Genomic DNA, 72089 nt, shown 5'->3' on the forward strand with positions numbered 1-72089 from the left:
TCTCTCATTTTTTTATTTATTTTGTTTTTTGTTTTTTTGGGCCTTTTTTTTGCGGCCTCTTTTTTCTCTTTTTTTATTTTTCGTCTGGAGTCTCATCCCGACTTGTGGGGGAATCATAGTCTCCATCATCCTTTCCTCACTGGGAAAATGCTCTAATAATGATGATCATCACACTTTTATTTACTTACAACTCAAGAATTACAACTGGATACTTAGAACAAAATATGACTCTATGTGAATGCCTCCGACGGTGTATCGGGATGTGCAATGAATCAAGAGCGACATGTATGAAAGAATTATGAAGGTGGCTTTGCCACAAATACGATGTCAACTACATGATCATGCAAAGCAATATGACAATGATGAAGCGTGTCATAATAAATGGAACAATGGAAAGTTGCATGGCAATATATCTCGGAATGGCTATGGAAATTCCATAATAGGTAGGTATGGTGGCTGTTTTGAGGAAAGTATATGGTGGGTTTATGGTACCGGCGAAAGTTGCGCGGTACTAGAGAGGCTAGCAATTGTGGAAGGGTGAGAGTGCGTATAATCCATGGAGTCAACATTAGTCATAAAGAACTCACATACTTGTTGCAAAAATCTATTAGTTATCGAAACAAAGTACTACGCGCATGCTCCTAGGGGGATATAGATTGGTAGGAAAAGACCATCGCTTGTCCCCGACCGCCACTCATAAGGAAGACAATAAATAAATAAATCATGCTCCGACTTCATCACATAACGGTTCACCATACGTGCATGCTACAGGAATCACAAACTTTAACACAAGTATCTCTCAAATCCACAACTACTCAACTAGCATGACTCTAATATCACCATCTTCATATCTCAAAACAATCATCAAGTATCAAACTTCTCATAGTATTCAATGCACTCTATATGAAAGTTTTTATTATACCCATCTTGGATGCCTATCATATTAGGACTAGTTTCATAACCAAAGCAAATTACCATGCTGTTTAGGACTCTCTAACATAATATAAGTGAAGCATGAGAGTTCATCTATTTCTTCAAAATAAAACCATCGTCGTGCTCTAAAAGGATATAAGTGAAGCATTAGGGCAAATGACAAACTACTCCAAAAGATATAAGTGAAGATCAATGAGTAGTCGAATAATTATGCAACTATGTGAAGACTCTCTAACATTTAAGAATTTCATATCTTGGTATTTTATTTAAACAGCAAGCAAAACAAAAGAAAATAAAATGACGCTCCAAGCGAAACACATATCATGTGGTGAATAAAAATATAGCTCCAAGTAAAGTTACCGATGAACGAAGACGAAAGAGGGGATGCCTTCCGGGGCATCCCCAAGCTTAGGCTCTTGGTTGTCCTTTAATATTACCTTGGGGTGCCTTGGGCATCCCCAAGCTTAGGCTCTTGCCACTCCTTATTCCATAGTCCATCGAATCTTTACCCAAAACTTGAAAACTTCACAACACAAAACTTAACAGAAAACTCGTAAGCTCCGTTAGCATAAGAAAATAAATCACCACTTAGTTACTGTTGTGAACTCATTCTAAATTCATATTGGTGTAATATCTACTGTATTCAAACTCATCTATGGTTCATACCCTCCGATACTACTCATAGATTCATCAAAATAAGCAAACAACACATAGAAAACAGAATCTGTCAAACACAGAATAGTCTGTAGTAATCTGGATCAAACATATACTTCTGGAACCCCAAAAATTCTAAAATAAATTACTGGACGTGAGGAATTTATCTATTAATCATCTGCAAAAATAATCAACTAAGTATCACTCTCCAGTAAAACATAGCAGCAAATCTCGTGAGCGCGAACGCTTCTGTTTTTTACAACAAGATCGCAAAGACTTCACCCAAGTCTTCCCAAAGGTTCTACTTGGCACAAACACTAATCAAAACATAAAACCACATCTAAACAGAGGCTAAATGAATTATTTATTACTAAACAGGATCGAAAAGCAAAGAACAAAAATGAAGTTGGGTTGCCTCCCAACAAGCGCTATCGTTTAACGCCCCTAGCTAGGCATGATGATTTCAATGATGCTCACATAAAAGATAAGAATTGAAACATAAATAGAGCATCATGAAGAATATGACTAGCACATTTAAGTCTAACCCACTTCCTATGCATAGGGATTTTCTGAACAAACAACTTGTGGGAACAAGAATCAACTTGCATAGGAAGGTAAAACAAGCATAACTTTAAAACTTTAAGCACATAGAGAGGAAACTTGATATTATTGTAACTCCTACAAGCATATATTCCTCCCTCATAATAAATTTCAGTAGCATCATGAATAAATTCAACAATATAACCATCACATAAGGCATTCTTTCATGATCTACAAGCATAGAAAATTTACTACTCTCCACATAGGCAAAATTCTTCTCATTCGAAATAGTGTGAGTATCATAAGAAACTCGAATACTACAAATTGTTTCCACATTAAAAGAGTAATGTTCAGAAAAGGGGTAATCATAATCATGACAAGTTTTATAAATATAATCATCACTACTTTTTATAGCATAAGTGTCATCACAATAATTATCATAAGTGGCAACTTTGTTCTCATCATAATCAATTGAAACCTCTTCCAAGATAGTGGAATCATTACTAAATAAAGTCATGACCTCTCCAAATCCACTTTTATCAATATAATCATCATAAATAGGAGGCATGCTATCATCATAATAAATTTGCTCATCAAAACTTGGGGGACAAAAAAATATCATCTTCATCAAACATAGCTTCCCCAAGCTTGTGGTTTTGCATATCATTAGCATCATGGATATTCAAAGAATTCATACTAACAACATTGCAATCATGCTCATCATTCAAATATTTTATGCCAAGCATTCTATGTAATTCTTCTTCTAGTACTTGAGCACAATTTTCCTTCCCATCATTTTCACGAAAGACATTAAAAAGATGAAGCATATGAGGTACCCTCAATTCCATTTTTATAATTTTCTTTTATAAACTAAACTAGTGATAAAACAAGAAACTAAAAGATTCGATTGCAAGATCTAAAGATATACCTTCAAGCGCTAACCTCCCCGGCAACGGCACCAGAAAAGAACTTGATGTCTACTACACAACCTTCTTCTTGTAGCCGTTGTTGGTCCTCCAAGTGCAGAGGTTTGTAGGACAGTAGCAAATTTCCCTCAAGTGGATGACCTAAGGTTTATCAATCCGTGGGAGGCGTAGGATGAAGATGGTCTCTCTCAAGCAACCCTGCAACCAAATAACAAAAAGTCTCTTGTGTCCCCAACACACCCAATACAATGGTAAATTGTATAGGTGCACTAGTTCGGCGAAGAGATGGTGATACAAGTGCAATATGGATGGTAGATATAGGTTTTTGTAATCTGAAAATATAAAAACAAAAAGGTAGCAAGTGGTAAAAGTGAGCACAAACAGTATTGCAATGCTAGGAAACAAGGCCTAGGGTTCATACTTTCACTAGTGCAAGTTCTCTCAACAATAATAACACAATTGGATCATATAACTATCCCTCAACATGCAACAAAGAGTCACTCCAAAGTCACTAATAGCGGAGAACAAACGAAGAGATTATTGTAGGGTATGAAACCACCTCAAAGTTATCTTTCTGATCGATCTATTCAAGAGTCCGTAGTAAAATAACACGAAGCTATTCTTTCCGTTCAATCTATCCTAGAGTTGTACTGGAATAACACCTTAAGACACAAATCAACCAAAACCCTAATGTCACCTAGATACTCCAATGTCACCTCAAGTATCTGTGGGTATGATTATACGATATGCATCACACAATCTCTGATTCATCTATTCAACCAACACAAAGAACTTCAAAGAGTGCCCCAAAATTTCTACCGAAGAGTCAAGACGAAAACGTGTGCCAACCCCTATGCATAAGTTCATGAGGTCACGGAACTCGCAAGTTGATCACCAAAACATACATCAAGTGGATCACGTGATATCCCATTGTCACCACACATAAGCACATGCAAGACATACATCAAGTGTTCTCAAATCCTTAAAGACTCAATCCGATAAGATAAGTTCAAAGGGAAAACTCAATTCATCACAAGAGAGTAGAGGGGGAGAAACATCATTAGATCCAACTATAATAGCAAAGCTCGCGATACATCAAGATCGTGCCGACTCAAGAACACGAGAAAGAGAGAGAGAGAGATCAAACACATAGCTACTGGTACATACCCTCAGCCCCGAGGGTGAACTACTCCCTCCTCGTCATGGAGAGCGCCCGGATGATGAAGATGGCCACCGGAGAGGGATTCCCCCCTCTGAGAGGGTGCCGGAACGGGTCTAGATTGGTTTTCGGTGGCTACGAAGGCTTCTGGCGGCGGAACTCCCGACCTAGGTTTCTTTTTGGAAGTTTTGGGTTATATAAGAGGTGTTGGAGTCTGGAACAAGGCAGGGGGGTCTCCGGGCTGTCCACGAGGCAGGGAGGCGCACCCAGGGGGGTGGGCGCCCCCCCCCACCCTCGTGGGTAGCCCGGGTCTCTTCTGGCCCAACTCTTTTACTCCATGGCCTTCTTCTGGTCCAAAAATAAGTTCCGTGCAGTTTCATGTTAATTGGACTCCGTTTGATTTTCCTTTTCTGCGATACTCAAAAACAACGAAAAAAACAGAAACTGGCACTGAGCTCTAGGTTAATAGGTTAGTCCCAAAAATCATATAAAATGACATATAAATGCATATAAAACATCCAAGGTTGATAATATAATAGCATGGAACAATCAAAAATCAGAGATACGTTGGAGACGTATCACCCATCTTGTTATCCTCGATGGCAACAATGCAATACGTGTCGGTTCCCCTTCTGTCACTGGGATGGAGCACCGCAAGATTGAACCCAAAGCTAAGCACTTCTCCCGTTGCAAGAAAAACCAATCTAGTTGGCCAAACCAAATCGATAGTTTGAAGAGACTTGCAAAGATATCAAATCATGCATATAAGAATTCATAGGAGATTGAAATAATATTCATATATAAGCTGATCATAAATCCACAATTCATCGGATCTCGGCAATCACACTGAAAAGAGTACAAAATTGAATAGATCTCCAAGAACATCGAGGAGAACATGGTATTGAGAATCAAAGAGAGAGAAGAAGTCATCTAGCTACTAGCTATGGACCCGTAGGTCTGAGGTAAACTACACACGCTTCATTGGAGAGGCAATGGTGTTGATGTAGACGCCCTCCGTGATCGAATCCTCCTTCGGCAGGACGTCGGAAAAGGCCCCAAGATGGGATCTCACGGGTACACAAGGGTGCGGTGGTGGAAAAGTGTTTTTGTGGCTCTCCTGATAGGTTTTGGAATATTTGAGAATATATATGCGAAAGAAATAGGTCGGTGGAGTCATGAGGGGCCCACAAGGGTAGGGGCGTGCCCTACCCCCTAGGCGTGCCCTCCGTCCTTGTGGCCGCCTCGTGGCTTTCCTGACATGCACTCCAAGTCCTTTGAATGTCTTCTGGTCCAAGAAAAATCATCGCGAAAGTTTCATTCCGTTTGGACTCCATTTGGTATTCCTTTTCTGCGAAACTCTGAAACAAGGAAAAAACAAAAATTGGCACTAGGCTCTAGGTTAATAGGTTAGTATCAAAAATCATATAAAATCGCATAATAATGCATATAAAACTTCCAAAACAGATAATATAATAGCATGAAACAATCAAAAATTATAGATACATTGGAAACATATCAAGCATCGAAGCCACCATCAACAAATGTGAGAAGGAAGATAAGCGGGAACATAGATGAGATGCACGTGGACCCATTAAGGTCCTCAGTCATGACTACCGTGTTAAAGACGTGTGGATGCTTTTTTCCGTTGCAATGCACAAACATTTTTGCTAGTTTATGCTAAGGGGGTTGTAAGGTCTGTCCACCTTGACGCCTAGCCAGCCGCCTCCTACCCCAAAAAATTAGAGTTTCTCTGCCTCCCGCCGACGCCAGCGTCGGTCCGCCCCGTCTACCATGGCCTTAGGGCCATGGGGACGGAGTGGATCCCGGCCCTTGCCGGTGGGAGGGCTCCGTTTTTAGATCCTTTTTCGAAATTTGTTAGGGTTTGTGTCCTACTCAGGAAGGAAAGACGATGGCGACTCCCTGAAGATGGAATAAAGGCCTACCGGCCTAGTCCCCGTTCCGGTGATGCGTCTAGCATCGTCGGTGGGCGTGTGGAGGTGTCTCCGGTGGATCTCTCTCTGGTGGATTTGCTCAGATTTGTTCGTTGTTCGTCTTTGTTCGTGTGTCTTCAGGTTGGATCCTTCTTATCTACACTCTTCATCGGCGGCGGTTACTGTTCTGGTGCGTTGCTTCTACGGGCCTTAGTACGATGACTTTCCGACTGTCAGCTACAACAAGGTTTGTCAGGCTCCGGCGAGGGAGGGATGATGACAGCGGCGCGCCTTCGGCTCGCTTCGATGCTGGTAGTCGTCGCTAGGTGGTCTACGGATCTGGATGTAATTTTTATTATTTCTAGTGTTCGTTGTACTACCATGATTGAAGATGAATAGATCGAAAGTTTATCCCGAAAAAAAATTAGTTCTTCAAAATGAGAGCCACAAGTTGACAAGTCTAAAAAAATCTTGCCACACTTTTTAAGTGTATGTGATGTTGGACCCTAGTGTGGCTTGACTAAGGTGCGACTTGAATCAAACACCCACATAAGGGCTCATTCTGTTTGGAGGAAATTAGAACCTAGGAATTAGGAGTAGTATAGGATTTGATAGGATGACACTTGTCATCCTAAGGAATTGACTTGACTCGTTTCTACGTGAAAAATGAGCTTTGAGTGGATGTGTAGTTTCCTCAAAAACACAGGAAATAAATAGTATTCCTACAAAATTCCTATACGCATTTCCTATAAACCGAATGCATATATAGGAAATTTTCCTCCGGAATCTTTGTTTCTATGTTATTCCTATAAAATCTTCCAAACCGAATGGGGTCTAAGTTGATCAAACTTTAACCATAGACAAACTTAGGGCTTGTTTGGTTCGGCCGTGGATTTCTAAAAGCGGCTGTAAAAAAGCTGCTGTGGAAAAACAGCTGTGGAAAATCTGATGTGAAAAAGATGTAGGTCATTTGGCAAACCAGCTGATACAGCCTTTTCAAATTTTGGCCCGCAGCGGAATCAGATTTTAAAAAGCACGTCCTGGATTGCTTCCGCTTTTGGTTCAGATTTTGACAACGGATTTCTAAAATTGGATTCTGTTAGGTTCGCCCTTTAGTTCAGATTCTGCTGCGCGACAACGGAAGATAAAATCTGAACCAGGGCCTTAGTCTCAAACCAAGCAACGCTGAATCAATTGGGGCTGCTGGTGCGCCGCGTGTCCGTGGGGGAGTCGTCTTCTCCCTCCCTCCCTCCCAGGCTCCCACTAACTTCTTGCCGCAGAAACCGACTACCGTCCCGTCCCCTCCTACCTCCCCACGAAACGGAATTTCTCCTCTCCCGCCGCCACACCCCCACCCCACCCCCGCTGGAGAAGACAGCCGAGCCGCCGCCTCCTGGATCCACAGGTTCGTGGTCCCGATTCCCGTTTGCTTTGGCCAGTACCTCTGTCAGCCGATCGAATCGAGATTGTTTTGTTTCGTTCCTAATTCATTCATTCCTCTCAATCCGTATTCTTCCAGCGCGTTAGGACTAATAACTGGGACTAGCGGATCCATCGGTCCAGCATGGAGCCCTCAGCACAGGGAGGGCCTTCTACTTCCACGTCGGTACGTATGCGTGTTGATCTCTGCTTGTTTTCCTCTTGCTCGTACTACCCACCTTCCTATGCCTTCAAGATTTCGATGTTCAGATATTATCCGAGTCGCTTAGGAATTTAGTACCTGTAGAGTTTTTTTGTTTTTTTTTTACTTTGGTAAGAATGAAGCAGGCAGCCGCCATAGTTGTCTGTTTGCCTTGTGAGTTGCGTGCCATAATAAAGCTGAACTTTTCGACCCCTTATCCTTATCCTTCCTTCGTACTACCCGTCTTCTTCATATGCATTTTCAAGTTTAATCGGGAAGGAAGGGTTTGGTGCCATCAACTTTACCACATTGTAGCAACACTTCTATGTTTTTATTATTATTATTATATCAATCTGCAGAAATATAAGCATGCCCGTCACTAGGTGAAAGGAATTGAATTGAGCCGATTCAAGTTGAGAGTTGACATTCCTTTCACAAGGAAATTGGTCTGCTACTCGTGTAGCCATTTTTATGCAGCGCGAACGATTAAATGGCAATTCCTGCAATATTCTGAACCCAAGTTGCTTGATACGTCGTGCTATTAACATCCACACAAATGCACCAAGCCAAGTTGCCAAGTGATTTGGCTTACTTAACCTTAGTGCCAGGACAGGGTTGTTACAAACGTATCGGTTACCTGCAGTATGCTGGCTAAAGGCCCCTGTGGTCATTTTTTTTGTTTTTGTTTTATCACTTCCTTGTGCTAACAGAATAGTTACTGATAAATCACAAATCTAGGTTGACGATAGCCAATCCGTCGATAGGGCTGAAGATTCAGAACTCTTCCCCTCTGTCCCAGCATTAAACCAAGCTGCGTCTAATCTTGCCCAAATAGCTTCGTATTTTACCCAGTGCCTCCCAGTGCCTGGTTACACAGGTTAGATTTCTTGTTCTGACTGACGATTATGCCGTAAGATTTTTTTATTCATGTCATAAATCTGGTTGAACCCCTTCATATATTTACTCTCGATTACAGGAATACCGGAGGAAGACCAAGAACTAGCAATACTTCCACCGGTCTCAACTTCTGGCAGGCCTGCTCTTCAGACTTCTTCTGCAGAGTTGGATGGCAGTAGCTTGTCTCCCAGTGTAATAAGTTCCTCTCAAGAAACCTTGGAAATCTCAGGGCAGATGGCACCTTTTCGTGTTTTTCAGAATGGAGCTTCACTATTTCAAGGGTAGAGATTGCTCTGTCATTTGTGTATTATACTTTTCAAGTATATCTATTTTTCATTGAAACCAGCAGTGTTTTCTTATTATTTTTAGATTAAATTGGAATTGGAATATAATGGTGGATTCTTTATATGTCTATATGCAGTCTCGTAGATCGTGCTCGGAAAACTGTACGTGGTTCAGCAGATGATATCGGATGGCTTCAGCGCACTCAAGGCTTACCTGCAGCTGAGGATGGGACGACCAGATTTATGGAGATCCTTGACTCCGTGAGGTCAGTGAAAATAAAAAACTGAATCTCAGTTTTTACAATATGTAAAGAATGCTTTTAGTAACTATCTTACATATTTATTTCACTCCTCTCCAGAAAAAATGAGCACAAGCTACCTGATGCGGTGGTGTATTTGTTAGTTCCAGGTTAGTCTGATGCTACGTCGATACTGAAAACAATTTATGGAACTTTTGTGGTTACACATGTTCTTCTGCTTTTACAGGTTTATTTAGTAACCATGGGCCACTTTACTTTGTGAAGACAAAAGCATACTTCTCCAAAATGGGTCTGGTTTGTCACATTGCCAAGATTCACAGTGAGGTACTTACCTATATTGGTTTGTGTTTTTCTCTTGATATACTATTTTCATCAAGTGATACTAAAGGTGTCCTTCAGTCTTCAGTAAGTAAAAACGCAAGGGAGATAAAAGAATACATTGAAGAAATATACTGGGGATCAAGGAAATGTGTGCTCCTTCTCGGTCATAGCAAGGGTGGTGTAGATGCGGCAGCAGCTCTGTCACTCTACTGGCCACAACTGAAAGACAAGGTTGCAGGTTTGGTACTAGCTCAAAGCCCCTATGGAGGAAGCCCAGTTGCTTCTGATATCCTAAGAGAGGGGCAGCTTGGTGACTATGTCATGCTACGCAAGCTTATGGAGATTTTGGTTTCGAAAGTCCTTAAGGTATTTTCTGTGAATTGATCATTGCAATCATTACCATGTCAGCTTACACAGTGGACGACACCAAATTTAATTTCATAATCATTTGGGTTTCTCCAGGGTGATTTGCAGGCGCTAGAAGATCTGACATATGAAAGGAGGAAAGAATTCCTGGCGCAGCACCCATTGCCCCCCGAGGTGCCAATTGTATCATTCCACACGGAGGCAAGCATCACCCCCAGTGTGCTGACAGCCCTCTCTCATGTTGCGCATGTTGAGCTGCCGGTTGCCGCTGACGGCAATCCTGCGAGGATTCCTGTTGTAATGCCACTTTCAGCTGCCTTGGCAGCATGCTCGCAGCTGCTGGTGGCGAGGTATAGTGAGAAGAGTGACGGTCTTGTGACGAGGAAGGATGCTGAAGTTCCCGGATCGGTGGCGGTCCGACCAGAGCGGAAGCTGGACCATGCGTGGATGGTGTATTCCTCGATGAATGAGGAGCCTGGGGATCAGGCGAACACGTCGCAGGTATGCGAAGCTCTGCTGACTCTGCTTGTCGAGGTTGCGCAGAAAAGGAGGCATGAGACGGCCATGAAAGACGAATAGGGAAAGCGTTGGAGCTGTGCTGACAGATTTGTGTAACTATAGATTGACTAGGTGGTTGTTGGTAGAGGTTGAAACTGCTTTCTCGTAACCTTGCCGAAGCTGACCTTTATGCATATACTTCTGGTTTCTTGACATGGAATATCTTTATTCCATTAACCAACGTGCACAGCAATGTCGCTGGCCACCAAGTCTCGGACAAAGGTCGGAGCGCCACCTGGCCATACGGCTTGGGGCTCGACGCCCATCTTCGAACCGAACGCCGCTAAGGCTTCCGGGAAGTTCTGGGACAAAATGTCACCTTAAAAGACAGAAAAATGTATATTAAGAACAGCTTTTATTTCTCGAAACAAAACACCCACTGGTGCCAGGTCCAAGTCGGTCTACGTGATGGCCTTCTTGAGCTCCATAGCATTTGTCTCGATAAAGATCTGTGTCAAGCACCACCCTTGAGCAGCTTGAATGGCTAGTTCTTTTGGTGGCAATTTTAGGCTTCTAGAAGCACAACCAAGAATGTCTTTAAGGCTAGTCATAGTGGGAGTAACTTAGCAAGTAACCTAGGGCACTCCAAGAAATTTTTGCTTATGTGGCATGTAATTAATGAGAGGTGGTAACATAATATGTTACTGTAACATAGTGTTTTCCAAGACAAGATGAGTCTACAAGCTAATTAATGAAGTCTTCTATGATACTACTACTATATTACTTTGCACTATGAAGATAGTAACTTAGACTAGTGTCATATGTATGACACTAGTATAAGTTACTCCCCACTATGACCAGCCTAAGAGCCTACTAGTCAAGTCTTAATTAGTAGTAGTCTTCTAAAATAAATAAATTTGATTGGGCTTCTAGAATGGGTAGGGGACAGCCTACCCATTCTTTGTTGTGCTGGAAGCCAACAAAATCTTTGTTGTGCTGGAAGCCAACAAAAGAACTGGCTCGGCACGTCAGTGTGTGGATCAAGCAATTCATCTATCTTTATGGAAAGACCCTTTGGTGTAATTGGTTGGTCGTCTTGACCCACTTACAAGGGACCCATGAATATGTCCAAATTTGTATCGATGATCCCTTAATTGGTTAGTCGTCTTGACCCACTTACAAGGGGCCCATGGATATGTCCAAACTTGTCCCACTTAATTGGTTGGCCGCTTTCAATGTGTTGCGTATTTGGCCGTCTGTCACTCCGATTTGGTCATTTTCGTGGGTTGTCTGTCAGCTTCATAGAAGATCATGGACAAGGGCGAGAGAAAGAAGAAGGCGTTGGGAAAAAACATGTGAATATTTAATTTTACAGTTTATATTTAAGGGGTCTGTTTGGCCGCAGCTCAAACTGACCCTTAAAATGCGTTTTCCATGAACTAAAAACCGTGTTTTCAGTTTCGCGGTTTAAGGGGTCTGCTAGAGATGTTCTTAGCTAGCATGGCGAAGTTGAATGAATAAAGATCCTTATATCCCAAACCTCCTTTGTCCTTTGACAGTGTAAGCTTCTCCCAACTAATCCAATGAACTTTGTTTTCATTTTGCTATTGGGTCCAAAAATATCTATCAACACTTATTATTGTGAGATAGAGAGAGATGACATGTGGGTGTAGGGGTATTTTTTGTCATATAACATGGTCAACGGGTTTGACCTGACAATAACGATGTCTGATGGCATTTTTTAGATATCTAATGGCTTTTTTGAATAAGCATATCACGAAATGATGACATTTTTTAGCAGTTGTAACTTCTAATGACAAAACTGAGTAGTGGGACACAACTAGTAACATAAATGATAAAAACCCATTGTAAAGGGGCCGACCCTTCCCAATAAAGCAGAGAAGAATATTGTCATTTACTTTGATCTACTTTTCAGTAATTAGGGTTAGGTCAGTAGTAGTTCTTCCAAATACCATGTAGGACTTGTTCGAATCTTAGAAGTTTGCCTAGTTGGTGCTCCTGAATGTGTTGTGAATAACTTTGAACCTCTGATTATGATCTGCAACAAGAAAGAACATTGCTACTTGCTTTTTCATATAGGTGTGGATATTATCATCTAGCAACCCTTTGCCCCTAAACGTCTCCACTAGCTTGGCAAAAGGTGCTCGTCGCATTCGAAGCATGCTCACAACCTCTACATTGTTGTAGTCTTGTAGATGTAGTTCAGATTCACTCTCCCTACTTAGGCTTACAATGGACCATAACAGGTCACAGGTTTATCACCTGATGAATCACTCTCATGTGGACCAATATGACACATGCCTAAATCATAGTTATGAGTCTTGCTGAATAAACAACTTGCTTCATCCGTTGGTCCTAATGAAATCGATGTGGTGGTAAGTAATTGCGAAATCGACCATACCTAACGACCTAATAATGAAGGGTGGTTGTATGGTGTTTACTGCCATTGGAGCTAACGACCCGCCCGTGTCGGAGACGAGGCCAGCAATACAGAGATAGAGCAGGTCCTACTAGCGGAGACGAAGGGGAGAAGCAAGTTCTCGTCGGTTTCGCAGATCTGAGTCGCCATCACTGGTGTTAAGAATTGAGACTGGATTTGTCCTACCGCTAGAGGAGATTGAGTAAATGGGTGAAGAGGGAGATTTCATGTCGATTTTTGTCTCCCACCATGTCCATGCCGATTCCTCCTAGCATCATCGTTTACATCGCACCCCCTTTTGCACTCGACTCAGCCTGGTTCGTTGGAAGCGATCGATTCGAGCGTTTCTCATGAGTCAGGCTCTAAGCTACTTTTATGGTTCGTGCGCATGCAGGCCAGGCCCTTGTGTACACAACCAATTTTTTTTTTCTTGCACCCACTGGACTAGTTTGAAGAAATGTAGGCTATCAAACACACCCTATGCTTACTCGTCTACTTACATTTTTTTGAGAAAAACTTGTCTACTTACATACGCACCGCACTGATAGGTGGGCCTAATCAGTCGGCGATGCCCACAGGCCATTAGGCTCGGATCGAGTGGGGGTTGCCTAAACTTTTTGAATCAAATCCGTCAAAAAATCTCCCACGATACAATGTGCAGAATACGATCCGGTGTGGCATTAACCCAGACCATAGGCATTTCATTACTCACCCCTTCTTTTGCATTAAGCTTGTTTGTGTGTATTAGTACTATATAAGTGGGTAATCAGAAAATGGAACTGTTTAAATATGTGAGCACTCCTTCTGCATTGAAATAACAGTGTCATAAGTCTTATATTTTGATAGGGAGGGAGTATTAAGCTACCAGTCCATCCGAACAAGTACTAAAAAGAAGGGTTGTGTGCTATCAAGTTGGACATGCACAATGCTTCCGACCGAGTGGAATGGTCTTTCTTAAAAGCAATTTTGGTGAAGCTGGGTTTCAAAGAAAACTGGATGAACTTGATTATGCAATGTGTGTCCTCTGTGGAGTACGGGGTTCGGTTTAATGCAGATGAGACTGGTAACTTCAAACCAACTAGAGGGCTAAGGCAGGGGGACCCCCTCTCCCCCTACTTATTCCTGTTATGTACGGAGAGCCTGACTGCCCTTTTAGCAAACGCGGAGGAGAGGGAAAATATTTCCGGCATAAAAGTTAGCAGGGAAGCCCCTTCAGTTTCGAATCTATTATTTGCGGATGATTCTTTGATCCTCATGCGAGCAAATGCTGCAAACGCGGAGGCCCTTAGAGTAGTTCTGGACTCTTACTTTGCCGCCTCGAGGCAAATGGTGAGTGTCGAAAAATCCAGTATATTTTCTAGTCCCAATACAAAAGTGGAGAACAAAGTGCAAATCTGTATAATTTTAAATATTATGACGGAGACACTTAACGATAAATATTTGGGACTACCTGCCAATGTGGGCATGGACAAAAGCGATTGTTTCCAGTTCTTGATTGATCGTATTATTATGAAGATTAGTGGATGGAAAGAAAGGTTGTTATCGGCGGGTGGAAAAGAAATTTTGCTTAAGTCTGTTGTTCAAGCTATCCCAACATATGCAATGTCCGTCTTTAAAATTACTAAAAACATTTGCAAAGGAATCATATACGTGATGTCGCAATTCTGGTGGGGTGACGAGGACAATTAGAAAAGAATGCACTGGATGGCGTGGTGGAAGATGTGTGTTCCAAAAGACCAAGGTGGAATGGGTTTCCGTGATATACACTGCTTTAACCTGGCTTTGTTAGCGAAACAAGTTTGGCGCCTCTTGGAAAATCCTGAATCGTTATGTGCAATAATTCTAAGAGCAAAGTATTTCCCGAAGGGCGATTTGATGAGCGCGGTATTAAAAAAGGACTCCTCTTTTACGTGGCAAAGCATTATGGCGGGAGTGGATTCACTCAGGAATGGCAATATATGGAGAGTCGAAAGAGGAGAAAATATTGACATATGGAGAGATGCATGGATCTCAAATTGTGCAGATAGAAAAATTATTACACCGAGAAGGGGGAATATCTTGACGAAAGTTTCTAATCTTATTGACCCAATCACGAATTGTTGGGATGAAGATTGGGTGAGACAAACTTTATGGCCAATTGATACCCGTAGAGTCCTAGCGATCCCGATCCCTATGCACAATATGTCGGACTTTATTGCTTGGAGCTATACAAAAAACGGTTTATACACTGTACAATCAGCGTATGTGGAGGAATGGAAAAAGCAACATGGGAGGAAATTGGAATACTCAGATGGCATGGGTAGAAATAAGGTCAATCCTATTTGGGGTAAGATCTAGAAATTAGCTTGTCCGGCGAAGGTTAAATTTTTTATTTAGCGGACGCTCCACAAGACTCTACCGTGTCGTGTTACACTGGCCAACAGGCGTATAAAAACTCAGCCAATATGCCCAGCATGTTTGGATGGGCCAGAGAACATGAAACATATATTATTTCTGTCCCAGAAGGCAAAAGAAGTGTGAGAATATTTGGGTGAAGTGGTAAAAAAAGCCCGTGTCATTGACCGTGCAGGAGAGGCAGTCCTTGAATTCTTACTCCTTATGCCTGACGATGAATTACCTATATTGGGCTCCCGGAATGCAGGGGAACTAATCGCTATAGCTGCTTCGTATTTATGGTGGAATAGACAGAAACTAGTCCATGAGGGTAAGTCTTAAGAGGCGTCTCAAACCTCTATGGGGATTAGGGCTATAACAACGAATTATGTAAATGCCCACTAACCTAAAGCAAAGAGAAAGAATGAAGGATGGTGCAGACCTTCCATGGGGTTTGTTAAATTGAATGTGGGTGCTTCTTTTGATCATGATCAGCTACGGGGCACAACAGGTGCTGTTATCAAAGATGACAAAGGAAACTTCATAGTAGGTGGTAACTGAAAGATTCAGTACTGTGCGGATGCTCTGACAGTGGAGGCGTTAGCACTCAGGTTTGGTTTAGTGTTGGCACAGAAAACGAGCTGCAATCGTCTCATTATCAATTCTGATAATATGGAAGTCATTGACACAATGAGTTTGTCGTTATACGGATGAAAAGCATATCTCATAATGTTTGACATATTATATTATGAAATAGAACAATTGTTTTATCATTTATTGTTATTCTATGGCAATGTGTGGATATTTAGTATAAGGTATATGTCGGACAAGATTGATGTTGAACCACTAGAGTATGCGTCCGTTATCGTATGATATGTACCATTTCATATATCATGGCCGGTTATGATAGTGTGCATTCCTTGGCACTGGGAATTGGCCGTGGACACCATAAAGGGAAGAGGAGGAGGGGGCGATGTCGTTAGGCGGCGCTAAGAGGAAGGTGTGGACTGAACGCCGTGGCGGAGAGATGGCAACGACGTCATCGAGGAGAGCAGGACGGAGGAATGAGATGTGAGTGTGAGCGTTGTGCCATGCGGTGAAAGAATGAGAGAGTGAATTGCTCTTTTAAAAAATAAATCAGAAGAAAGATGTGTCTTTTTAGGGTAAGCATTTGTTTGCTACAAAAGAAATGTCATATACTTTTATATAGTGAAAAATATAAGATAACCCAACAAGTCATCTCTGAAGAAAAAATACATGAAATGATTCACATGTGAGATTATAGTTTACTAGAATTGGAATGCGAGTCACTCTATTAAAAAGCACGACACCACTCACTCCGACTAAAAACGGTCACCTACTCTCATTTGAGGTTGGCTTGCATTTAGCATCTGACCAATGAATGAAGTGCATATGAATAATTATTCTTTATATAGTTGTTGTGCACGATAATACATAAGGTGTGTTTCTATATATATTTATGTTCACAGAGTATGAGAGAGATTGAGATGGATTATGTAGACCTTCAAAAAGAATTTATCGACGATAAGGGTGTGTTGAAGCGATGTTGATAGAAGGCACAAAAACTCACTGTGTTTTATACAACGAAAGGCCAGTAGCAACTATAATCTCACATGTGAATCATTTCCTGTTATGGTTTACTAGTTTACTAGAATGATTCATTGTGTTTTATACAACGAAAGGCCTGTAGCAACTATAATCTCACATTGTCAGATGCTAAATGCAAGCGAACCTCAAATGAGAGTAGGTGGCCGTTTTTAGTCGGAGTGGTATCGTGCCTTTTAGTAGAGTGACTCGCATTTCAATTCTAGTAAATTATAATCTCACATGTGAATCATTTCCTGTATTTTTTTCTTCAATGACTTGTTGGGTTATCTTATATTTTCACTATATAAAAGTATGTGACATTTCTCTTGTAGCAAACAATTCACTCTCTCATTCTCTCACCGCATGACACAACGCTCACACCCACATCTCATTCCTCCGTCCTGCCCTCCTCGATGACGTCGTTGCCATCTCTCCGCCACGGCGTTTAGTCCACACCTTCCTCTTAGCGCTGCCTGACGACATCACCCCCCCTCCTCCTCTTCCCTCTATGGTGTCCACGGCCAATTCCCAGTGCCAAGAAATGCACACTATCATAACCGGCCATGATATATGAAATGGTACATATCATACAATAACGGACGCATAATCTAGTGGTTCAACATCAATCTTGTCTGGCATATACCTTATACTAAATATCCACACATTGCCATAGAATAACAATAAATGATAAAACAATTGTTCTATTTCATAAAATAATATGTCAAGCATTGTGAAATATGCTTTCCATGATGTGATATGCTTTCCATCCGTATAACAACAAACTCATTTTTCGGCTTTTTCTCTCTATCAATAATTGTCGTGTCTCTTTAACCACACTCTATTTAGAAGAAAAATAATAATTCTACCCCTCCTTTCCATTCTCGACACCATGTCCGAGCTCTCTTTTCAATATCTATACTTCCCTTCCTGATTGTTTGTCCTGGATGGTCTCCTTGCAAACATGGCCCAATATGAATCCCCCCTCTTTCCACCTACACATGTTGATTCCTTCCCATGCACTGCAGTATACACACACACGTACACCACCATCAGTTTCACTTTAGTTTTGTTCGGTTGAGTTGGTATCAATCATGCATGTATATATGTACACAACAACTGTTTCATGGAGGAAAGCAAATGCAGATGTAAGCTTACCGGTCTAACCGCTCCTTCCTCAAGGTGCACAAGTCATTTCTCAACACTCTCCAGGTGCTCGAGCACATCGTCCACCTGCAGTAACACCATCTTGACCAAACACCCTAGTGCGGACGACCTGCAAATGGTCCATGACATCATTCACAGATACATAAGTGCCGCCAATTGATTCATCTTGTCATATACAACAATATACATCGCAATACAATTAATTCATTCTTCGTATAGAACTAAAAAGAATCAACAACGGAAAGTCTATAGCTGTCAAAATATGTCTGACAATGTTCCATTTTCTACTACCTAGCAAGAACAGAATAGCACCAAAAGATTCAGCATGAGATTGATTACCTTGGTGAGTTAGAGAGAAGGCCGGAACAGAATCCTGTCACTTACTCCTTGGGCCCTTCATGTGCCGCACGCCGTTAGTCTCCTTCTCCTTTATCTTCCCGAGCCTCCTTGGCAACTACTGAGTGAGGAGCAGCGAGCCGACGCGATCGGTCGGGACTCGGGAGCCTAGCCAGCGCCAGCGGCTCCCTCTAACATCATCACCGTCCGAAGAGGGACGCAGCCACAACATAAGTGATCATCGGCCATGGCTACGTGGACGAGACCGGTGGCGGGATTCGATTCGATTAGAGCGCTCGCACACAGTCACCACGTCCGGTGGCCTCTCACACCCGAACTAATCCAATCTAGGCAGGGTTCGTCACCGACAGATCAATCCAATCTGGATGGATTGATCTTCACTCAAGCGATTTTGGTGGGGCACGCGGTGGCGGTGAACCTAGAAGAAGATAGAGGGTCGAGCGACATAGGATGGGAAGGGTCATGCGATTCGGTTTCATGGGAGAGAAAACCAACGATGAGGTGGTGGTGGGAGGTGGAGGCTGAAAAAATCATGCGTATCGAACTACCAACTCGAAGAGAGATATTTGTTGTTAGAAAAGGCGAGGATCGATAAATTAGGAAAGTTAAGATTTGGAATTGATTGCTATGAAACTAAAATTTATTGTTTGGTAAGTGCTATGGGATCCTGCCTATTTGTAACATATCTAGTTAGGAAAGTTTGAAAAGGTTAGAAAAGTTTTTGTTGGGATGGTAAAAAAATCAACATGAGGATATGGCGGTGGGAGGTGGGACGAAAAAAAACCAGCAAAATAAAACAATTGAAAGTGATGGGACGAAAAAAACCATACTATTCAACCAACTCATACATTAGGAGTAGAGATTAATAAAGTTGTGGACGATGAGCGGCTGTGATCAGTTGTAAGTATAGTGGGGTTTTACGCCCAAACTACGAATGTCGTGTTCTCCACAGGGACTAGGCAAATCAGCGGCTATGCTCGGCTAAATCTAGGTAACACAATTGAAATGATGATTGCAGGGAAATAAACCTAAACTATCATATTTCGGAAAATCATCGACAAAGAAGGTGCAAACAAGCATATAGGAGAGATAAGAATGCAATCACTGTCTTTTTGGCATTTTCTTGTTTTACTTAAGACACTAAATCACTAACACAAAAGGAAACAACACAACATGAACTAGTACTGGAAATGACAAGCAAAAGAGGGAAAAAACAAGATTATAAGACATAGACAGATATGTTTCACATCACAAACATATTTATCATACGGACAAAGCTATAACAGAGCCTGAAAATTAAATGATCACACAACTGACTACCACAGAGAGCAATTTCAATACGGAATAAAATCACTAGAAGTAATCTGAATTTATACAAACCACTAACTGACAAATAGGCCACATATATATAATTGTTTCACATCAAACACACACACGTATGTATTTATATCACAAGAACAATAAACTGGAGACCAATCATCAGCAAGTACAGAATATATATGACATATATAGCTAGTTCTTACACATCAACAAAAGAACACCTCACAAGCACAAGTCTAAAACAGTCACATAATTGTACAGTACTATTTCTTATGAATTACAGAGAGAAAGAGAGAGAGAAAGCAACAGCAACTTCAGTTGGTGAAGAAGAGCAGCAGGAGCGTGGGGTTCAGCAGCAGGTTCAGAGAAGGTTGAGAGAGAGAGAGCAGCAGCAGCAGCGGAGGTAAGGAAGAGAAGCAGCAGCAGGGAGTTCAGAGAAGGCTTCAGCAGAGGCGCAGCATGCAGTTGGGAGATGGAGAAGGAGCAGCAGCGTTGAGAGAGCAGCAGGGGGCGCAGTAGAAGAAGAGCAGCTGCAAAAGGGATTGAAAGAGAAGGCAGCAAGCAGCGGCGGGAAGAAGAGGCTGCAGCAGTAGGGGCGCATGAAAAGGAGCAGCAGCAAAGAGGATCAGCAGGCAGAGCAAGCAGGTGGAGGCGCGCGGGGGATCAGACGCCCGCAACCCCTGTGTCTGGACGTCCGCGCGAGGTGCGGCAGTGGCTGGAGATGGTGGTGAGTGGTGGATGCTGATGTTGGTGCTGGTGAATGGATGGCGCTGGGTGCTAGTGGTATGGTAGATGGAGGGGCTGCGGAGGCGCACCACCACGCCGGCCTGGCCGTGGCGGCGGTTGGAGGTGGAGAAGGAGGGGTGAGGGAGATGGAGGTGTAGCCAGGCCCGATGGGGAATGGAGGCGATCTAGGGATTTTGACCCCCTCCCTGATCTGCAAACTTTACACATTAGCCCTCCTCCTTCTCTTCTTTCTTCACAAGAAGGTCCCCCCCCACTTCTTTAGCTAGCCCCCTGGTTACTTCTTTTCATCTCACACAAGTCTCTTCTTCCTTCTTTTCTTCACTCTTCTCGATAGCCACCTAGACGGAATCTTGACGGTTATAGTGCCTTTGCGCACATTTCTGCAAAATAAACCAAAGACTAGTAAACGACCCCTTTAAATGATTTTCATTCAAATATGCAATAGTTCATAGCAAGAATTGTGGTCAGATCACAATATATGGTATATTTGTGTGCCAAAATTATGTATATAAAATGCGCTTATCAGGCTGCAACCCAATGCATCGTTTATCTCTATACGCGGACGATGTGGTGTTCTTCATCAGACCCACTGTGTCAGATTTGTTCTTTGTAAAGGAGGTGCTTGGGATCTTTGGAGAAGTTTCGAGACTGAGTATCAAGCAGCTAAAGAGATCAGAGTGGCAACTGGCAGTGGATGCGGCACTTCGTATTGTCCCGGGATGGCAAAGAGGGTTTGTGACTTGGCCGGGAAGATTGATTTTGGTTAACCAGGTGATGAGGGCAAGGCCAACCTACCACATGATCGTTGCTGAGGCTCCAAAATGGGCTTTGGAGCGGGTGGACAAGGGCTGCAGAGCCTTCTTCTGGGCTGGATCGGTAGGAACTTCATGGTGGCCGCTGCTTGTCTTGGAAGCGTGTTTGTAGACCCAAAGAACTTGGAGGGCTGGGAGTGATTGACCTGTGTAAGCAAGGGATCGCGCTCAGAATGAGACGGGAGTGGTTATCTAGGACGGACGGCACGAGACCGTGGCAAGGGTTGAACTGGACCCCAGACAAACAAGCAAGGGCAGTGTTCGCTAGTCTTGTGAAGTGGCAGGTTGGCGAGGGAACGAAAACGTTGTTCTGGAAAGATAGATGGATCAGTGGGGCTACAATTGGCGAGCTGGCACCGCTGGTATACAAGCAAGTCAGAACACAAATTGTGAATAAAAGGTGAGTGAAGGATGCGCTATGGATGCATGGGTGGACGGATGACATCGCTGGCCAACTATGCACGGAAGGGCTGGCGTAATTCATTCGTTTGTGGGGGATTCTGATTGATATGTAGCTGGAGCCTGGGACCGAGGACAGGCCAATCTGGTCATGGAACTGGGAAGGAGTCTATTCAACGTCTTCGGCTTACAAGATGCTTTGCATGGAGGGATCAGTGTAACACCCCGGATACAACTTTCCATATTTGTAACTCGACTCTTGCCTTTTCCAGAGATGCGATATGAGATTCCCTTCGTGGTTGGGTTTTTGTCTTTCGTTTTGCATTTTGTTCATGTCATGCATTTCATATCATGTCATCATGTGCATCACATTTGCATACGTGTTCGTCTCATGCATCCGAGCATTTTCCCCGTTGTCCGTTTTGCAATCCGACACTCTTACGTCCATCGGCGCCCCTTCTTGTCTCTTTTCGTGAGCGGGTGTTAAACGTTCTCGGGATGGACCGAGATTTGCCAAGTGGCCTTGGTAGACCACCTGTCAAATTCCGTGCCATTTGGAGTCCGTTTGATACTCCAACGGTTTACCGGGTAACCGCGAAGGCCTCTTGTGTGTTGCAGCCCAACACCCCTCCAAAACGGCCCAATAACCCTTCCAAACCATCTCCATGTCCTCTGCCATCGGATCACGATCGCGTGGCCGAAAACTACACTCCATTTGGACACTCCCACCTCCCTCTACCTATAAATATGTGATCCCCTCCGAATTTCGCGGTCTAACCCTAGATCCACTCCTCCACCGCGCATCTGGATGCGTCCTCGCCGTGCCGGACATGTCCACCCCCGCCTCCACGTCGCTCCGGCCAATCGACGGCCGCCACGTCACCCCCGTCGCCGCTCTCCTCCAACCGCGCGCCTCCACGCGTCCCAGCCAGCTCCCCGCACCACCGCGGCCCGTGGGGCCCGGAGCGGGCCTGCGGAGCCCGTCCGCCGCCGCCTGGCCCGTGCAGCCGCGCGCCGTCTCCTTGCTCCTCGCCTCAACCGTCGCCTCGCCGCCAGAGCTCGCTGTCCCCGCGCCGCCTCGCTGTCTCCAACGACCTCGGCGACCCCAGCACCTCGCCGCCGCAGCTGCCCGCTCCGCGTCGCGCACCGCCACCATCGTTCGTTGCTCCGCCCAGCGCCGGAGCTCCCTCGTCGCCGCCCCGTCGCGAGCTGCTGCCGGGATCCGGCCGAAACGGGTCCGGAGGGACCGGATCCAGTTGCCCCCAGCGCCCCGCGACCTCCCCGCCATCCCTGCACCCTTCGCTGGCCTTCCCCGCGCCCCAATGTCGCCATCGCCGTTGGACGCTGCCGCCTCGCCCTGCCTCCTGCGCCTGCTCGCGGGAGGAGGACAACGCCCCTCCCCATGGGTCGCGGCCTTCCTCCGCTGGGCTGGCCTGACTTCTCCAACGACCCGGCCCAGCCGCTTCCACAGGCCTGCCAAGCCTCCACGCCGACTGGGGCGAAGCCCACGTGGTGAGATGCCCTATTCCCCACCCCGAGTGCTGTTTAGCTATCTGACGCTCAGACCTTTTTTTACTAAGTCCTAAATCCTGATAATTTTTATGCTACTTTCCAAATGTCACATCTCCATGACCGTAGCTCCGTTTCATGCATATGAGATATCAAAATGTTCATCATGATGTGCTATTCATTTCATTCCATTATTCCATGCTTGTTTGAGTCCATCTTTATGCCCAAATCACTGATGCAAGAGTGCTATAAAATGTTTGCTCCTATTACTTAGCAGATTATGATGATTTGTCATTTTTGTCACATTTGTTGTGTGCATCATATGTGCATGAGCTCTACATGTGTTTTGGTCTATTACATGCCATCTTTACAGGGGTCCTTGCCATGTATTTTTGTGATCAATGTGGTGACTAGCACAAGCATGCAAAGTAGCTTTTGTGATATTGCTGATTTCGGGGACTTGGATTTTACTAAGTCCTTTTCCTGCTGTTATTTTGATGCCATGTAAACATGATGCTACAGTGAGATCCATGCTTCCTTTGAGTTGCTTCAGTAAGGATGTTTTAAACATATGGTTATGCTTTATCCATCCATGGCCCTGTTTGCAATTATGGAGTGCCCTAGCATGTCTTAATCTTACTCTACTTTTGCTATAAAATGTTCCTGGCAGATTGTTTACATGTTAATCAATTTTGCCATGGTTGTTGTAGTTGATTCGTGCATGCTATGAACTTGCTATTGCCATGGTTAGCTTCATGAACATGTCTTCTTGCTAATGCTATGCTTATTTTTTCATGCAATGCCTTGTGGTGAGTGAATCGAGCTCGCAAAGATGCCTTCATAAATCTGTTTATGCCATGCTCAGTTTTCTGCTAAGTCTGAATCTGTTTATAAAACTTGCTATGTTAACATGGGTGCCATCATATCTTCTGTGCCTTTTTGGCTCATGATCAGTAAGGGACGTTTGTACTATGCATTTATTAGATTCATGCCATGCCTTGTTTTGCTATTATATGTTCCTGTAGCATGTTGTTTGCTTGCTCTAAACATGGCTTCCTGGTGTTATTTCTGGCATGCTAGTATTTTCACTAAGTCTGTGATGCTAATATCTTTTGCGCTTTTGCCATGCTTGTTTGAACCTGCTCTTGTGTGATTTAGCCGTATCTCAGTGTTCATGTTTTGTCAAGCATCTTGAGTAGATCACTGTCATATGCTTTGTTGCTATGTTGGAGTGCAGTAGCTTAGTTTCTTGTTGCATTCTAGATGGCATCGTGTTGTTAATCGCAGAAGTGTGCCATTCTTGTTTTGCTTGCCATTTGCAAACCGTGCATCCGATTCCGACGATCTTTACATCGATTTCGACCGAAATCATATCATCTTTCCAGCGGAACACTTGGTTTGCCAAGTTGATGCCTGGTTCAATCTTTTCCTTTGAAGCACGCATACGCATTGCATATCACATCTCGCATATCATGCCATGCTTTGCATCATGTTGCTTGTGCATTGCACCGTGGTTGATTGTTGCTTCCTTTGCTTGTGTTCTTGCTTTGGGTAGAGCCGGGAGACGAGTACTTGATCGAGGAACCTGTTGAGTACGCTTTCGAGGATCAAGCTTTTGTCAACTCTGAGAACTTTGCAGGCAAGATGACCTTACCCTCGAAATCACTTCTATCTTTGCTTGCTAGTTGCTCGCTCTATTGCTATGTCGCGCTACCTACCACTTGATATATCATGCCTCCCATATTGCCATGACAAGCCTCTAACCCACCTTACCTAGCAAACCATTGTTTGGCTATGTTACCGCTTTTGCTCAGCCCCTCTTATAGCGTTGCTAGTTGTAGGTGAAGATGAAGTTTGTTCCATGTTGGAACATGGATACTGTTGGAATATCATTATTACATCTTATTTACTTTAATGCATCTATATACTTGGTAAAGGGTGGAAGGCTTGGCCTTATGCCTAGTGTTTTGTTCCACTCTTGCCGCCCTAGTTTCTCTCATACCAGTGTTATGTTCCTTGATTTTGCGTTCCTTACGCGGTTGGGTGTTATGGGAACCCGTTGACAGTTTGCTTTGAATAAAACTCCTCCAGCAAGGCTCGACCTTGGCTTTACATTTGCCTAACAACCTATAACCTTCCCTTGGGTTTTCGCGAGCCTGAGGGTCATCTTTATTTTAACCCCCCCGGGCCAGTGCTTCTCTAAGTGTTGGTCCGAACTGGGCGATGTCCGGCGCCCCCTGGGCAACCAGGGTTTATGCCAACCCGACGTCTTGCCCATCCGGTGTGCCCTGAGAACGAGATATGTGCAGCTCCTATCGGGATTTGTCGGCACATTCAGGCGACTTTGCTGGTCTTGTTTTACCATTGTGAAATGTCTTGTAACCAGGATTCCGAGCCTGATCGGGTCGTCCTGGGAGAAGAAATATCCTTCGTTGACCATGAGAGCTTGTGATGGGCTAAGTTGGGACACCCCTGCAGGGTTTGAACTTTCGAAAGCCGTGCCCGCGGTTATGGGCAGATGGGAATTTGTTAATATCCGGTTGTAGAAAACTTGACACCTAACTTAATTAAAATGAATCAACCACGTGTGTAGCCGAGATGGTCTCTTTTGGGCGGAGTCCGGGAAGTGAACACGGTTCTTGGGTTATGCTTGAACGTAAGTAGTTTCAGGATCACTTCTTGATCACTTCTAGCTTCACGACCGTTGCATTGCTTCTCTTTTGCGTATGTTAGCCACCATATATTCTAGTGCTTGCTGCAGCTCCATCTCACTACCCTTTCCTACCTTTAAGCTTAAATAGACTTGACCGCGAGGGTGTGAGATTGCTGAGTCCCCGTGACTCACATATACTTCCAAACAGATGCAGGTGCCGATGATGCCAGTGCAGGGGTCGCTACCGAACTCAAGTGGGAGTTCGACGAGGATTCGGGCCGTTACTATGTTTCTTTTCCGCATTATCAGTAGTGGAGCCCAGTTGGGGCGATCAGGGATCTAGCATTTGGGGTTGTCTTTCTTTATTTTGGTTCCGTAGTCGGACCTTGATTGTATTCTAGATGATGTATGATATATTTATGTATTGTGTGAAGTGGCGATTGTAAGCCGACTCTTTATCCCTTTCTTATTCAGTACATGGGATGTGTGAAGATTACTCCTCTTGCGACAAACCTACCATGTGGCTATGCCTCTAAGTCGTGCCCTGACACGTGGGAGATATAGCCGCATTGTGGGTGTTTTAAGTTGGTAATCAGAGCCTTCCCCGACTTAGGAGCCCCTTGCTTGATCGAATCGCTAACGTTGTTGTGTCTAGAACAAAATGTTTTGAGTCTTAGGATTATATGTATCGGAGAGTAGGATTATTTTTACTCCTCAGTCCCTTCGTCGCTCTGGTGAGGCCTCCTAACATAGAGTTTTGACTCTTCTCTCCTCAAATTTCATGAATTTTTTTAGGATCACGCGGGTATCTTGGAATCGTTCCGATGGTTTTGTGATGAGAACATTGTTCTTGGTGCCTCCTGACATTTAGGGGTTGTGGCAGTGTCCCGGGGAGTTGAGCTCCGAGGTGTTGTCGTCACAATTTTATTGTTACAGTTCTAGAATACCTGAGTTCGCCGACATCGAAAATCTCTTTTATGCAGTTGTTGGTGAGATAACCTCGACGCCACCCAGTACTGGGCGGGAGTTCAGGAGTATTGCCATAACTCGTATAACAGATGCTTTTCTAAGGTTGAGGTAAATGATTTCTGAAGGTTTCTTGGTTATGTGTTGAAGGATGGATACAGTCGGATGTAGGATTTGTTAGTTTTGGGTGAGATATTATGCTTCCCCTGTATTCCCAACACCTGATTGCATAACCAGAAAGTTTCGGGAGTTTATAAGTGGGAATTCAAGTAGCTCGTAGGAATTCTTTCCAACAGACACATGATATGACATGGGGTCTATCATATGTTTGTTCCGGCTTATTCTGCAAACTAATCCTTTGTTTTGTTTTTAAGTTGTGGTATTCGAGTTGCTTCAATGTCAAGTGTTGAATCCATACCTTTTTCCTAAATGGTGTTCTCATATTTCTATGGGAATATTAATCCTTCTTGATCATCGAGTTTGTCATCTCAATTTCTTCTCAACCGGTGTGCTCCTCTTCAAGTGGATCTGATCATTTTCAACATCCGCAAGATCAACTCAAAGTCTGCTCAACGGTGTTTGTTTCATCCGTCCCAAGTTGTCTTTGTTTTTCCGCCCTCCCACCCTTTTTATTCGAGGACTCAGATTTCTGAATCAAGTATCCATCTTATGGATGTGAATTTTCTTCATTCTTTCCTCAATGTTCTTATCCGGTGATTCTCATGAAGATACTAAGTAAGCCTCAAGTTCGTCACTCTTCCCTCGTTTTCTTCTCCGGTGGATTCAAGTCAAGCTTTGTCGATCATATCCTTCTCATTTCAAATGCTTTCTCATGTCGGTGCATCTCTTAATCATCCACCTCTTGCTATTCATGTTATCTGGAGTGCTGAAGTTATCTCAGAAGACTCGTCTTTTCATTTAAAATCCGTTCAACCTATTTCGAGGGTGTTATCTCATTCAAGCCATTTAATTCAACCGACGCAATCCCTCTTTTAAATCGTTCAACGGTGTTTCTCTTGAGTGGCCCCTAACCCACAGGTCTTTTCCCAGGATCTTACCTGACTATTCTAATTTTCCCGGAGCTATTCTCAAATATTTTAAAGTTTGACGTAAGAATGATTTGTCATCAGTCATATGTTTTTCTCCAAGATCTTTCAAATTCTTTCCATCGTCGGTTCAACCTTTCTAATATTCATCCTAGAGTATCTCAACGATTCATGGTGGTGTTTCTCATCGTCATTCTCAACATTTGAAGACCGAAGAAGATTTTCTCTTAAATCGTGCTCCGTTCTCTCGAAGATTCGTGATTCTAGCTTGATGCCATCATCTCATAATTACTTTCGATTGTGAGAATACTTTTCACCCATACGGAGCAATTTCAAGAGTCTTTTCAGTTTTGTTTCATCCAAAGCCATCATCTCAGAATTATTCTTTCCAACTTTCAGCTCTCGTTCTCTAAATCTTACCGGTGCATCATCCAAATTTCTCTAATCAGCTCATGATCTCTTCGTTCTCTTATATCAAATCCCCTAAAGTATCTTCGTTCATTCTCCAATTCTTCCCGGTGAATTGTGCATTTGCTACTTTCATTTTCAATTCTTACGGTGGTCTGTTCAAAGATTCTTCTTCCTTGTTATCATATCAATTCATTCGTTGTTTCCAAATCCTACCGATGGTCCATTGAGTTTACGCTACATCTCTCCTTTATCTTTTCCAATCAGAATGAGTAGTATGCCAAATCTTTTGCTTGTCATCAAGTTAATTGATGAAGGATAAGCATAATGTAATTCTTATTCTTGTTTCATCGAGTATATTCAACTCCTTATTCCGGAGGCTAATCAAATTCTCATTTTCAATTGTTCATCTTTCTTTTCCCGGAGTTCCAAGCTCTCATCATCACGAAGATCCATCTAATCATTGCAAGGCTAAACCTTATTCTTTTCATCCTTCATTTCGTTTGATCATTCCTTTATTACCGGAGTTCTTCATGGAGGCTCTACATGGTGGTTCATCAAGGATTAAATTCCTTCTCGAAGTGTTCATCGAGATTCTTTTTAGAGGAGCTCAAGTATTCTTCATCTTGCATTCCCGATGTCTACTACACAACCTTCTTCTTGTAGACGTTGTTGGGCCTCCAAGTGCAGAGGTTTGTAGGGCAGTAGCAAATTTCCCTCAAGTGGATGACCTAATGTTTATCAATCCATAGGAGGCATAGGATGAAGATGGTCTCTCTCAAGCAACCCTGCAACCAAATAACAAAGAGTCTCTTGTGTCCCCAACACACCCAATACAATGGTAAATTGTATAGGTGCACTAATTCGGTGAAGAGATGGTGATACAAGTGCAATATGGATGGTAGATATATGTTTTTGTAATCTGAAAATATAAAAACAGCAAGGTAACTAATGATAAAAGTGAGCGTAAACGGCATTGCAATGCTTTGGAACAAGGCCTAGGTTCATACTTTCACTAGTGCAAGTCCTCTCAACAATAATAACATAATTGGATCACATAACTATCCCTCAACATGCAACAAAGAGTCACTCCAAAGTCACTAATAGTGGAGAACAAACGAAGAGATTATGGTAGGGTACGAAACCACCTCAAAGTTATTCTTTTCAATCAATCCGTTGGGCTATTCCTATAAGTGTCACAAACAGCCCTAGAGTTCGTACTAGAATAACACCTTAAGACACAAATCAACCAAAACCCTAATGTCACCTAGATACTCTAATGTCACCTCAAGTATCCGTGGGTATGATTATACGATATGCACCAGACAATCTCAGATTCGTCTATTCAACCAACACATAGGACCTCAAAGAGTGCCCCAAAGTTTCCACCGGAGAGTCAAGATGAAAACGTGTGCCAACCCCTATGCATAGGTTCATGGGCGGAACCCGCAAGTTGATCACCAAAACATACATCAAGTGAATCAATAGAATAACCCATTGTCACCACGGTTATCCCACGCAAGACATACATCAAGTGTTCTCAAATCCTTAAAGACTCAATCCGATAAGATAACTTCAAAGGGAAAACTCAATCCATTACAAGAGAGTAGAGGGGGAGAAAACATCATAAGATCCAACTATAATAGCAAAGCTCGCGATACATCAAGATCATACCACCTCAAGAACACGAGAGAGAGAGAGAGAGAGAGAGAGAGATCAAACACATAGCTACTGGTACATACCCTCAGCCCCGAGGGAGAACTACTCCCTCCTCGTCATGGAGAGCGCCGGGATGATGAAGATGGCCACCGGAGAAGGATTCCCCCTCCGACAGGGTGATACATCCATTTTGCATCATGCTTTTATATTGATATTTATTGCATTATGGGCTGTTATTACACATTATGTCACAATACTTATGCCTATTCTCTCTTATTTTACATGGTTTACATAAAGAGGGAGAATGCTGGCAGCTGGGATTTTGGGCTGGAAAAGAAGCAAATATATAAAAAATACTGAGAGCAAGAACTTCACCAGGGGGGCCACACCCTTCCCACGAGGGTGGGGGTGCGCCCTACCCCCCAGGGCGCGCCCCTACCTCGTGGGGCCCCTGGTGGCCCTCTGGTGGCCCTCCGGTGGCCATCTTCTGCTATATGGAGTCTTTCGATGGGAAAAAATCATAAGCCATCTTCTCGGACGAAACTCCGCCGCCACGAGGCGGAACCTTGGCGGAACCAATCTAGGGCTCTGGCGGAGCTGTTCTGCCGGGGAAACTTCCCTCCCGGAGGGGGAAATCATCGCCATCATCATCACCAACGCTCCTCTCATCGGGAGAGGGCAATCTCCATCAACATCTTCATCAGCACCATCTCATCTCAAAATCCTAGTTCATCTCTTGTATCCAATTCTTGTCTCCAAGTCCGGGATTGGTGCTAGTAGGTCGCTAGTAGTGTTAACTACTCTTTGTAGTTGATGCTAGTTGGTTTAATTGGTGGAAGATCATATGTTCAGATCCTATATGCATATTAATCCCCCTGTGATTATGAACATGTTTATGCTTTGTGAGTAGTTACGTTTGTTCCTGAGGACATGGGAGAAGTCTTGCTATTAGTAGTCATGTGAATTTGGTATTCGTTCGATATTTTGATGAGATGTATGTTGTATCCCCTCTAGTGGTGTTATGTGAACGTCGACTACATGACACTTCACCATTATTTGGGCCTAGAGGAAAGCATTGGGGATTAATAAGTAGATGATGGGTTGCTAGAGTGGCAGAAGCTTAAACCCTAGTTTATGCGTTGCTTCGTAAGGGGCTGATTTGGATCCATATGTTTCATGCTATGGTTAGGTTTACCTTAATACTTTTGTTGTAGTTGTGGATGCTTGCAATAGAGGTTAATCATAAGTGGGATGCTTGTCCAAGTAAGGGCAGTACCCAAGGACCGGTCCACCCACATACCAAATTATCAAAGTACCGAATGCGAATCATATGAACATGATGAAAACTAGCTTGACGATATTCCCATGTGTCCTCGGGAGCGCTTTACATCATATAAGAGTTTGTCCAGGCTTGTCCTTTGCTACAAAAAGGATTGGGCCACCTTGCTGCACCTTATTTACTTTTGTTACTTGTTGCTCGTTACAAATTATCTTATCTCAAAACTATCTGTTACCACTTATTTCAGTACTTGCAGAGAATACCTTGCTGGAAACCGCTTATCATTTCCTTCTGCTCCTCGTTGGGTTCGACACTCTTACTTATCGAAAGGACTACGATAGATCCCCTATACTTGTGGGTCATCAAGACTCTTTTCTGGCGCGCCTTTGGTAGGTGGAATTTGGTAAGGAAAAATTCGTATAGTGTGCTGAAATTTACTGTCACTTGTTACCAGGGAAGGTAATCCTCTGAGGGGCTTGTTCGGGGTATCTTCACCCCGACCAGTAGAGCAAAGAGTTGCTCCTCAACCTACCGAACCTACTGAAAATGAATATGAAAATGAAAATGCTTGCTTTGAAGTTCCTTCGGGTATGATAAAAAAACTTCTAGCTAATCCTTTTTTAGGAGATGGAACAAAACATCCTGATGAACATTTGATATATGTGGATGAAGTTTGTGGATTATTTAAGCTTGCAGGTGTACCCGGAGATGTTGTTAAGAAGAAGGTCTTCCCCTTATCTTTGAGGGGAGATGCATCGACATGGTATAGGCTATGTGATGATATGAGGTCTTGGAATTACAAACGATTGAAATTGGAATTTCATCAGAAGTTTTATCCTATGCATCTTGTTCATCTTGATCGCAATTATATATATAATTTTTGGCCTCGCGAAGGAGAAAGCATCGCTCAAGCTTGGGGGAGGCTTAAGTCAATGTTATATTCATGCCCCAATCATGAGCTCTCAAGAGAAATGATTATTCAAAAATTTTATGCTCGGCTTTTTGGTAACAATCGCACCATGCTTGATACTTCTTGTGTTGGCTCTTTTATGATGAAGACTATTGAATTCAAATGGGATTTATTGGAAAGAATTAAACACATCTCTGAAGATTGGGACCTCGACAATGGTAAGGAGTCAGGTATGACACCTAGTTTTGATTGTGTTAAATCTTTTATGGATACCGATATTTTTCGTAAATTTAGCACTAAATATTGACTTGACTTTGAGATAGTAGCTTCTTTCTGTGAATCTTTTGCGGCTTATGTTGATCTCCCCAAAGAGAAGTGGTTCAAATATCATCCTCCCATAGAAGTAAAAGTAGCTGCACCTATTAGAGTTGAAGAAAAGACTATCACTTATAATGATCCTATTGTTCCTACTTCTTATGTTGAGAAACCACCTTTCCCAGTTAGGATAAAGGATTATGCTAAAGCTTCAACTGTAGTTCGTAAAAGCAATATTAAAACATATACACCTCCTGAGCAAGTTAAAGTTGAACCTAATATTGCTATTGTTAAAGATCTCTTGTCTGATAATATAGATGGGCATGTTATTTATTTATGTAATGAAACTGCTAGAATTGCTAAACCCCGTGATAAAGATAAACCTAGACCTATGGTAGGCATGCCTGTTATTTCTGTTAAAATAGGAGATCATTGTTATCATGGCTTATGTGATATGGGTGCTAGTGTTAGTGCAATACCTTATTCCTTATACCAAGAAATTATGCATGATATTGCACCTGTTGAGTTAGAAGATATTGATGTCACAATTAAACTTGCCAACAGAGATACTATTTCACCAATGGGAATTGTTAGAGATGTTGAAGTCTTGTGTGGGAAAACTAAATATCCTGCTGATTTTCTTGTTCTTGGTTCCCCACAAGATAACTTTTGTCCCATTATATTTGGTAGACCCTTCCTAAATACTGTTAATGCTACCATAGATTGCAAAAGGGATGTTGTTACTATCGGTTTAGATGATATGACTCATGAATTTAATTTTTCTAAATTTAGTAGACAACACCGTGAAGAAGAATTACCTAGTAAGGATGGAATTATTGGTCTTGCTTCTATTGCCGTACCTCCTAGTGATCCTTTAGAACAATACTTGCTAGACCATAAAAATGATATGTTTATGAATGAAAAAAGGGAATTAGATGAAGTATTCTTTAAACAGGAGCCTATTTTGAAAAACAATTTACCTGTTGAAATCCTAGGGGATCCTCCTCCACCCAAGGGTGATCCCATGTTTGAGCTTAAACCGTTACCTGATACTCTTAAATATGCTTATCTTGATGAGAAAAAGATATATCCTGTTATTATTAGTGCTAACCTTTCAGAACATGAAGAAGAGAGATTATTGAAAACTCTGAAGAAGCACTGTGCTGCTATTGGGTATACTCTTGATGATCTTAAGGGCATTAGTCCCACTCTATGTCAACATAAAATTAATTTGTAAGAAGATGCTAAACCAGTTCGTGATCATCAACGCCGACTGAATCCTAAAATGAAAGAAGTGGTAAGAAAGGAGATACTAAAGCTCCTTGAGGCAGGTATAATTTATCCCGTTGCTGATAGTCAGTGGGTAAGACCTGTCCATTGTGTCCCTAAGAAGGGAGGTATTACTGTTGTTCCTAATGATAAAGATGAATTGATTCCTCAAAGAATTATTACAGGTTATAGAATGGCAATTGATTTCCGCAAATTAAATAAGGCTACTAAAAAAGATCATTGCCCCTTACCTTTTATCGATCAAATGCTAGAAAGATTGTCCAAACATACACATTTTTGCTTTCTAGATGGCTATTCTGGTTTTTCTCAAATACCCGTGTTAGCCAAAGATCAATCAAAGACTACTTTTACATGCTCTTTTGGTACTTTTGCTTATAGACGCATGCCTTTTGGTTTATGTAATGCACCTGCTACCTTTCAAACATGCATGATGGCTATATTCTATGCCTTTTGTGAAAAGATTTGTGAGGTTTTCATGGACGACTTTTCCGTCTATGGATCTTCTTTTGATGATTGCTTGAGCAACCTTGATCGATTTTTGCAGAGATGTGAAGAAACTAATCTTGTCTTGAATTGGGAAAAGTGCCAATTTATGGTTAATGAAGGTATTGTCTTGGGGCATAAAGTTTCTGAAAGAGGTATTGAAGTTGATAAAGCCAAGGTTGATGCTATTGAAAATATGCCATGTCCCAAGGACATCAAAGGTATAAGAAGTTTCCCTGGTCATGCCGGTTTTTATAGGAGGTTCATTAAGGACTTCTCAAAAATCTTTCAGCCTCTGACTAATTTATTACAAAAAGATATACCATTTGTTTTTTATGATGACTGTGTAGAAGCATTTGAAATACTTAAGAAAGCATTGATCTCTGCACCTATTGTTCAACCACCTGATTGGAATTTACCCTTTGAAATTATGTGTGATGCTAGTGATTATGCTGTAGGTGCTGTTCTAGGACAAAGAGTTGATAAGAAACTAAATGTTATTCAATATGCTAGTAAAACTTTAGACAATGCTCAAATAAATTATGCTACTACTGAAAAAGAATTCTTAGCAGTTGTATTTGCTTGTGATAAGTTTAGACCTTATATTGTCGACTCTAAAGTAACTATTCACACTGATCATGCTGCTATTAAATATCTTATGGAAAAGAAAGATGCTAAACCTAGACTTATTAGATGGGTTCTCTTACTACAAGAATTTGATTTGCATATTGTTGATAGAAAAGGAGCTGAGAACCCCTTTGCAGACAACTTGTCTAGGTTAGAAAATGCACTTGATGACCCACTACCTATTGATGATAGTTTTCCTGATGAGCAATTAAATGTCATAAATGCTTCTCATACTACTCCATGGTATGCTGATTATGCTAATTACATTGTTGCTAAGTTTATACCACCTAGTTTCACATACCAGCAAAAGAAAAAGTTCTTCTATGATTTGAGGCATTACTTTTGGGATGACCCACATCTTTATAAAGGAGTAGATGGTGTTATTAGACATTGTGTACCTGAGCATGAACAGGAACAGATCCTACGGAAGTGTCACTCCGAAGCTTATGGAGGACACCATGCTGGAGATAGAACTGCATATAAGGTACTGCAATCTGGTTTTTATTGGCCTACTCTCTTCAAGGATGCCCATAAGTTTGTCTTATCTTGTGATGAATGTCAAAGAATTGGTAATATTAGTAGACGTCAAGAAATGCCTATGAATTATTCACTTGTTATTGAACCATTTGATGTTTGGGGCTTTGACTATATGGGACCTTTTCCTTCCTCTAATGGTTATGCACATATTTTAGTTGCTGTTGATTACGTTACTAAGTGGGTAGAAGCTATTCCAACTAGTAGTGCTGATCATAACACTTCTATTAAAATGCTTAAATAAGTTATTTTTCCAAGATTTGGAGTCCCTAGATATTTAATGACTGATGGTGGTTCACATTTTATTCATGGTGCTTTCCGTAAAATGCTTGCTAAATATGATGTTAATCATAGAATTACATCTCCTTATCACCCTCAGTCTAGTGGTCAAGTAGAATTGAGTAATAGAGAACTCAAATTAATTTTGCAAAAGACTGTTAATAGGTCTAGGAATAATTGGTCCAAGAAACTTGATGATGCATTATGGGCCTATAGAACTGCATATAAAAATCCTATGGGTATGTCTCCGTATAAAATGGTCTATGGAAAAGCATGTCACTTACCTCTCGAACTAGAACACAAGGCTTATTGGGCTATTAAAGAACTTAATTATGATTTTAAACTTGCCGGTGAGAAGAGGTTATTTGAAATTAGCTCACTTGATGAATGGAGAACCCAAGCCTACGAAAATGCCAAGTTGTTTAAAGAAAAAGTTAAAAGATGGCATGACAAAAGGATACAAAAGTGTGAGTTTAATGTAGGTGATTATGTATTGCTATACAACTCTCGTTTAAGATTGTTTGCAGGAAAACTTCTCTCTAAATGGGAAGGTCCTTACATTATCGAGGAGGTCTACCGTTCCGGTGCCATAAAAATCAACAACTTCGAAGGCGCAAATCCGAACATGGTGAACGGTCAAAGAATCAAACATTATATCTCAAGTAATCCCATAAATGTCGAAACCAATGTTATTGAAATCGTAACCCTGGAGGAATACATAAGGGACACTTTCCAGAACGTTTCAGACTCCGAAAAGGAATAGGTATGTGGTACGGTAAGTAAACCGACCCCAAAACAGTTTTTAAGGCAATATTTCTCCGTTTTGGAATAATAGAAAAATAGAAAAATAAGCAGCAGTCCAGGAAGGACACGAGGACTCCACGAGGGTGGAGGGCGCGCCCTACCCTACTGGGCGCGCCCCCTACCTCGTGGGCACCTCGTGTGCTCTCCGGACTCCGTTTTCGTACACAACACGTATTTTGGTCGGTAAAAATTCATTATATAATCTCCTGGGGGTTTAGACTCCCGTATCGCGCAATTATCTCCTGTTTGTGTTTCGAGCTGTTGCTGCTGCAGATTAGAGCAGGATGTCTTCGCAAGAGTCAGTCGGGGAGAGCCGGGTGTCTCATCCGGCACCGAGATCAACAACAAACAATCATGTTGACCCCTTTGGGCCAGCAACGGAGGAAGAGATGGAGGCTGATTTGAAGAGGATAGATGCTATGGAAGAGCATCAAGAAGTCACTTCCCGCCTCCATGCTGGATTCACAGTGGGAGAACTGCAGAGCTCAGCTATTCCAAACTCGGTTATCCCTTCCAATGTTAGATTTCTTTCTTATGAGAATATGAAAAAGAGTGTCACTGGTTCTCCCGTAGCTATGCAGCACCCTTGGGTGCAGGGAGCTTTGGCTGTTACAGGAAAACTTCGAAAGGAAATAATGGACCTCAAGTAGCAAGTCAACAAGCTTGAGGAGGAGAACCATATCTTGAGGGGCATCATCGCCAAGAATATCACATCACCATCCCCGAAAAGAGAGACATAATCACATGGGTATGGGCATTCCACTTGGCAACTGCCAAGCTTGGGGGAGTGCCCGGTATCGTATCATCATCACCTTTATCTTTACCGTTTTCTTAGTTTGATCCTTTTGATAATAGCTTGATCTAGTAGAATAAAAGTTCTTAGTATTATTTAGTTGTGAGTTTTGCTTTATTCTTCTTCTATGTAATCAAGTCCGTGAGCTATATAATAAAGATTAGTGTTGAGTTAAGGGCTTGATTATTTTGCCATGATCCTAAGTGAATAAAAGAAAAGAGAAAGAAATAAAAAGAAACAAAGAGATCATATGAGTCTTATGGAGAGTAATGAGCTCACATAGAAAGAGTATGATGAATAAAAGTTGTTGAGAGTTGACAAACACAGTTTTGGTCATCGTTGCAATTAATAGGAAGTAATAAAGAAAGAGAGGTCTTCACATATAAATATACTATCTTGGACATCTTTTATGATTGCAAGCACTCATTAAAATATGACATGCTAAAGAGTTGACATTGGACAAGGAAGACAACATAATGGGTTATGTTTTCTTACATCTGAGATAAATTATATTGTCTTGGATCTTCCAACATGATGAGCTTGCCTTTCCCCCTCATGCTAGCCAAATTCATCGCACTAAGTAGAGATACTACTTGTGCTTCCAAATACCCTTAAACCAGTCTTGCCATAAGAGTCCACCATATCTACCTATGGATTGAGCAAGACCATCAAGTAAGTTGTCATCGGTGCAAGCAATAAAAATTTCTCTCTAAATATGTATGATTGATTGGTGTGGAGGAAATAAGCTTTATACAAGCGTGTGATATGGAAGTAATAAAAGCGACAGACTGCATAATAAAGGTCCATATTGCAAGTGGCAATATAAAGTGACGTTCTTTCGCATTAAGATTTTGTGCATCCAAACCATAAAAGCGCATGGCAACCTCTGCTTCCCTCTGGGAAGGGCCTATCTTTTACTTTTATCTCCTACATTGCATAAGAGTCATGGTGATCTTCACCCTTCCTTTTTACATTTTATCCTTTGGAAAGCATAATATGTTGGAAAGATCCTGGTATATATGGCTAATTGGATGTGAGTTTTCATGAACTATTACTGTTGACATTACCCTTGAGATAAAACGTTGGGAGGCAAAACTATAAGCCCCTATCTTTCTCTGTGTCCGATTAAAACTCCATACCCATAAGTATTGCGTGAGTGTCAGCAATTGTGGAAGATTATATGATAGTTGAGTATGTGGACTTGCTGAGAAGCTCTTATACATTGACTCTTTCCTACGTTATGATAAATTGCAATTGCTTCAATGACTGAGATTGTAGTTTGTTAGTTTTCAATGAAGTTTACAATTCATACTTGATATTGTGATTGAATTATTACTCTAGCATTAGAGATTATATGACAAGAATTATATAAGTTGCTGTTCTAAGAATGATCACGATGCCCTCATGTCCATATTTTATTTTTATTGACACCTCTATCTCTAAACATGTGGACATATTTTTCGATTTCGGCTTTTCGCTTGAGGACATGCGAGGTCTAAGCTTGGGGGAGTTGATACGTCCATTTTGCATCATGCTTTTATATCGATATTTATTGCTTTATGGGCTGTTATTACACATTATGTCACAATACTTATGCCTATTCTCTCTTATTTTACAAGGTTTACATAAAGAGGGAGAATCCGGCAGCTGGGATTCTGGGCTGGAAAAGGAGCAAATATTAGAGACCTATTTTGCACAACTCCAAAAGTCCTGAAACTTCACGGAAGATGTTTTCCAAATATATAAAAAATACTGAGAGCAAGAACTTCACAAGGGGGGTACACCCTTCCCACGAGGGTGGGGGCGCCCCTACCCCCCAGGGCGCGCCCCCTACCTCATGGGCCCCCTAGTGGCCCTCTGGTGGCCATCTTCTGCTATATGGATACTTTCGATGGGAAAAAATCATAAGCCATCTTCTCGGACGAAACTCCGCCGCCACGAGGCGGAACCTTGGCGGAACGAATCTAAGGCTCTGGCGGAGCTGTTCTGTCGGGGAAACTTCCCTCCCAGAGGGGGAAATCATCGCCATCGTCATCACCAATGCTCCTCTCATCGGGAGAGGGCAATCTCCATCAACATCTTCATCAGCACCATCTCATCTCAAAACCCTAGTTCATCTCTTGTATCCAATTCTTGTCTCCAAGTCCGGGATTGGTGCTAGTAGGTTGCTAGTAGTGTTAATTACTCTTTGTAGTTGATGCTAGTTGGTTTAATTGGTTGAAGTTCATATGTTCAGATCCTATATGCATATTAATACCCCTCTGATTATGAACATGTTTATGCTTTTTGAGTAGTTACGTTTGTTCCTGAGGACATGGGAGAAGTCTTGCTATTAGTAGTCATGTGAATTTGGTATTCGTTCGATATTTTGATGAGATGTATGTTGTCTCCCCTCTAGTGGTGTTATGTGAACGTCGACTACATGACAGTTCACCATTATTTGGTCCTAGAGGAAGGAATTGGGGAGTAATAAGTAGATGATGGGTTGCTAGAGTGACAGAAGCTTAAACCCTAGTTTATGCGTTGCTTCGTAAGGGGCTGATTTGGATCCATATGTTTCATGCTATGGTTAGGTTTACCTTAATACTTTTGTTGTAGTTGCGGATGCTTGCAATAGAGGTTAATCATAAGTGGGATGCTTGTCCAAGTAAGGGCAGTACCCAAGCACCGGTCCACCCACATACCAAATTATCAAAGTAACGAACGCGAATCATATGAACGTGATGAAAACTAGCTTGACGATATTCCATGTGTCCTCGGGAGCGCTTTACATCACATAAGAGTTTGTCCATGCTTGTCCTTTTCTACAAAAAGGATTGGTCCACCTTGCTGCACCTTATTTACTTTTGTTACTTGTTGCTCGTTACAAATTATCTTATCTCAAAACTATCTGTTACCACTTATTTCAGTACTTGCAGAGAATACCTTGCTGGAAACCGCTTATCATTTCCTTCTGCTCCTCGTTGGGTTCGACACTCTTACTTATCGAAAGGACTACGATAGATCCCCTATACTTGTGGGTCATCACAGGGTATCGGAATGGGTCTAGATTGGCTTTCGGTGGCTACGGAGGCTTTTGGGGGCGGAACTCCCGATCTATTGTGCTCCCCAAAGTTATTAGGGTATATGGGTATATATATGGGAGGAAGAAGTACGTCGGTGGACCTCCGGGCTGTCCACGAGGCAGGGGGCGCGCCCAGGGGGGTGGGCGCGTCCCCCACCCTCATGGGCAGCCCGGGACCCTCCTGGTCCAACTCCGATACTCCGTGGGCTTCTTCATGTCCAAAATTAAGTTCCGTGAAGTTTCAGGTCAATTGGACTCTGTTTGATTTTCCTTTTCTGCGATACTCTAAAACAAGGAAAAAATAGAAACTTGCACTGGGCTCTAGGTTAATAGGTTAGTCCCAAAAATCATATAAAATAGGAAAGCATATAAATGCATATAAAACATCCAAGGTTGATAATATAATAGCATGGAACAATAAAAAATTATAGATACATTGGAGACGCATCAGCATCCCCAAGCTTAATTCCTGCTCGTCCTCGAGTAGGTAAATGATAAAAACAGAATTTTTGATGTGGAATGCCACCTAACATAATCATCAATGTAATCTTATTTATTGTGGCATGAATGTTCAGATCCAAAAGATTCAAGACAAAAGTTTAATGCTGACATAAAAATAATAATACTTCAAGCATACTAACTAAGCAATCATGTCTTCTCAAAATAACATGGCCAAAGGAAGTTATCCCTACAAAATCATATAGTCTGGCTATGCTCCATCTTCACCACACAATGTATTTAAATAATGCACAACCCTGATGACAAGCCAAGCAATTGTTTCATACTTTTGATGTTCTCAAACTTTTTCAATCTTCACGCAATACATGAGTGTGAGCCATGGACATAGCACTATAGGTGGAATAGAATGGTGGTTGTGGAGAAGAAATAGGAGAAGATAGTCTCACATCAACTAGGCGTATCAACGGGCTATGGAGATTCCCATCAATAGATATCAATGTGAGTGAGTAGGGATTGCCATGCAACGGATGCACTAGAGCTATAAATGTATGGAAGCTCAACAAAAGAAACTAGTGGGTGTGCATCCAACTCACTTGCTCACGAAGACCTAGGGAATTTTGAGGAAGCCCATCATTGGAATATACAAGCCAAGTTCTATAATGAAAGATTCCCACTAGTATATGAAAGTGACAACATAGGAGATTCTCTATCATGAAGATCATGGTGCTACTTTGAAGCACAAGTGTGGTAAAAGGATAGTAGCATTGTACCTTCTCTCTTTTTCTCTCATTTTTTATTTTTATTTGGGACTTCTCTTTTTTATGGCCTCTTTTTTTGGGCTTCTTTGGCCTCTTTTTTTTGTCTGGAGTCTCATCCCGACTTTGGGGGAATCATAGTCTCCATCATCCTTTCCTCACTACACTACAAAAAAAATACACTTCCATGATGATACGTGTTTGTCATAGTAGGTCGCGTTTTTTGTCATGCATGTACATCCATGACAAATTTATGACAGAATCAAGATAGTCATACCTGTGTTGTCGTAGAAGTGTTCCATGACATTACCAAAATTATCATCACGGAAGTGTCCACTTCCATGACGATAAATCGCGCGTCACAGAAGTGCTTTCGTCAAGGGTGACCGACACGTGGCATCCACGGTAACGGAACACCGTTAAGCTATCGGGTCGGGTTTTGGATCCGATAACCCGTTAATAGCCCCGACCAATGGGGATTTTCCACGTGTAAAATTATTATTGGCTGGAGGAAACACGTGTCGGCTCATCGTTGGGACAGATGTCATCCACTCATTGGACAGAAGGCGCATATGATACATCGACATGTCGCACGACCCAATAGAGGCCCATTCCTGTGAAAAGGCCGGCCCATTTGACTTGGTCAAAAGGTGGCGGGCCGGCCCATGGAAAGCCTGTTAATGGCATGTTCGCATATAGCCCATTTACAGCCCGCTAACCCAAGGCCCGTTACGCCCTATCCGAATTAGGCCCAGTAGCGTCATCTGGGCCATCCAATATGATTCTAGCCCGTTTTCACTTCTGGCCCATGTATGGCCCATGATGTCTTTCGGCCCATATGAGGCCCTATGTAACTCTTGGCCTATTAACGGCCCGTGGTGAAACTAGCCCGTAATGAACAGTGTATCACTTTACACCCATTAACGGCCCGTGGTGAAACTGGCCCGTAATGAACAGTGTATCACTTTATACCCATTAACGACTTGTTATTCCGTTGGGCCGTTTCTAGCCCATGTTATCTTTCGGCCTTCTCAGAGCCCATTTATTCTTGGGCTCATTTCCAGCATTTGTTTACTTACGGCCCGTTACTGTCATTTTCTGCTTGTGGGCCAAATTCAGCCCATGGTTACAGTCGGCCCGTTTGTGGTCTGTTAATACGTTGGGCCGTTTTCATAGCGTCATCAAATACGGCCTATTAACGATGGCCCGTTATGGTCGGCCCATGAACGGACGATTCCAACTCTAGCCCGTTTACGGCCATAATGCGGCCTGTTATTGGCCCATGTTTGGCCAATCGATCATACGACCCGTATAAGGCCCATTGATGATACGACCCGTAGAAGGCCCATTGTTTCTATGGCCCGTGGAAGGCCTACTGTTTCTACGGCCCATAGAAGGCCCACTGTTTCTACGGCCCGTACGAGGCCCAGTGTCCATACTGCACTGACTACAAGCAAGCAAATAAACAAGACAACAAGGAAATAAATAAGCAAGCAACTTATGCTAGGCTATCATGGCTATTACACATATTACATCCACTAGGCATCAAAGTTCGCCACCAGTGCACATATAGGGAACAAAGCCGCATATAAATGCCGCAGCAAAAGAAGTCCAGAACTGAAACCACTTCAGAATAGTTCAAGAAACAATATCATGGGTACCCATAATGCTGGCAAGATGCTTAGCAAGCTTATTAACTTTCTCTTGTTTGGCGGTTAAATCCTCCAGCGCTTGTTGTTGCACAAGAAAGTACGCATCTGAATTCTGCAGGGACTTCCTCAGTCCTTCGGCTTCTTGCCGCAGCATAGCTGACTGATGCCTTTCAACTTGTAGCTGAGACTGAAGAAGCCGAAGTGATTCAGGCAGCGAGTTCGAAGAGCTTGTGCCAGCGGTACTGGCCAGTAACTCGAACACTACATCAACGCAGGACTGTGGGGTTTTCTCTCTGTCTACAAGATCATTTTTATCACCTTTCTTGGAGACCAACAGGGTTGTCTCACTATCTTGAACCTTATCTGCATTACTTTCTCTACCATTACATAGTGGGGTGCTCTTCTCCAATATTCTGTTTGCATACTACAAGAGAAACAAGCAGACACATCACATGTTTAGCTTGTAGTATACGAAACTCATTTTGGTAAACCGGTTCAGTAGTAAGGTGGACAGGATAACAACATGAAACAAACATATATCTATGTACTATGGTCACTGTATTGTCCATATCATTCTAGTTTATGTTCCCTAATCAAGATAGAGACACAGTTCAACTCATATATTTTTAAGACACACCAGCATAGACATAATATAAGTGTGAGAAACTACACAGCATTGGCAGAACTTGTAATGTGCATCACATGAGAACATAACTGTTTATACAACTTAAACTGAAATCAACATAGAGCAAGAAGTTAGAACATCAATCCAGTTAAAGAAATAGGTTTAAAACATACCTGTTGCTCCATTGGAGTTTCAATTGGATCCTTCAAATTCGAAAGTAGTTGGTATGAGTAAATACAGTGATGCAACAACAAAGGAGTATGGACCATAGCTACGGAATCTGACTTGAGAACAATTGCTCTTCTGCTTTAAACGTGGAGTTTGGGTTAGCTGTGGTGGCCTTCGTGCTTTGGGCACTGCATTAGCTTTACAAACTGCTCGTGTGGGGGTACTCTGTGGTGGACATAGTGATTTGTCAACTATAAGTGGGTTACTATCCGCTGGGGTTGCGGTTAGATGGGTTGTAGCTGGTTCTCTGCCCAACGGTGTAAGTGTGCAATCTGGAAGAGTCTCGATTATGTGTGGTGGGGCTAGTTTGTGGGCCAGTACAACCATGGTTCTATCTGCATCGACGGGTAGCACTGTCTTTTGTGAAGAATGGGTTTTTTGCTCCCTTAGATACTGCCATCACCCCCTCCAATTCAAATGGCTGATAAACAAGAAAAGAAATTGAACGTACAGACATTGTATGATAGACATATGTGGTAATTCACATATATGTTGTCTAACCAAACAGGACAGCATGACACAATTTCACATATATGATGCCTAACTAAACAGGATAGCATGACACAGTTGCAGATATATGATGGATAACTTAACAGGATATAATGGCATAATTCAACATATGATGAGTACCTAAACAGGATGACATGACAAAACTATATGATGTCTTTCTAAAATAGGTTGGGATGAAACAATTCACATACATGTTGTCTAAGTATACAGGATGGCATGATATAATTGACATAATTGATTCATATACTAAGCAGCTGGCACTCGCATGTATGATCTCTAAACTAAGCAGATATAATTCAATATTGTGCATATGATGTCTAAACTAAGCAATGCAAGACACCATATGCATCATATGAGAAATATAAACATTGCAACTTAGAGCATACACCTCAGGTGGGATATAGGACTGGTCATCTGTCTCTGAATCCTCCTCTGAGGAGCTCCCTGTAACCATCGAGATATATGCTTCAACAGGTACCATTGCCTGCTCTGAAGAACTTGTTTTCACTCCAGATTTTTCCATAACCGGCTCAAATGGCTGATACACATGAAGAGTAGTTCAATATACACAGATTGTCGACAAATGGAATACGTAATGAAAAAAAGATGGCATGAGACAATTCACATATATGATGTCTGGCTCCATGGCGGTGCATAATTCACATATATGATAACTGGCTGAAAAACATGGCATTGCATAATTCACATATCTGATATAGAAAGCAAACAGGAGGCATTCACACAAAGCATGTCTAATCTAAGCAGATGGCATGGCAATGCAAGGCACCATATGCATGATATGAGCAATATAACCCAGCCAAGTTAGAGCATGCACCTCGGGGGGGGGGGGATACGACTGGTCATCTCTCTCTGAATCCTCCTCTGAGGAGCTATCTGTAACCAGCAAGAAATCTGCATCGACAGGTAGCACTGACTACTCAGAAGACCTTGTTTTCACTCCAGATTTTCCCATGACCGACTCAAATGGCTGATGCACAGGAAGAGTAGATGAATGTATAAACATTGTTGACAAATGGAATACATTATGGAAAAAAATATGGCACGATACAATTCACATATACGATGACTGGCTAAACAGGATGGCATTGCATGATTCACGTATATGATGCCTGGCTAAAGCAGATGGCATTGCATAATTGCCATATACTCCCTCCGTTCCTAAATATTTGTCTTTTTAGAGATTTCAAATGGACTACCACATACGGATGTATATAAACATATTTTAGAGTGTAGATTCACTCATTTTGTTCCATATGTAGTCACTTGTTGAAATCTCTAAAAAGACAAATATTTAGGAATGATGGAGTATGATATAGAAACCAAACAGGTGGCATTCACACAAAGCAAATCTAAACTAAGCTGATGACATATAAGATGTATAACGTAAGCAATGCAAGGCGCCATATGCATGATATGACCAACATCAGCATGCCAGGTTAGAGCAAACACCTCAGGTGGTAAACAGGCGTGGTCGGCTCCTTCTGAATCTCCATCTGAACAGTTATCTTCCTCTGGATTACAATCTGGAAATGCAAGAGGGGGGGGGGGCACTTCGCCCACCATGGAGCGGCGTCTGTATGACATTATATTCGCATGCAACGGTCTTCTCTTTTTGTCTACATGTTCAGTAGGATTGTATACAATATCTGACATGCATAATAAAAAAATAGTTAGATTTTGTAAGGCCTAAGGGGTGCATGCAAAAATCAAGACTGATGGTAGCAAACGAGTGGATGGATCCAAAACTAATGATAGCAGCTAGATTATAGCTTCAGTTTAAAAAGATAGACAATGGATCATCTATTGTTTGTTTCCCACCCAACATGAACCACATAGAAGACCCCAGATGAATCAGATAGTAGACAGATACTATTCGTTGCTGCCTCGATATGAGACCCATGGGCAATTCAAAACTCAAGATTGAACAATAAAGTAGCAGGTAATAATAACCGATGTATAATGTAAGCAAACACAAAAGACTACGACTGTCAGTGTCAGAACCGGCGGATCTCGGGTAGGGGGTCCGAACTGTGCCTCTAAGGCGGATGGTAATAGGAGGTAGGGGACACGATGTTTTACCCAGGTTCGGGCCCTCTTGATGGAGGTAAAACCCTACGTCCTGCTTGATTATACTTGATAATATGGGTATTACAAGAGTTGATCTACCACGAGATCGGCGAGGCTAAACCCTAGAAGCTAGCCTATGGTATGATTGTATGTTGTCCTATGGACTAAAACCCTCCGGTTTATATAGACACCGGAAGGGGCTAGGGTTACACAAGGTCGGTTACAAAGGAGGAGATATACATATCCGTCTTGCCTAGCTTGCCTTCCACGCCAAGTAGAGTCCCATCCGGACACGGGACGAAGTCGTCAATCTTGTATCTTCATAGTCCAACAATCCGGCCAAAGGATATAGTCCGGCTGTTCGGAGACCCCCTAATCCAGGACTCCCTCAGTAGCCCCTGAACCAGGCTTCAATGACGATGAGTCTGGCGCGCAGTGTTGTCTTCGGCATTGCAAGGTGGGTTCCTCCTCCGAATACACCACGGAAGAGTTTGAATACAAGGATAGTGTCCGACCCTGCAAAATAAGTTCCACATACCATCATAGAGAGAATAACATTTCCACAAATCTAATCTGCTGACACGTTTTGGTAGCATGACATCATGTCATGGCCCGGTAATTATTCGAACCGTTTTTCTTTAACCAGCCCCGCACATAACGCGAGGCGGTTTCTTGACACGTCTTGTCAAAGCAGAGATCATGTTCCCCTTATTACAGGATTCTCATCAATACAGACGTGGGTAACCCAACCGCGCCATCAATTACGACGCTTGGGGGATAAGTGAGTTTTACCAGGCTAGTGGGGGCACATAGTTTAGTCCGCCCTTATAAAGGGATAAGATCTCACCTTTTTCTACCCATGCCTTCTTCCTCCTTGCTCATCCATTCTCGCGCACTCGAGCTCCAGTGCCCAAGTCCGCATCCTCCTCCTCAACTCTCTCTAAACATGTCTGGAGCAGGAGGCAAGTGGATGGCCTCCTCCGTCACGGAGGGGCACATCAAAAAGTTACGTGGCGCCGGATACTTAGCCGCGGACATCGCGCACCGGCTGCCAGCCGCGGGGCAGGTCGTCCCTACCCCGGAACCTCACGAAAGGGTGGTTTTCCTCCCCCACTTCGTCCGTGGATTGGGGTTTCCCCTCCATCCATTCGTCCGCGGCCTCATGTTCTACTACGGGCTTGACTTTCATGATCTGGCCCCGAATTTCATCCTCAACATCTCGGCGTTCATCGTCGTGTGCGAGGCTTTCCTCCGCATCCGGCCCCACTTCGGCCTATGGCTGAAGACCTTCAATATCAAGCCGAAGGTTGTAGGCGGCCAACAAGCGCAATGCGACGGAGCCATGGTGGGCAAAATGCCCAACGTTGCATGGCTCGAAGGCTCCTTCGTGGAGACCGTAAAGGGGTGGCAATCGGGGTGGTTCTACATCACCGAGCCGTGCGACACCAACTGGGTGGCGGCCCCCGAGTTTCGATCCGGAATCCCCATGCGGCTCACTTCCTGGAAGGAGAAGGGCCTGTCCTGGGGTTCATCGGTGGAGCTGGACGGACTCCAGAAGTGTATCCGGAACATGGCAAGCAAGAAACTTAAGCTTGTCAACATAGTCCAGGTCATGCTCTTCCACCGGATCCTCCCGTGTCAACAACGGGATTTCAACTTATGGGAGTTCGACCCGGCCCGGCACCAGACTCTAAGCGAGCTCTTCGACACGACGCACAAAGACGTCTGGAGGGTGCTGTTCAAGGGCGCCGAGGTCCCACCCTCTCTCACCGAGGACCGCGGGCTAAACATGAAGCGCCTTGTGAATCCGGTAAGTTCTGTACATCTGGTAGGATATTTATTTCCCATAGCTTAACCATGTGCGGGGTCTGATCTCCCATGCCTTTGACAGGACTGGGTGGAGGCATTGGAGCAGATTGACTGTCCGGCCCCTCTGCCCGAAGACACTGTGGACGCTCTCCTGACGGAGATGCTGACTCCGGCTCCTTATGAGGTGCCGGATAAGGCCAAGAAGAAGGCCAAGGGAACTCGAAAGAGTTCCCGACGCCAGGTGGTATCGGACTCATCGTCCGATAACTCCGCGACGCACTCCTCCCATGAAAACGAGGAGGAAGATGAAGATGCTCCCCCTCCAGACGGGGGAGACAAGAAAAGGAAGGTTGCCCCAACCGGGGAGGCCGAAGGGTCCAAGAAGGGAAGGACTCTTCTTCTGGACTGCTCCACCACCGCCACCGAAGGCGAAGACGAGTGGCTGCTCAGGGCCAAGCCCCTGGCGAAGTCGTAAGTATTAGGATACCAGAGTAACTCATAGCATACCTTTGTCGCACTGCTTCTCCTAACACTGAATATGATTATGCAGACCGCCCAAAGCCTGTATCGACGTATCCTTGTCGGGCGGTTCCTTGGACTCGTTTGATATGGACAGCGATCCACTTCCGACCGCCTCCTCCCCTTGCCCCATGGACAATGTCGAGGTATTGTCTCAAGGGGCACCGAGATGGGGGGAGACAGTCCCGGAGGCGCCTCAAGGCGACCTTCCGGACTCCAGGAGCAAAGGGAGCAAGACTCCCAGGGGCTCCAAGTTCGGCTCTCAGCCGAGCACCGCGCCGGAACCTCTAGTGGTTCCGGACTAGGGCAGGCAGCCCCCTTCCAAAAGGGGCAAGACACCCGTGCCAGTGACCTCTGTCCATCCAGAGGCACCGGACAACCTGTTGGGAGCGCTTCGAGGCACTTCCATCAATGAAGAACACCGCACTATTATGAGTGCGGTGATCAAGAAGGTCAGTCCGCCAAGAGCGGACTGACTGAAGCCTGTGCCAGCCTTCTAACAGGCTTTGAGGTAAGTATTGAAAATATAGGAAAAATATTACCGCATAGACAGTAGCCCCTGATGCTCTGTTTGGTGTTCACAAAGAAAAACCGAATAGGGATCAAATAAAATATGCAGGAGTCTAATATAAGTATGTCTGTATGCGTATGCAAGCTTCGCTGCTGACCTCTACCGCACTGACTGCGGAGGTCGCCGTACTGAAGCAGGACCTCGAGGGGTCCGAGAAAGAGCTCGGCCTTGCCAAGAGGCGGCTCGAGGAGAACAAAGGTAAGTAACTACTTGTCTATATATATAAAAGAAAATGTGGTTGCGAAATGACAGGATCATCATGAATGTGCCAGGGGCCACGACCGAGGTGGTGACCCTAAAGCAAGCGCTGTCCGAGGCCGAAGACAAAGCGGCCAAGGAGCGCACCGAGCGGGAAAAGCAAGAGGCACGGGTGGGCGAGGTGCAGCAAGAGCTCCAGGCTCTCGTGACGAAGCACGAGGCTTTGGAGCTTGACTCGAAGACGCGAGAGTCTGAGCTTGCCATGCCCCTCGAGAGCGCAAAGAATGCCAAGGCCGAAGCCCAAAAAGCCCTCCAGGAGATTGAAACAATGAGAAAGATAGCGGCGGGTAAGGCATTCAGTATGCAAAGCAAGCATGTGCAAGTAAATTACTTGTTACTTACCCGAGTCCGGAGCTCTCCAAGAGCATTCACAGATTTGCCCCGCAGCGTGTCGGATGCCGCGGAATATTACCAGGCCAAGGAGGGAAGCTCGACGGAGAAGTTGTTCTGGTCTCAGTATACTGGGACCGAACACCCGATGCCTGTGAGCGACCAGCTGAAGCAACTGGCCGAGTTGCACAAGGCGGCCGAACAGGCCGTGAAGGGCTTTATAGTCCGGATGTGGCCTGGTGAAGCCCTTCCCAACAGCTACTTCGGCCTGGTAAGGCGGCTTGTGGATGCCTGCCCACGGCTGGAAGTCATCAAGCGGTCCATCTGCATCGAAGGTGCACGTCGGGCTTTTGCCCGTGCAAAGGTGCACTGGGCCAAGATGGACGCCGAGAAGCTGGTGAAGGAGGGGCCGCCGCAGGGCAAGGAGCATCGCCACCCCGAGATGTATTATGAGGGTGTCCTGAAGGGTGCCCGTCTTGTAGAGGACGAGTGTGCGAAAGATGTAATATTTGAATGAACTTGCTCGTGTGATCCTGTATTATGAAAACTTGTTCATATGCGCTATGCAACGCTTGTTTGAATTTAAAATATTACCTTCTGTTCGGTTGTTTATCAAATCTGAGAGATGGCTAGTCGTCGGCTTCTGCCCCCATGCCACGAGTGCTGGGGTGTTCGGGATAAACCTGAGCACTCTTGTTCCCATTTTTGGGTCATTCGAGGGAGGTGCGCAGCACAACGAACAAGGCAATCAGACTATAATGCTTTATCACTCTCACTTAGCCATAGAATTCTGTAATTTTAAATTTTGGCGAAGCCCCTAGTATTTGGAAGGCCAAATTCGGGGCGCTATACACGCCTTAAGCCGGACAAAGCCGACTCCTCGCTCTAAGCGGCATAAGTCTTTAGGGACTCGAAACCTCTCGAACAACGACCGGTCTCTCGCCTTATCATGATAGTCAGTTTAGCTTTCTCTACTGAGGTGCTTAGCCCAGCTGAACCGGGGCACAATCGCAGTAGTTCTCCCAGTGCTACCTTAGCCGATGTAGCGGAACGTAAGGTACCAAAACATGGGAGCCGGGCAAACCCAACTATTGACCCAAGGCATGATTCGGAGCTGATGCATATAATGCTATAAGTTCGGGGTGCCGCACTGTCAAAGTGTTCGGTCTTCTCACGCCGTATTATGGGGTATGCTTAAGCCCCTGGCATATTGGCCGTACCAGAGTGTACGGGTGTTGAATGTCATGAATGAATATATATATAAGAGGAATAGAGAATGCGATAATAGTCTAGTGCTGTGCATTGTTTATTCAAAAAGGTGCATAAAGCAGAATGATACAAGTAGTGCAATAAGCAAAAAGTAGGACTATTTGACATGTCCCCTCCATGGGCAAGCTGAGGAATGGTATTTAAAGCACGTATTTCACTCGTTGTCAAAGACCACCTGGGAGATCCGTGGTGCGACGTAGCTTTCTGCCTCCTTGGTTGTTGCATCGTGTGTCCGGCAACCATACTGCCGACGGGGTTTCCAGAGATGAAAGTCCTGAAAGAGAGAAAAATAACAAAATGGGAAGCCCCTAGTGCGGTTGAGCCACGTCTTGGGGCGTGCCGTAGTCGTGCCCCCTCCCCACATGTGCCCATGGTATTTTTAATGCATAATTATGTACGCGTGGCACGGATTTTGCCGTTTGGCTGGTACTAGGGTGGGGGCCGCATTGCTATGTGAGCTTGGAACGTGCCAGGCGGTCTTGTTGCCGATTACTCCAGGCGCGCTTGAACGTGTCCGGGTCTTGAATCGCCGAACTGGTGGATTGCCTTAAGAGGCTGCTTTGTGCTTCTGCTGCGAGGGCCGTAGTGTGCTCCTCCGGGCGGAGAGAGCGCTTTGTGTTTACATTGACTGTGATGACCCCCCGAGGTCCTGGAATCTTGAGCTTGAGGTACGCATAATGCGGTACCGCATTGAATCTCGCAAATGCGGTTCGCCCGAGCAGTGCATGATAGCCACTACGGAACGGGACTATATCGAAGATTAACTCCTCGCTTCGGAAGTTATCCGGGGATACGAAGACCACTTCCAGCGTGACTGAGCCCGTGCAATGGGCCTCTACACCTGGCATGACGCCTTTAAAGGTTGTTTTTGTGGGTTTGATCCTTGAGGGGTCTACGCCCATTTTGCACACCGTGTGCTGATAAAGCAGGTTCAGGCTGCTGCCACCGTCCATAAGGACTCGAGTGAGGTGAAATCCATTGATGATTGGGACTAAGACAAGTGCGGCGAATCCGCCATGACGGATACTAGTGTGGTGGTCCCTGTGATCAAAGGTGATCGGACAGTAGGACCATGGGTTGAACTTTGGGGCGACTGGCTCCAATGCATATACGTCCCTTAGCGCACGCTTCCGCTCCCTCTTGGGGATGTGGGTTGCGTATATCATGTTCACCGTCCGCACTTGTGGGGGGAACCTCTTCTGTCCTCCGGTGTTCGGCTGCCGGGGCTCCTCCTCGTCATTGCTATGTGACCCCTTATCTTTGTTTTCGACATTTAACTTGCCGGCCTGCTTGAACACCCAACAATCCCTGTTGGTGTGGTTGGCTGGCTTATCGGGGGTGCCGTGTATTTGACACGAGTGATCGAGTATACGGTCCAAACTGGACGGGCCTGGAGTGCTTCTTTTGAATGGCATTTTCCGCTGACCGGGTTTAGAGCCTCTGAATCCAGCATTGACTGACGTATCCTCGGTATTGTCGCTGTTAATACGGCGCTTATGTTTGTTGCGATGTGACCTGCCATTGACATCCTTGGTATCTGGAGTACCATGGTTCTTTGGTATGTTATTGCTTCGAGCTAGCCAGCTGTCTTCTCCCGCGCAAAAGTGGTTCATGAGTGTCGTGAGGGCTGCCATAGATTTCGGCTTTCCTGGCCAAGGTGCCAGGCGAGCCACTCGTCGCGGATGTTGTGCTTAAAAGCTGCTAGGGCCTCTGCATCCGGACAGTCGACAATTTGATTTTTCTTTGTTAGGAACCGTGTCTAGAATTGCCTGGCCGATTCCTCTCACTGCTGAAATATGTGGCTCAAGTCATCGGCATCTGGTGGTCGCACATAAGTGCCCTGGAAGTTGTCAAGGAATGCGGCTTCCAGATCTTCCCAACAGCCAATGGATTCTGCAGGCAGGCTGTTGAGCCAATGCCGAGCTGGTCCTTTGAGCTTGAGTGGGAGGTATTTGATGGCGTGTAGATCATCACCGTGGGCCATGTGGATATGCAAGAGGGAGTCCTCGATCCATACCGCAGGATCTGTTGTGCCGTCGTATGATTCTATATTTATGGGTTTGAAACCCTCTGGGATTTGATGATCCATTACTTCGTCTGTGAAGCATAGGGGGTGTGCGCCGCCTCTGTACTGGGCTATATCACGACGTAGCTCAAATGAGTCTTGTCCGCTGTGTTCGGCCCGTCCGGACTTACTTTTACTGTATCCGGCGTGACGGTTATCGTCTCGTATAGTGGCGCGCCCTCGCGATCCGTAGATTGATCTTGCGTGTTTTGCTTTGTCCTCCAATACGTCTCGCATGTCTGGCGTATTTCCCCATCCCTTGACATTTTTATTTGAGTGGCGTCGGGGTGCGGGCTGAAGTTTTGGCTGGAATGCCTCTTTGTCGCGGCCACGAGGTGGCCGATCAATCGCGTCGTACGCTGGAGATGTAGGTTTTGGTGCTTCCTCCTCTAGTTGGGGTAGCAACCTACGCTTTGGGTAACTCTTGGAGGGGCGTTCGAGTTTATATTCGTCGGCCGCAAGGACTTCAGTCCATCTGTCAGCTAGCAAATCTTGATCAGCTTGAAGCTGCTATTGCTTTTTCTTAAGGCTATTTGCCGTGGCTATAAGCCGACGCTTGAAGTGCTCTTGTTCGACAGGATCCTCAGGCATGACGAATTCGTCATCGTCGAGGCTTGCCTCGTCTTCGGAGGGAGGCATGTAATTATCATCCTCCGCTTCTCCATCTCCCGCTCTCTCGGGAGGGCTGGCTTCTCCATCCTCCTGCCCTAAATCTTGCCGGAGGGGATTGTTGTCGTCTTCGGCACTGTCCGGAGTGCTATTATCTCCTGTGCCAGTGTCACCGCTTTTGCTTTGGCGAGACTTAGAGCGGCGCCGCTGACGTCGGGGCTTGGGTTGCTTCTTGGAGGGGTCATCCTCCGCTGTCCCGTCACCATTGCCTTCTTTGGGTGTGTCCACCATATATATGTCATATGACGAGGTGGCTGTCCAGTGCCCTGCGGGCGGTGTTTTCTTTTCATCTCCCGGATCGTCGTCCATACCGTCGATGTCCTCGGAGTCGAAGTCGAGCATGTCGGTTAAGTCGTCGACAGTGGCTACTAAGTGGGTGGTGGGTGGGCAGCGAATTTCTTCGTCATCCGAAGTTGGAGGGGCGTAACTATCGATGGAGGGGCGTAACTATCGATGGTGTAGGTGGAGGGGCGTAACCCTCGATCTGGTATTCAAATAAGGAAAATTGATTCAAATTTAGTCCATATGGTAGACGACAATATATATGTTCACATGGTGGAGTAAAATGTTCATATATGATGGAAAATCAAAATGTACGACTACATCAATTATAAACTGCAAGGTCACCTAACGATATATTCGAATTCAACATAACGTGGATTCAAAATTTGAAATTCGAGATCATGGCATCTGTAATCATATAAAAAGGGACATTACTCTTTCTTTGGTGGGAATTGATTTGTTTTTTGTTGTTGTTGCAGGAAGTGTGAATCGATTTGGTACTGTGCAGGGTAATCTTGTTCTCCCGATTTTTTTACATTTTTCTTGTAGTTTTTCAATGGCATCTATAGCAATATAGTAAAAGGGGACATGACTCTCTTGTGTCTTGTATGAATTGTTTTTTTTACACGTTAAGTTTGCTGCCGAACAAGGAATCCGCACCTTGTTATCCCGAAATTTTCAAGCTCGAGTATCTTTTGTCTCACCTGCTTTGAAGCTCCCGCTTCTTCAACCCGCGCCGCGCCTTGTTATCCCGAAATTTGGACGCGCGTGAGAACTCCCTCCTCATCCGAAATCGCCCCCGTAGCCCAGACACGCGAAATCCCCCTTCAACCCCTCAGCCAGAAATGAAGCTCCATGTCGCGGTGTCAAACCGGTGGGGGTATGCTGGTAACTTACCCTACATTTCGGACAAGCGCGTCCCTAAGCTTGGCTCCCCCTTCGCCCCCCATTCGTACACCGAGGCTGCCAAAACCCGCGAAACCCCACGCTCCTCCGTCGGCCTCCCGACCGCCGCCCAGCCGGAGACTCTTCCCCGACTACGTCGTCCACCGCAACAGCTCGCCGTCCCTCATCCACCGCACCGGATGAGGATCCATTGTCGATCTTGTCGTCTCGCTGGATCAGCCGCCCCGTACTCCACCTCCAAGGAGCTTCCCCGATGTTCACCTCGTCTATCGCGCCACCTCAATCCCCACAGCGCTGTCTTGACCTGCCCCACCGGAACCGCAGCACCCTCACCAATTCCTTCGATGAAGATGAGGCCAACTTGGCGCCACCAAGGAGGTTCTGCACTCACCGCTGCATTTTATCTTTCATTCGATCCCACGGGGCTGCCGGTGCTCGATACCGAGCAGACATGGCATGTCTCCATCGACGGCGTCGTCGCCGGCCACATCATCGACGGCGTCTCTCCCCCATGTCATTCCTTCCTCGGCGGCGACTTCCACCACTGCACTAGCTGCAGCTGCTCCGGCCCTCGCTCGCGCTGCGGCTCTGTTCTTGCTGTCGGTCGCGCTGCTGCACTGCTCGTGCTTTTGTTCATGCTGCTGCTCTGCTCTTGCTGTCGCTTGCGCTGCTGTTGCTGCACGACCTTCGGCAGCTACAAGAGTTGCCGCTTTAGCACTCGCTCGTGGTGCTACTGCACGACTTGCTCTCTTCTAGTGCATTCCCTGCTCGAGCGTCTGCTGATTTAGATCACTGCTTCTCTGCTACTAGTGCTCGAACGCCCTAAACATCTATTGCAATGCTCTATTACTAGTTCAATCAGTTTCGACAGTAAAATTCAGTTTTGACTGTGAAGTTCATTTTCTTCAGTTAAGTTCAGAGTGAACAGTACTTACAGTATCTTTCGGAGCGGCCGTGGCGCGGCTGATGCGTTTTACATCTAGCACTTTTTGGTGATGTATTTTACATCATCTATTGCAGATGATATTAGGGTCCCACTTCAGATTAACGTTGTTTGTCTTGTCATGCTTCAGCCTCGTCGCCATACACCTTAGCAGAGCTGCTCCAACGATGGAATCATCCATCACAGCGGAGCAGTACCCTCGGCGCCGTTTCTAGAGGCCTTGGATCTTCTTCCCCGCCTCCGACAGTCACACCAGCATCATCACCATCCTCCACGTCGAACCCAATGATGCTGAGGTCCACAAGGCTATGCCAAAGAGGTTGTACACTCAATGCATCACTTTGTTTCTCCATTCCTCTGTTCTTCCAATTCATGTGAGCCAAACACCCAGGTTGACTGAAATCCTATGTTTCCAAATGCTCTGTTTTGCACGTGCATTCCTATCCTATTCCTGTGCTTTTCCTGTCCCTGTGTTTATAGAATCCTCCAATTCTAAGGAGCCCTTACAGACTTACTTCATTTTTAGATAGGCGTCAAAGAAAACTCTGTGTGTTATGTCCTGCTCCTGTCATGCCGTCATCCACCCCACCCGAGGTGCACCATCAATAGAAGCGTTCACTGCAGCAGAGATCCCCCCTGCAGACTTCCTTTCGCCGCCTCAGATCATCTTCCCCGTTGCCGGCAGCCACGCCAACCGCATTACCATCATCGACTGAGCAGATGAACCTGAGGACTACACAGTTCCGGAAGAGAGGTCGCCGAGGGAGTCCTGGATTAGGGGGTCTCCGGACAGCCGGACTATATCCTTTGGCCGGATTGTTGGACTATGAAGATACAAGATTGAAGACTTCGTCCCGTGTCCGGATGGGACTCTACTTGGCGTGGAAGGCAAGCTAGGCAATACAGATACGTATATCTCCTCCTTTGTAACCGACCTTGTGTAACCCTAGCCCCTTCCGGTGTCTATATAAACCGAAGGGTTTTAGTCCGTAGGACAACATACAATCATACCATATGCTAGCTTCTAGGGTTTAGCCTCGCCGATCTCGTGGTAGATCAACTCTTGTAATACCCATATTATCAAGTATAATCAAGCAGGACGTAGGGTTTTACCTCCATCAAGAGGGCCTGAACCTGGGTAAAACATCGTGTCCCCTGCCTCCTGTTACCATCTGCCTTAGACGCACAGTTCAGGACCCCCTACCCGAGATCCACCGGTTTTGACACCGACATTGGTGCTTTCATTGAGAGTTCCTCTGTGTCGTCACTGTTAGGCTTGATGGCTCCTTCGATCATCGATAGCGATGCAGTCGAGGGTGAGACTTTTCTCCCCGGATAGATCTTTGTATTCGGCGGCTTCGCACTGTGGGCCAACTCGCTTGGCCATATGGAGCAGATCGAGAGTTAAGCCCCTCCATCGATAGCTACTAAGTCTGGAGCAGATCGAGGGTAGATGCGGGAGACCTGGCCATCTGGAGCACTGAGCACTGCTCCAGATCTACTCCAGTCTGGAGTAGATCGACAGTGGCTATTAAGGTCTCTCTCGCTTGGCCATCTGGAGCACTGTGGATGACGAAGAAATTCGTCGCCCACCCACCACCCACTTAGTAGCCACTGTCGACGACTTAACCGACATGCTCGACTTTGACTCCGAGGACATTGACGGTATGGACGACGACGCGGGAGACGAAAAGGAACCACTGCCCATAGGGCACTGGACAACCACCTCGTCATATGACATATATATGGTGGACACACCCAAAGAAGGCAATGGCGACGGGACAGCGAAGGATGACCCCTCCAAAAAGCAACCCAAGCGCCGACGTCAGCGGCGCCGCTCTAACTCTCGCCAAAGCAAAAGCGGTGACACCGGCATAGGAGATATTAGCACTCCGAACAGTGCCGAAGACGACAACAATCCCCTCCAGCAAGATTTAGGGTAGGAGGATGGAGAAGCCAGCCCTCCCGAGAGAGCGGCAGATGGAGAAGCGGAGGACAATAATTACATGCCTCCCTCCGAAGACGAGGCAAGCCTCGACGATGAATAATTCGTCGTGCCTAAGGATCCCGTCGAACAAGAGCGCTTCAAGCGTCGGCTTATACCACAGCAAATGGCCTTAAGAAAAAGCAATAGCAGCTTCAAGCTAATCAAGATTTGCTAGCTGACAGATGGACTGAAGTCCTTGCAGCCGACGAATATAAACTCGAACGCCCCTCCAAGAGTTACCCAAAGCGCAGGTTGCTACCCCAACTAGAGGAGGAAGCACCAAAACCTACATCTCCAGCGTATGACGCGGCTGATCGGCCACCTCGTGGCCGCGACAAAGAGGCATTCCAGCCAAAACTTCAGCCCGCACCCGACGCCACTCAAATAAAAATGTCAAGGGATGGGGAAATATGCCAGACCTGCGAGACGTATTGGAGGACAAAGCAAAACACACAAGATCAATCTACAGATCGCGAGGGCACGCCACTATACGAGACGATAACCGTCACGCCGGATACAGTAAAAGTAAGTCCGTCCGGGCCGAACACAGCGGACAAGACTCATTTGAGCTACGTTGCAATATAGCCCAGTACAAAGGCGGCGCACACCCCTATGCTTCACGGACGAAGTAATGGATCATCAAATCCCAGAGGGTTTCAAACCCGTAAATATAGAATCATACGACGGCACAACAGATCCTGCGGTATGGATCGAGGACTCCCTCCTGCATATATCCACATGGCCCGCGGTGATGATCTACACGCCATCAAATACCTCCCACTCAAGCTCAAAGGACCAGCTCGGCATTGGCTCAACAGCCTGCCAGCAGAATCCATTGGCTGCTGGGAAGATCTGGAAGCCGCATTCCTTGAAAACTTCCAGGGCACTTATGTGCGACCACCAGATGCCGATGACTTGAGCCACATAATTCAGCAGCCAGAGGAATCGGCCAAGCAATTCTGGACACGGTTCCTAACAAAGAAAAATCAAATCGTCGACTGTCCGGATGTAGAGGCCCTAGCAGCTTTTCAGCACAACATCCGCGATGAGTGGATCGCCCGGTACCTTGGCTAAGAAAAGCCGAAATCTATGGCAGCCCTCACGACACTCATGACCCACTTTTGCGCGGGAGAAGACAGCTAGCTGGCTCGAAGCAATAACATACCAAAGAACCATGGTACTTCGGATACCAAGGATGGCAATGGCAGGTCACGTCGCAACAAACATAAGCGCCGCATTAACAACGACAATACCGAGGATACGGCAGCCAATGTCGGATTCAGAGGCTCTAAACCCGGTCAGCGGAAAAAGCCATTCAAAAGAAGCACTCCGGGCCCGTCCAGTTTGGACCGTATACTCGATCGCTCGTGTCAAATACACGGCACGCCCGACAAGCCAACCAACCACACCAACAGGGATTGTTGGGTGTTCAAGCAGGCCGGCAAGTTAAATGCTGAAAACAAAGATAAGGGGTCACATAGCGATGACGAGGAGGAGCCCCGGCAGCCGAACACCGGAGGACAGAAGAGGTTTCCCCCACAAGTGCGGACGGTGAACATGATATACGCAACCCACATCCCCAAGAGGGAGCAGAAGCCTGTGCTAAGGGACGTATATGCGTTGGAGCCAGTTGCCCCAAAGTTCAACCCATGGTCCTACTGTCCGATCACCTTTGATCGTAGGGACCACCTCACTAGTATCCGTCATGGCGGATTCGCCACACTGGTCTTAGACCCAATCATCGATGGATTTCACGTCACTCGAGTCCTTATGGACGGTGGCACCAGCCTGAACCTGCTTTATCAGGACACGGTGTGCAAAATGGGCATAGACCCCTCAAGGATCAAACCCACAAAAACAACCTTTAAAGGCGTCATACCAGGTGTAGAGGCCCATTGCACGGGCTCAGTCACGCTGGAAGTGGTCTTCGGATCCCCGGATAACTTCCGTAGAGAGGAGTTAATCTTCGATATAGTCCCGTTCCGCAGTGGCTATCATGCACTGCTCGGGCGAACCGCATTTGCGAGATTCAATGCGGTACCGCATTATGCGTACCTCAAGCTCAAGATGCCAGGACCTCAGGGGGTCATCATAGTCAATGGAAACACAGAGCGCTCTCTCCGCCCAGAGGAGCACACTGCGGCCTCGCAGCAGAAGCACAAAGCAGCCTCTTAAGGCAATCCACCAGTTCGGCGATTCCAGACCCGGACACCTTCAAGCGCGCCTGGAGTAATCGGCAACAAGACCGCCTGGCACGTTCCGAGCTCACATAGCAATGCGGCCCCCACCCTAGTACCAGCCAAACGGCAAAATCCGTGCCACGCGTACATAATTATGCATTAAAAATACCATGGGCACAGGTGGGGAGGGGGGCACGACTAAAACAGACCCCAAGACGTGGCTCAACCACACTAGGGGCTTCTTGTTTTGTTATTTTTCTCTCTTTCAGGACATTAATCTCTGGAAACCCCGTTGGCAGTACGGTTGCTGGACACACGATGCAACAACCAAGGAGGCAGAAAGCTACGTCGCACCACAGATCTCCCAGGTGGTCTCTGACAATGAGTGAAATACCTTGTTTAAATACCATTCCTCAGCTTGCCCTTGGAGGGGACCTGTCAAATAGTCCTACTTTTTGCTTATTGCACTACTTGTATCATTCTGCTTTACGCACCTTTTTGAATAAACAATGCATAGCACTAGACTACTATCGCATTCTCTATTCCTCTTATATATATACATGTTCATTCATGACATTCAGCACCCGTACACTCTGGTACGGCGAATACGCCAGGTTTTAAGCATACCCCATAATACGGCGTGAGAAGATCGAACACTTTGACAGTGCGGCACCCCGAACTTATAGCATTATATGCATCAGCTCCGAATCATGTCTTGGGTCAATAGTTGGGTTTGCCTGGCTCCCATGTTTTGGTACCTTACGTTCCGCTATATCGGTTAAGGTGGCACTGGGAGAACTACTGCGATTGTGCCCCGGTTCAGCTGGGCTAAGAACCTCAGTAGAGAAAGCTAAAATTGACTGTCATGATAAGGCGAGAGACTGGTCGCTGTTCGAGAGGTTTCAAGTCCCTAAAGACTTATGCCGCTTAGAGCGAGGAGTCGGCTTTGTCCGGCTTAAGGCGTGTATAGCGCCCCGAATTCGGCATTCCGAATACTAGGGGCTTCGCCAAAATTTAAAATTATAGAATTCTATGGCTAAGTGAGAGTGATAAAGCATTATAGTCCGATTGCCTTGTTCGTTGTGCTGCGCACCTCCCTCGAAGGACCCAAGAATGGGAACAAGAGTGCTCAGGTTTGTCCCGAACACCCTAGCACTCGTGGCATGGGGGCAGAAGCCGACGACTAGCCATCTCTCAGATTTGATAAACAACCGAACAGAAGGTAATATTTTAAATTCAAACAAGCGTTGCATAGCGCATATGGACAAGTTCTCATAATATAGGATCACACGAGCAAGTTCATTCAAATATTACATCTTTCGCACACTCGTCCGCTACAAGACGGGCACCCTTCAGGACACCCTCATAATACATCTCGGGGTGGCGATGCTCCTTGCCCTGCGGCGGCCCCTCCTTCACCAGCTTCTCGGCGTCCATCTTGGCCCAGTGCACCTTTGCACGGGCAAAAGCCCGACGTGCACCTTCGATGCAGATGGACCGCTTGATGACTTCCAGCCGTGGGCAGGCATCCACAAGCCGCCTTACCAGGCCGAAGTAGCTGTTGGGAAGGGCTTCACCAGGCCACATCCGGACTATAAAGCCCTTCATGGCCTGTTCGGCCGCCTTGTGCAACTCGGCCAGTTGCTTCAGCTGGTCGCTCACAGGCATCGGGTGTTCGGTCCCAGTATACTGAGACCAGAACAACTTCTCCGTCGAGCTTCCCTCCTCGGCCTGGTAATATTCCGCGGCATCCGACACGCTGCGGGGCAAATCTGTGAATGCTCTTGGAGAGCTCCGGACTCGGGTAAGTAACAAGTAATTTACTTGCACATGCTTGCTTTGCATACTGAATGCCTTACCCGCCGCTATCTTTCTCATTGTTTCAATCTCCTGGAGGGCTTTTTGGGCTTCGGCCTTGGCATTCTTTGCGCTCTCGAGGGGCATGGCAAGCTCAGACTCTCGCGTCTTCGAGTCAAGCTCCAAAGCCTCGTGCTTCGTCACGAGAGCCTGGAGCTCTTGCTGCACCTCGCCCACCCGTGCCTCTTGCTTTTCCCGCTCGGTGCGCTCCTTGGCCGCTTTGTCTTCGGCCTCGGACAGCGCTTGCTTTAGGGTCACCACCTCGGTCGTGGCCCCTGGCACATTCATGATGATCCTGTCATTTCGCAACCACATTTTCTTTTATATATATAGACAAGTTGTTACTTACCTTTGTTCTCCTCGAGCCGCCTCTTGGCAAGGCCGAGCTCTTTCTCGGACCCCTCGAGGTCCTGCTTCAGTACGGCGACCTCCGCAGTCAGTGCGGTAGAGGTCAGCAGCGAAGCTTGCATACGCATACAGACATACTTATATTAGACTCCTGCATATTTTATTTGATCCCTATTCGGTTTTTCTTTGTGAACACCAAACAGAGCATCAGGGGCTACTGTCTATGCGGTAATATTTTTCCTATATTTTCAATACTTACCTCAAAGCCTGTTAGAAGGCTGGCACAGGCTTCAGTCAGTCCGCTCTTGGCGGACTGACCTTCTTGATCACCGCACTCATAATAGTGCGGTGTTCTTCATTGATGGAAGTGCCTCGAAGCACTCCCAACAGGTTGTCCGGTGCCTCTGGATGGACAGAGGTCACTGGCACGGGCGTCTTGCCCCTTTTCGAAGGGGGCTGCCTGCCCTAGTCCGGAACCACTAGAGGTTCCGGCGCGGTGCTCGGCTGAGAGCCAAACTTGGAGCCCCTGGGAGTCTTGCTCCCTTTGCTCCTGGAGTCCGGAAGGTCGCCTTGAGGCGCCTCCGGGACTGTCTCCCCCCATCTCGGTGCCCCTTGAGACAATACCTCGACATTGTCCATGGGGCAAGGGGAGGAGGCGGTCGGAAGTGGATCGCTGTCCATATCAAACGAGTCCAAGGAACCGCCCGACAAGGATACGTCGATACGGGCTTTGGGCGGTCTGCATAATCATATTCAGTGTTAGGAGAAGCAGTGCGACAAAGGTATGCTATGAGTTACTCTGGTATCCTAATACTTACGACTTCGCCAGGGGCTTGGCCCTGAGCAGCCACTCGTCTTCGCCTTCGGTGGCGGTGGTGGAGCAGTCCAGAAGAAGAGTCCTTCCCTTCTTGGACCCTTCGGCCTCCCCGGTTGGGGCAACCTTCCTTTTCTTGTCTCCCTCGTCTGGAGGGGGAGCATCTTCATCTTCCTCCTCGTTTTCATGGGAGGAGTGCGTCGCGGAGTTATCGGACGATGAGTCCGATACCACCTGGCGTCGGGAACTCTTTCGAGTTCCCTTGGCCTTCTTCTTGGCCTTATCCGGCACCTCATAAGGAGCCGGAGTCAGCATCTCCGTCAGGAGAGCGTCCACAGTGTCTTCGGGCAGAGGGGCCGGACAGTCAATCTGCTCCAATGCCTCCACCCAGTCCTGTCAAAGGCATGGGAGATCAGACCCCGCACATGGTTAAGCTATGGGAAATAAATATCCTACCAGATGTACAGAACTTACCAGGCCGCAGTAGCTGTTCGGAAGGGCTTCGCCAGGCCACATCCGGACTATAAAGCCCTTCATGGCCTGTTCGGCCGCCTTGTGCAACTTGACCAGTTGCTTCAGCCGGTCGCTCACAGGCATCGGGTGCTCGGTCCTAGTATACTGAGACCAGAACAACTTCTCCGTCGAGCTTCCCTCCTCGGCCTGGTAATATTCCGCGGCATTCGACACGCTGCGGGGCAAATATGTGAATGCTCTTGGAGAGCTCCGGACTCGGGTAAGTAACAAGTAATTTACTTGCACATGCTTGCTTTGCATACTGAATGCCTTACCCGCCGCTATCTTCCTCATTGTTTCAATCTCCTAGAGGGCTTTTTGGGCTTCGGCCTTGGCATTCTTTGCGCTCTCGAGGGCCGCGGCAAGCTCAGACTCTCGCGTCTTAGAGTCAAGCTCCAAAGCCTCGTGCTTCGTCACGAGAGCCTGGAGCTCTTGCTGCACCTTGCCCACCCGTGCCTCTTGCTTTTCCCGCTCGGTGCGCTCCTTGGCTGCTTTGTCTTCAGCCTCGGACAACGCTTGCTTTAGGGTTGCCACCTCGGTCGTGGCCCCTGGCACATTCATGATGATCCTGTCATTTCGCAACCACATTTTCTTTTATATATATAGACAAGGTATTACTTACCTTTGTTCTCCTCGAGCTACCTCTTGGCAAGGCTGAGCTCTTTCTTGGACCCCTCGAGGTCCTGCTTCAGTACGGCGACTCCGCAGTCAGTGCGGCAGAGGTCAGCAGCGAAGCTTGCAAACGCATATAGACATACTTATATTAGACTCCTGCATATTTTATTTGATCCTCTATTCGGTTTTTCTTTGTGAACACCAAACAGTGCATCAGGGGCTACTATCTATGCGGTAATATTTTTCCTATATTTTCAATACTTACCTCAAAGCCTGTTAGAAGGCTGGCATAGGCTTCAGTCAGTCCGCTCTTGGCGGACTGACCTTCTTGATCACCGCACTCATAATAGTGCGGTGTTCTTCGTCGATGGAAGCGCCTCGACGCGCTCCCAACAGGTTGTCCGGTGCCTCTGGATGGACAGAGGTCACCGGCACAGGCATCTTGCCCCTTTTGGAAGGGGGCTGCCTGCCCGAGTCCGGAACCACTGGAGGTTCCGGCGCGGTGTTCGGCTGAGAGCTGAACTTGGAGCCCCCGGGAGTCTTGCTCCCTTTGCTCCTGGAGTCCGGAAGGTTGCCTTGAGGCACCTCCGGGACTGTCTCCCCCCGGCTCGGTGCCCCTTGAGACAATACCTCGACATTGTCCGTAGGGCAAGGGGAGGAGTTGGTCGGAAGTGGATCGCTGTCCATATCCGACGAGTCCAAGGAACCGCCCGACGAGGATACGTCGATACGGGCTTGGGGCGGTCTGCATAATCATATTCGGTGTTAGGAGAAGCAGTGCGACAAAGGTATGCTATGAGTTACTCTGGTATCCGAATACTTACGACTTCGCCAGGGGCTTGGCCCTGAGCAGCCACTCGTCTTCGCCTTCGGTGGCGGTGGTGGAGCAGTCCGGAAGAAGAGTCCTTCCCTTCTTGGACCCTTCGGCCTCCCCGGTTGGGGCAACCTTCCTTTTCTTGTCTCCCCCGGCTGGAGGGGAGCATCTTCATCTTCCTCCTCATTTTCATGGGAGGAGTGCGTCGCGGAGTTATCGGATGATGAGTCCGATACCACCTGGCGCCGAGAACTCTTTCGAGTTCCCTTGGCCTTCTTCTTGGCCTTATCTGGCACCTCATAAGGAGCCGGAGTCAGCATCTCCGTCAGGAGAGCATCCATAGACATATAGTGTCTTCGGGCAGAGGGGCCGGACAGTCAATCTTCTCCGATGCCTCCACCCAGTCCTGTCAAAGGCATGGGAGCTCAGACCCCGCACATGGTTAAGCTATGGGAAATAAGTATCCTACCAGATGTACAGAACTTACCGGATTCGCAGGGCGCTTCGCGCTTAGCCCGCGGTCCTCGGTGAGAGAGGGTGGGACCTCGGCGCCCTTGAACAACACCCTCCAGACGTCTTTGTGCATCGTGTCGAAGAGCTCGCTTAGAGTCTAGTGCCGGGCCGGGTCGAACTCCCATAAGTTGAAATCCCGTTGTTGACACGGGAGGATCCGGCGGAAGAGCATGACCTGGACTATGTTCACAAGCTTAAGTTTCTTGCTTGCCATGTTCTGGATACACTTCTGGAGTCCGTCCAGCTCCATCGATGAACCCCAGGACATGCCCTTCTCCTTCCAGGAAGTGAGCCGCGTGGGGATTCCGGATCGAAACTCGGGGGCCGCCACCCAGTTGGTGTCGCGCGGCTCGGTGATGTAGAACCATCCCGATTGCCACCCCTTTACGATCTCCATGAAGGAGCCTTCGAGCCATGCAATGTTGGGCATTTTTCCCACCATGGCTCCTCCGCATTCCGCTTGTTGGCCGCCTACAACCTTCGGCTTGATATCGAAGGTCTTCAACCATAGGCCGAAGTGGGGCCGGATGCGGAGGAAAGCCTCGCACACGACGATGAACGCCGAGATGTTGAGGATGAAATTCGGGGCCAGATCATGAAAGTCCAGCCCATAGTAGAACATGAGGCCGCGGATGAATGGATGGAGGGGAAACCCCAATCCGCGGACGAAGTGGGGGATGAAAACCACCCTTTCATGAGGTTTCGGGGTAGGGACGACCTGCCCCGCGGCTGGCAGCCGGTGCGCGATGTCCGCGGCTAAGTATCCGGCGCCACGTAACTATTTGATGTGCCCCTCCGTGACGGAGGAGGCCATCCACTTGCCTCCCGCTCCGGACATGTTTGGAGAGAGTTGAGGAGGAGGATGCGGACTTGGGCGCTGGAGCTCGAGTGGGCGAGAATGGATGAGCAAGGAGGAAGAAGGCGTGGGTAGAAAAAGGTGAGATCTTATCCCTTTATAAGGGCGGACTAAACTGTGCACCCCCACTAGCCTGGTAAAACTCACTTATCCCCCAAGCGCCGTAATTGATGGCGTGGTTGGGTTACCCACGTTCGTATTGATGATAATCCTGTAATATGGGGAACACAATCTCTGCTTTGACAAGACGTGTCAAGAAACTGCCTCGCGTTATGTGCGGGGCTGGTTAAAGAAAAACGGTTTGAATAATTACTGGGCCATGACATGATGTCATGCTACCAAAACGTGTCAGCAGATTAGATTTTTGGAAATGTTATTCTCTCTACGGTGGTATGTGGAACTTATTTTGCAAGGTCGGACACTATCCTTGTATTCAAACTCTTCCGTGGTGTATTCGGAGGAGGAACCCGCCTTGCAATGCCGAAGACAACACTGCGCGCTGGACTCATCGTCATTGAAGCCTGGTTCAGGGGCTACTGAGGGAGTCCTGGATTAGGGGGTCTCCGGACATGGTGGACTCCATCGATAGCTACTAAGATGGAGTAAGATGGCCATCTGGAGCAGATCAAGAGTTACGCCCCTCCACCTACACCATCGATACTTACGCCCCTCCATCGATAGTTACCCCCTCCAACTCGCTTGGCCAGGGGCGTAACTCTCGATCTGCTCCAGATGGCCAAGCGAGTTGGCCCGCAGTGCGAAGCCGCCGAATACAAAGATCTGTCCGGGAAGAAAAGTCTCACCCTTGACTGCATTGCTATCGACGATCGAAGGAGCCATCAAGCCTAACGGCGACGACACAGAGGAACTCTCAATGAAAGCACCAATGTCGGTGTCAAAACCGGCGGATCTCGGGTAAGGGGTCATGAGTTGTGCGTCTAAGGTGGATGGTAACAGGAGGCAGGGGACACGATGTTTTACCCAGGTTCGGGCCCTCTTGATGGAGGTAAAACCCTACGTCCTGCTTGATTATACTTGATAATATGGGTATTACAAGAGTTGATCTACCATGAGATCGGCGAGGCTAAACCCTAGAAGCTAGCATATGGTATGATTGTATGTTGTCCTACGGACTAAAAGCCTCCAGTTTATATAGACACCGGAAGGGCCTAGGGTTACACAAGGTCGGTTACAAAGGAGGAGATATACATATCCGTATTGCCTAGCTTGCCTTCCACGCCAAGTAGAGTCCCATCCGGACACGAGACGAAGTCTTCAATCTTGTATCTTCATAGTCCAACAATCCGGCCAAAGGATATAGTCCGGCTGTCCGGAGACCCCCTAATCCAGGACTCCCTCAGCGACCTCTCTTCCGGAACTGTGTAGTCCTCAGGTTCATCTGCTCAGTCGATGATGGTAATGCAGTTGGCGTGGCTGCCGGCAACGGGGAAGATGATCTGAGGCGGCGAAAGGAAGTCTGTAGGGGGGATCTCTACTGCAGTGAACGCTTTTGTCGATGGTGCACCTCAGGTGGGGTGGATGACGGCACGACAGGAGCAGGACATAACACACAGAGTTTTCTTTGACGCCTATCTGAAAAGGAAGTAAGTCTGTAAGGGCTCCTTAGAATTGGAGGATTCTATAAACGCAGGGACAGGAAAAACACAGGAATAGGATAGGAATGCACGTGCAAAACAGAGCATTTGGAAACATAGGATTTCAGTCAACCTGGGTGTTTGGATCACATGAATTGGAAGAACAGAGGAATGGAGAAACAAAGTGATGCAATGAGTGTACAACCTCTTTGGCATAGCCTTGTGGACCTCAGCATCATTGGGTTGGACATGGAGGATGGTGATGATGCTGGTGTGACTGTCAGAGGCGGGGAAGAAGATCCGAGGCCTCTATAAACGATGCCAAGGGTACTGCTCCGCTGTGATGGACGATTCCGTCGTTGGAGCAGCTCCGCTAAGGTGTACGGCGATGAGGCTGAAGCATGACAAGACAAACAACGTTAATCTGAAGTGGGACCCTAATATGATCTGTAATAGATGATGTAAAATACATCACCAAAAAGTGCTAGATGTAAAACGCATCAGCCGCGCCACGGCCTCTCCGACAGATACTGTAAGTACTGTTCACTCTGAACTTAACTGAAGAAAATGAACTTCATAGTCGAAACTGAATTTTACTATCGAAACTGATTGAACTAGTAATAGAGCATTGCAATAGATGTTTAGGGCGTTCGAGCACTAGTAGCAGAGAAGCAGTGATCTAAATCAGCAGACGCTTGAGGAGGGAATGCACTAGCAAAGAGTAAGTCGTGCAGTAGCACCGCGAGCGAGTGCTAAAGCAGCAACTCCTGTAGCTTCCAGAGGTCATGCAGCAGCAGCAGCTCAAGCGAGAGCAAGAGCAAAGCAGCAGCATGAACAAAAGCAGGAGTAGTGCAGCAGCGCGATCGACAGCAAGAACAGAGCCGCAGCGCGAGCGAGAGCCGGAACAGCTGCAGCTAGTGTAGTTGTGGAAGTCGCCGCCGAGGAAGCAACGACATGGAGGAGAGACGCCGTGGATGATGTGGCCGGCAATGACGCCGTCGATGGAGACACGCCATGTCTGCTCGGTATCGAGCACCGGCAGCCCCGAGAGATCGAATAAAAGATAAAATGCAGCGGTGAGTGCAGAACCTCCTTGGTGGCGCCGAGTTGGCCTCGGCTTCATCGGAGGAATTGGTGAGGGTGCTGCGGTTCCGGTGGGGCAGGTCAAGACGGCGCTGTGGGGATTGAGGTGACGCAATAGACGAGGCGAACGTCGGGGCAGCTCCTTGGAGGTGGAGGACGGGGCGGCTGATCCGGCGAGACGACGAGATCGACAACGGATCCTCATCCAGTGCGGTGGATGAGGGACGGCGAGCTGTTGCGGTGGACGACGTAGTCGGGGAAGAGTCTCTGGCTGGGCGGCGGTCGGGAGGCCGACGGAGGAGCGTGGGGTTTCGCGGGTTTTGGCGGCCTCAGTGTACGAATGGGGGGGGGGGCGATGGGGGAGGGGGGAGCCAAGCTTAGGGACACGCTTGTCCGAAATGTAGGGTAAGTTACCAACATACCCCCACCGGTTTTGACACCGCAACGTGGAGCTTCATTTTCGGCTGAGGGGTAGAAGGGGGATTTCGCGTGTCTGGGTTGCGGGAGCGATTTTGGATGAGGAGGGAGTTCTCGCGCACGTCCAAATTTCAGGATAACAAGGTGCGGCGCGTGTTGAAGAAGCGGGAGTTTCAAAGCAGGTGAGACAAAAGATACTCGAGCTTGAAAATTTCGGGATAACAAGGTGCATATTCCTTGTTCGGCAGAACAAACTTAACGTGTAAAAAAACAATTCATACAAGACACAAGAGAGTCATGTCCCCTTTTACTATATTGCTATAGATGCCATTGAAAAAACTACAAGAAAAATGTAAAAAAAATCGGGAGAACAAGATTACCCTGCACAGTACCAAATCGATTCGCACTTCCCGCAACAACAACAAAAAACAAATCAATTCCCTCCAAAGAAAGAGTAATGTCCCTTTTTATATGATTACAGATGCCATGATCTCGAATTTCAATTTTTGAATCCACGTTATGTTGAATTCGAATATATCGTTAGGTGACCTTGTGGTTTATAATTGATGTAGTCGTACATTTTGATCTTCCATCATATATGAAAATTTTACTCCACCATGTGAACATATATACTGTCGTCTACCATATGGACTAAATTGGAATCAATTTTCCTTATTTGATTACGATTGCTGTCAAGTTATACAATAATTTAAATATTATCTTGATAACAAAAAACATACATACAGAAGTAATCATATTTCACTATGAAGTACATGTACCATACGCTCTCCAGTTCAAATATTTGTATCCATTTTATGTTGAATTCAAATCATAGTACATTATTGGTCTAGGTAGCGAGATGTTTGGGATAATCTAAACCCTGTTTTCATACGTATAATTTTTGGCTGGATTGGGACAAGTTTTGGTATAAGCCTCTTGCAAAACCGGAGATTCTCTCAACAAGCCTCGTGGTTCCGATAGGGAACGTGTCACCTTTGTGTGCGAAACGATATACGCTGCCTTCCCCCTGATTTTATTTACAGAGGCAACATAGAACTATATGAGTGCCTTGTTAAATTTTGGAATTATTTCGGGTTCATTTTGCCTTTTTATACATTAATTGAGTTTCTGGACTTTTAGTGTGCATAATCTAAATATGAATTGCATGCACATGCTCCGGTGCACCAAAGTGGGTTGAAAAATCACATGTGTGTCCTTGGTTGAATTTCTAGGTCCCATGGAAGAAATGAGAATGAAATTCAAACATCTGGGCATCATGACTCGGCCGAGAACATCGAGAAACTTTGATTCATGTAAATCCAAAACTCGCCTGGAAATCATGAAACTTGGCATGGTGTCATGTCATGGCACCAACATGTTGTGGTAAAAAAATTGGGCCGATTTGGAAGCTCGTGGTTCTAAGAGGGAACGTGCCACCTTTGAGTGTGAAACGATATACGCTGCCCCCCTTGAGTTTCTTAACAAAGGCAACATAGAACTACATTAGTGCCCTGTTAAATTTTGTAATTATTTCGAGTTCGTTTGTCGTTTTTATACATTAATTGTGTTTCTGGTCATTTAATGTGCATAAGTCAAATTTGAACTACAAGCACATGCTCTCGTGCACCAAAGTTGGTTGAAAAATCACATTTGTGTCCTCGGGTGAATTTCTAGGTCCCATGCAAGAAATGAGAATAAAATTAAAACATCTGGGCATTGTGGCTCGGCCGAGAACATTGAGAAACTTGGTTTTAAAATTCTTGTAAATCCAAAACATGTCTGAAAATCATGAAACTTGGCATGGATGTCATGTCATGTTACTACCATGTTGTGGTAAAAAATTGGCCGAATAGGAACAGATTTTGGTATAAGCTTTTGCAAACCGAAGCTTCTCTCAAGAAGGCTCGTGGTTCTGAGAGGGAACGTGCCACCTTTGAGTGCGAAACGATATACGTTGTCCCCCTTGAGTTTATTTACAAAGGCAATATAGAACTCATGAGTGCCCTGTTAAATTTTGGAATTATTCCGGCTTCGTTTGGCCTTATTTACACATTAATTGAGTTTTTGTCATTTAATGTGCATAATTCAAATTTGAACTACAAGCACATGCTCCCGTGCACCAAAGTTGGTTGAAAAATCACATTTGTGTCCTCGGGTGAATTTCTACTCCCTCCTTCCATCTATATAGGTCCTAATGCGTTTTTCGAGGCTAACTTTGACCAGACATTAGAGCAATAATATATGACATGCAACTTACACAAAGCATACCTTCAATTTTGTATGTCAAAGGAGCTTCTAATAATATAATTTTCTTAGTATACATCTCATGT

The 72089-nt window shown here is 45.6% G+C and overlaps 1 protein-coding gene, 1 long non-coding RNA gene and 1 pseudogene across 3 annotated transcripts; 2 read left to right on the plus strand and 1 right to left on the minus strand.

The window, feature by feature from the left end:
• Positions 1–7362: 7362 nt before the first annotated feature.
• On the plus strand, positions 7363–10603 carry LOC119286131. The gene is made up of 9 exons (XM_037565480.1): positions 7363–7548; positions 7663–7749; positions 8503–8641; positions 8741–8942; positions 9083–9211; positions 9305–9354; positions 9432–9529; positions 9605–9892; positions 9989–10603. Exons 2-9 carry the CDS (start codon positions 7708–7710, stop codon positions 10469–10471), a joined length of 1431 nt encoding a protein of 476 aa, XP_037421377.1. The 5' UTR covers positions 7363–7548; positions 7663–7707; the 3' UTR covers positions 10472–10603.
• A 2223-nt stretch (positions 10604–12826) lies between these two features.
• Positions 12827–15764, plus strand: LOC119283545 (annotated as a pseudogene).
• Positions 15765–17475: 1711 nt separating this feature from the next.
• LOC119286132 lies at positions 17476–20555 on the minus strand. Of its 2 annotated transcripts, XR_005140275.1 has the most exons (3): positions 18315–20555; positions 17967–18084; positions 17476–17830 (listed from the first exon to the last, which is right to left on the minus strand). It is a non-coding gene; the product is annotated as an uncharacterized LOC119286132 (long non-coding RNA). The 2 variants fall into 2 exon arrangements; XR_005140274.1 differs by having other exon boundaries at positions 17967–20555.
• Between the last annotated feature and the right edge of the window lie 51534 nt (positions 20556–72089).

Source organism: Triticum dicoccoides, chromosome 4A, assembly GCF_002162155.2.
Source record: "Triticum dicoccoides isolate Atlit2015 ecotype Zavitan chromosome 4A, WEW_v2.0, whole genome shotgun sequence".
In the NCBI taxonomy this organism is placed as follows: domain Eukaryota; kingdom Viridiplantae; phylum Streptophyta; class Magnoliopsida; order Poales; family Poaceae; genus Triticum; species Triticum dicoccoides.

Coding starts and splice junctions, on each gene's coding strand:
- LOC119286131 (XM_037565480.1), top strand. CDS start 7,708: ATGGAGCCCTCAGCACAGGGAGGGCCTTCTACTTCCACGTCG. Junction 9,212..9,304: donor GAGATCCTTGACTCCGTGAG/GTCAGTGAAAAT, acceptor ACTCCTCTCCAG/AAAAAATGAGCACAAGCTAC. Junction 9,893..9,988: donor TGGTTTCGAAAGTCCTTAAG/GTATTTTCTGTG, acceptor GGGTTTCTCCAG/GGTGATTTGCAGGCGCTAGA.